General features: G+C 39.7%; 1 protein-coding gene across 1 annotated transcript; it reads right to left on the bottom strand.

The window, feature by feature from the left end:
* Positions 1-1,370: 1,370 nt before the first annotated feature.
* Positions 1,371-37,623, bottom strand: SATL1 (spermidine/spermine N1-acetyl transferase like 1). Its single transcript, XM_073227508.1, is given in 6 exon segments — positions 1,371-3,243; positions 3,661-3,741; positions 16,503-16,554; positions 36,478-36,650; positions 36,753-37,154; positions 37,206-37,623. Coding segments are annotated over 6 exon segments (1,218 nt in total). The 3' UTR covers positions 1,371-3,151.
* Positions 37,624-72,089: the final 34,466 nt, after the last annotated feature.

The raw sequence follows: 72,089 nt of genomic DNA on the forward strand, positions 1-72,089 counted from the left end.
TAAGTGACCTGTCCTGCCCCTTTAAGATTTCCAAAAAGCACTCTCCAAACCAAAACAACAACAGCAACAATGAGAGAGGGAACAGAAAGGAAAAAAAAAAGAAAAAACACGCGATTTTTTTTTTTTTTTTTTTCCTCAGGTGCCGGTCCCAGGCACCCGCGCACTGGTCCTGCTGCCCTGTCTCCCTAGCACCAGGGTCCCTGTCCTTTCAAGGCTTCCAAAAAGCACCCACCCACCGGTCCCGCAGGGAAGGAACGCTCAATATTCTTGGTCCTCAGGCACTGGTCCCACGCACCCGCTCACCAGTCCCGCCGCCCTGCCTCCCTAGCACCGGGGTCCCTGTCCCTTCAAGGCTTCCAAAAAGCACTTGGCAAAAAGAGAGAAAAAAAAGGGGAAAAACGCGCGATTTCTTCCGTCCTCAGGTGCTGGTCTCAGGCACCCACCCACCGGTCCCACAGGGAAAAATGCGGGATATTCTTTGTCCTCAGGTGCCGGTCCCAGGCACCCGCTCACCAGTCCCGCCGCCCTGCCTCCCTAGCACCGGGGTCCCTGTCCCTTTTAGGCTTCCAAAAAGCACTCGCAGAAAAGAGAAAAAAAAAAAAAGGGGAAAAACGCGCGATTTCCTCTGTCCTCAAGTGCCGGTCTCAGGCACCCGCCCACCGGTCCCGCAGGGAAAAACGGGGGATATTCTTTGTCCTCAGGCGCCGGTCCCAGCCACCCGCTCACCAGTCCCGCCACCGTGCCTCCCTAGCACTGGGGTCCCCGTCCCTTCAAGGCTTCCAAAAAGCGCTTGCCAAAAAGAGAAAAAAAAAAGGGGAAAAACGCGCGACCTCCTCCGTCCTCAGGCACCGGTCTCAGGCACCCGCCCCCAGGTCTCGCAGGGAGAAACGCGGGATATTCTTTGTCCTCCGGCGCCGTTCCCAGGCACCTCCTCACCGGTCCCGCCACCCTGCCTCCCCAGCAACGGGGGCCCGTCCCTCTAAGGCTTCCAAAAAGCGCTCGCCAAAAAAAAAAACTGCTCCGGTTTCTCTCCACCCGCTGGGAGCCGGGGGGAGGGGCGCTCGGGTCCCGCCGGGCTGGGGCTTGTATCTTACCCCCTTCACAAGGCGCTGGGTTCTTGCAGGTGTGGATGTGGTCTGGATGTTGTCCTGTGTCCTGTGGTCTCTATTTTAGGAAGATTTTTCTTTGTTATATTTTCATAGCTCTATGTGTTTTTGGGAGGAGATTTCCACTGCTCTACTCACGCCGCCATCTTGGCTCCCCTTAAATGAATTTTTTGTACCTTAGGTCTGTTTATAATTAAACATCCATATTTCATCAAATATAAGACATTTACCTCTAAGAAAGAAGTACTGATCAGTATACTTATCCCAATTTCAGATATGTTAGGATGTAAACATATAAGCATCTTAAATTTAGTGAGATGACAAGTAAAAAAATAAGTATCATAAAGCCAAGTATAAGTGATTTTTGAATTATCTGCTGTTTTGGATCATCAGCTCTGCTATTAGCCATTGGCATATTAGTTTGATAAAGGAGAGTTGACTATCTGCAAAACCTGTTTCAGTGTGAAAGATCTGCTCACACCAGAGTTTGATCACTTGCTGTATTGCACAACACTCAAAGTCAAATTGCTGTTGGGCTCAGGTGACATTGAAATGTTGGAGCCTATGTTGGGACAAGTTATGATGAGTTAATCCTTCACTCTTCCCTTGCCATGTTCATGAGTTCTTCTCTGTTAAACCTGAACAGATGCCAGCCCTCCTCGGAGGAAAGGTCTAAAGCCCCTCGGCGAGTTTAATAGTCAATAGAAGCCTGGTTCCAAATGATGACAAGAAAGTGCATGCAGTTACAGTGGCTTCTGATGGCTATCTGTTTAAAAACAGAGATGACTTTTATTTGAAAGTCTATTCTTCATTAACACATTCATGTTATTAAAGGTCTAAAAGCAAGGCACTGTGTGTGTATAATACTTCCAAATAATAATACAACAGTTACCTCTTGGACTTCTAAGCTTTAAAAAAGAAAAAGGTCCTTCTGTTGAGTTTTAAAACCCTTTGTTTAAAAGTCCAAAAATGATGCAAAGTCCACTCATTGGCAATTCTATAAATCCAATTCACTTTTTGTTCTTTATTATTATTCTAGAAAAAGTTTACCAAAGTTTGTCATATGTATTTCCAAAGTGCAAAAGTATCTTGTTTTTATACTATTCTCATATTTATGCTGTGGACCTATTTTATGGGGAAAATTGGCTTCGAATCTCCCTCTTGCTTTTGCTTTTTAACAAAAAGGAATATAGAGTGGTTGTGGATTATATAGAAATCAATTTTTAATTAAATGTAGCTCAAATATAGCTGACATGAGTATCTTATTTGAATAACTTATTTGGAATTTAAAAATTAAGTATATTTTGAGATTATGTTTGAATTGTGAGATAAATTATTGAATTTATACCGTGTTAAATAACAATGTTTGATAAAGAAAAGGATAACATATAGAATACCACTACTAGTTGTAATACATACCTAACTTAGTCTCTTCAGCATTTCAGCTCCAGTACCTAGACTTTTTAAATAGCTAATGCAAAATGAAAAACTGTAAGTTGAAAAATTCCACTTAACAAGTTATTTGCTTTAGTTTAAAAGATATAAAATATAAAAGCCTGTATCTGGTTGTTACATATTCTTAATAGTTTGTGTTAAAACTCACCTCATGAATGGTTTTCATCTCTCTCCCGACTGGAATGTAGTTCCAAAAGTAATGGAAAATATTTTGGATTTATTTTTAAGATCAGCAAAGAGGAATTAAGTCCCTGTCACTATCATCACAGAGTATATTGCATATTAATTTCTAGACAAACCAACCGAAAATATAAAGGCATTTTTTTTTAAGATAAAAGGATAGCTATAACTTGGCTTATCCAAGCCCTGATGGAAACTAATGAAAAAAATCTTTTTCTAATTTCTGATTGAGTTTTCACCACATGCAGTGATAACTATGATAATGATCAGGCTCATGAAATTGAAATGAGTTGCATGAACTAACTTTAATACCATATTTATACTAAAACCATAAATGTATACATAAAATATGCCATTTACATTTTTAAAATATAAGTAATACTATTAATTGAAACTTGACCTCAATAAGCTTATATGACATAAAAGTCCTCTAGGTAAAGTAACTTGCCAATCCAGGGGTCGTATGTAAAGTACTACATGGAAAATCCAATAGTCACTTGGCCTAGGAAGAGGGAAGAGAGGGTACAAAGAGGTTAATGCTCTGAATCTTAAAATGCTCTTCCCTCCAGAATTGAATATCTTTTTATTTTTTTAACTATTAAAGTCATAAAAGCTCAATGGACAAAGTTTCAAACAATACAGAATTATATAATGTAGAAGGTTTAATTATCTTATAATACAACCTATAAGAGATAAGTCACCTTTTAAAAGTGTGGAGTATATATTCTTCCGAAACTTTTCTTCCATGTATATACAAAGTGCATACCACACATTTTCTTTTTTAAAAAAATGAAACAGTTTATACACTTGTAACCTTTTCTTCTGCTAAGTAGTAATTATATACTATCAAACTGTACTTTGTTTTCAGGGTAGGAGAAATATACTACACATTAAACTGGAGGAGGAAGATTTATTTTACCTGATGGCTTTTGTTGATTGTGTATTTCTATAGTCAGACAGTTGAAAAGGGGATTGTCCCCAAAGCCATCCCTCAGTAAATCTGAAATATCAATTCACATGCAATATGTTAGAAAGTTTACATAAAAGAGAAGGCAGATGCTAGAGGTTATTTGAATACTTGCAACTTCCAGAGGGCAGTTTGACTGATAAATTGCACTTAAATTTGGTCAATTAGCCATCAGCCCAGTGGCAACTTCAAAACTCCACCACCCCTTACCTCATGTCAGACAGCTGTGTGGACAGCATCATGAATTTCTGGAGTGATTTGCTGTAGCCAGGGTAGGCAATAAGGAACTTATCCTCTAAATATTGGAATTCTGTGTTCTGATCATGGATTGCCACTCTGAATGCTTAGGTGAGAGCTTGAAGTTGGCCATCATTTTTCCAACCTCCACCATCTAAAGCAGCTTCCAGTAGATTTAAAGTAACCAGACCTATTTTTTTAGACCTTCAAAAACAACCGTACATAGGAAAATCTGGAAAGCTACCATGCATGATGAGGTAAAGACACACACCTAGAAAAAATCTAACACTAAACATTCAGATCAGGCTGCTCTCTGACACAGAGATGCCCCACAACAATCGCAAAAACAACTATCTCTTGGAAAGGGGGAAAAGTTTATTTCCACAGTAAACACGTTCTAAGATTCAATGGTCCAGTTTTCAACAATAACAAAATCATAACTTATTCACTATGTAAGAACTTGTTCACCATGTAAGAACTTGTTCGTTATGCTTCAGAAGATTGGAGACTGTTGAGAATTAGGCTTGGGGTTGATTAATGATTGTGCATTGAGTCCCCTATATAGAATTTTATTGTTGTTAACAACCATTTGATCAATAAATATGAGAGATGCCTTCTCAAAAAAAAAATCATAAGACATACAAAGAAATTAGAAAGCATGGCTCATTCAAAGGAATGAAGTATATCAACAGAAAACATGCCTAAGGAAGTCCAGATGTCAGAACTACTAGACAAAAACTTTACAATAACTGTCTAAAGGTGTTCAAAGAGCTAAAGGAAGACATGCACAACAATAGAAAGAAGATGTCTGAACAAAATAAGACTTAATAAAGAGATATAAAAAAGAAACCCCACCAAAAAATTAGGAACCTGGAAAGTATACTAACTGAAATAATGAATGTACTATAGAACTTCAAAATCAGAATTTAGTAAGCCTGAGGAACAAAGAAAAACAAAACTAAACGGAGCCTAAGGGGTCTGTGGAACACCATCAGGTGGACCATACGGGAGTCTCAGAATGAGAAAAAAAGAGGTAAAAACTTTGAAGAACTGATGACTGAAAATTTCCCAAATTTGATGCGAGAACACGAAACTAAAAATCCAAGTTCAACAAACTTCAAATAGGATAAGCCCACCCAAAAAGATTGACACCATGACACATAATCAAACTGTTGAAAGATGAAGACAAAAAGAAAATCCTGAAATCTTCAAGAAAGAATATCACATACAATGGCTCAATAGGATTATCATCTGATTTCTCATCAGAAACCTCACAGACCAGAAGGCAGTGGGGTTGATAGATTCATAGTGCTAGGGCTTGGGGGGAAACCTGTCAAGCAATAATTCTGTGTCCACCAAAACTGTCTTTCAAAAATGATGGAGAAATTAAGATCCCCAGATACCCTCCACCACCAAAAAGATCCCTGGAGGGCTGTAATTATCACTAGCTCTGCCCTGTATAATATGCTAAAAGTAGTCAGTCCTTCAGGTTGAAATGAAAGGAAGCTAGATAGTAACTCAAAACCACATGAAGAAATAACGATAAAGGCAAAGGTACCAAGTTAGAGGTAATTACATGGGCAATTATAAGAACTAGGTTTATTTTAATTTTGTTTCTAACTTTTTTATTTTCTACATGATTTAAAAGACAAGTGAATAAAATTAGTTATTAATGTATGTTATTGGTACAATTATAAATATGTAATCTCTGACATCAACCTAAGAGGAGAATGGAGATGTAAAGAAGAGTTTTTGTATGATTCTGAAGTTAAGCTGGCATGAATTCAAATTAAATTGTTTTAACTTTAGGATATTAAGTATAATCCCCATGATAACAACAAAGAAAATATCTATAGAATATATACATAAGGAAACAGAGGAAATCAAAGCATTTCACTACAAAAATCAACTAACCACAAAAGAAGGTAGCAATGGAGGAAATAGGAGACCAAAAAAAGCTATATGGCATGTAGAAAACAAATAGTGAGATTACAGAGGTCAGTCCTTCATCAAAATGCTCTAATCAAAAGAAATTAACAGAATGGATTTAAAAAACTTTATTCAACTATATGCTGTCTATAAGAGACTTGCTTTAGATAAAACACACACAGACAAATCTTGATAGTAAAATAATGGGAAAAGACATTTCATGCAAATTGCAACCAAAAGAGAGCTCTGGTAGCTATACTAATATCAGACAAAATAGACTGTAAGTCAAAAACTGTTACAAAGGACAAAGAATATACTATATAATGATAAAAGGGTCAATTCACCAAGAAGATACAACATTTCTAATTATGTACCAAACATCAGAGTTCCAAAATATATGAAGTAAATATTGACAGAATTGAAGATACAGACAACTCTACAATAATAGGAAACTTCAATACCTCAATTTCAATGTATTGAACAACCAGACAAGATAAATAAGTTAACAGATTATTTGAGCAACACTATAGATGAATTGGATCTAACAAATGTACAGTATACTCCACTGAACAATATAATACACATTTTCCTCAAGTGCACAGGCAAATTTCTCTAGGATAAACCATATGTTAGGCCACATCTTAATAAATTTTGAGGGGGTGGAGCCAGGATGGCAGCGTGAGTAGAGCAGCAGAAATCTCCTCCCAAAACCACATATATCTATGAAAATATAACAAAGACAACTCTTCCTAAAATAGAGACCAGAGGACACAGGACAACATCCAGACCACATCCACACCTGCGAGAACCCAGTGCCTCGCAAAGGGGGTAAGATACAAGCCCCAGCCTGGCGGGTCCCGAGTGCCCCTCCCCCCAGCTCCTGGCGGGAGTAGAGAGGTCTGAGCGGGAGGGAGAAGGAACCCAGGACTGCTGAGCACCCAGCCCCAGCCATCTGGACCAGAGCACAGACAGTGCATGCGCGAGGCCCTGGATACTAGGGAAACAGGGCAGCAAGAATGGTGAGCGGGTACTGGAGGCCGGCGCCAGAGGACAAAAGCGAGCAGCCATTTTTTGTTGTTGTTGTTGTTGTTTTGTTGTGTGCTTTTTGGAAGTCTTAAAGGGACAGGGTCCCCAATACTAGGTAAACAGGGCAGCAAGAACAGCGATCTGGTATCAGAGACCGGCGCCAGAGAACAAAAGAAAGGCGAGCGGCCACCTTTTTTTCTTTTTTTCTTTTCCTTTTTTTTTCTATTGATTTGGCAAGCACTTGTTGGAAGTCTTAAAGGGATAGGGTCCCCAATACTAGGGAAACAGGGCAGGAAGTCCGGTGAGGGGTGCCCGAGGCGGGCACCGGAGAATAAAGAAAAATGAGCGGCCATTTTTTTTTTTTTTGTGGTCATTGTTTTGTTTTGGCGGGTGCTTTTTGGAAGTTTTAAAGGGGCAGGGCGGGACACTTAGTCCAGAGGTAGGGAATCCCGGGATCTCTGGGCACTCTAATCCCCTGGGCTGTAGGGAGCAGGGAGGCCCTTTATGGAGATAAATAGCCTCCCGGCTGCACCTCCTCCAACGCAACTCCACCACTTTGGAGCAACAGTGGAGATAAACTCCATAGCAGCCAGGCAGGAAGCAGAAGCCCTGTCTGCGCGCAGCTACCCAGCACAAGCCACTACAGGTCGCTATTCTCCCAGGAGAGGAAGGCCACAAAACAACAAGAAGGAAAGTTCTTCCAGCCGTCACTAGTCCCAGCTCTGCAAACTATTCCTATCACCATGAAAAGACAAAATTACAGGCAAACCAAGATCACAGAGACACCAGAGAAGGACACAGACCTAACCAGTCTTCCTGACAAAGAATTCAAAATAAAAATCATAAACATGCTGACAGAGATTCAGAGAAATACGCAAGAGAAATGGGATGAAGTCCGGAGGGAGATCACAGATGCCAGAAAGGAGATCACAGAAATGAAACAAACTCTGGAAGGATTTATAAGCAGAATGGATAAGATGCAAGAGGCCATTGATGGAATTGAAAGGAGAGAACAGGAACGTATAGAAGCTGACATAGAGAGAGATAAAAGGAACTCCAGGAATGAAACGATATTGAGAGAACTGTGTGACCAATCCAAAAAAGAACAATATCCGTATAATAGGGGTACCAGAAGAAGAAGAGAGAGGAAAAGGGACGGAAAGTATCTTGGAAGAAATGCTGAAAACTTCCCCAAACTGGGGGAGGAAATAATCAAACAGACCATGGAAATACACAGAACCCCCAAAAGAAAGGATCCAAGTAGGACAACATCAAGACATAATTAAAATGCCATAATTAAAATGGCAAAGATCAAGGACAAGGAAAGAGTTTTAAAGGCAGCTAGAGAGAAAAAGGGCACCTATAAAGGAAAACCCATCAGGCTAACATCAGACTTCTCGACAGAAACCCTATAGGCCAGAAGAGAATGGCATGATATATTTAATGCAATGAAACAGAAGGGCTTTGAACCAAGGATACTGTATCCAGCATGACTATCATTGAAATATGATGGCAGGATTAAACAATTCCGAGACAAGGAAAAGCTGAGGGAATTTGCTTCCCACAAACCACCTCTACAGCACATCTTACAGGGACTGCTCTAGATGGGACCACTTCTAGAAAGAGCACAGAACAAAACACCCAACATATGAAGAATGGAGGAGGAGGAATAAGAAGGGAGAGAAGAAAAGAATCTCCAGACAGTGTATATAACAGCTCAATAAGCGAGCTAATTTAGGGGGTAAGATACTAAAGAGGCTAACTTGAACCTTTGGTAACCACGAATTTAAAGCCTGCAATGGCAATAAGTACATATCTTTCAATAGTCACCCTAAATGTAAATGGATTTGCACCAATCAAAAGACACAGAGTAATAGAATGGATAAAAAAGCAAGACCCATCCATATGCTGCTTACAAGAAACTCACCTCAAACCCAAAGACATGTACAGACTAAAAGTCAAGGAATGGAAAAACATATTTCAGGCAAACAACAGCGAGAAGAAAGCAGGGGTTGCAGTACTAATATCAGACAAAATAGACTTCAAATCAAAGAAAGTAACAAGAGATAAAGAAGGACACTACATAATGATAAAGGGCTCAGTCCAACAAGAGGATATAATCATTCTAAATATATATGCACCCAACACAGGAGCACCAGCATATGTGAAACAAATACTAACAGAACTAAAGGGGGAAATAGACTGCAATGCATTCATTTTAGGATACTTCAACACACCACTCATCCAAAAGATAGATCTACTGGGCAGAAAATAAGTAAGGACATGGAAGCACTGAACAACACAGTAGAGCGGATGGACCTAATAGACATCTATAGAACTCTATATCCAAAAGCAACAGGATATACATTCTTCTCAAGTGCAAATGGAACATTCTCCAGAATAGACCACATACTAGGCCACAAAAAGAGCCTCAGCAAAATCCAAAATATTGAAATTCTACCAACCAATTTTTCAGACCACAAAGGTATAAAACTAGAAATAACTTCTACAAGAAAACAAAAAGGCTCACAAACACATGGAGGCTTAACAACATGCTCCCAAATAATCAGTGGATCAACGAACAAATTAAAATAGAGATCAAGGAATACATGGAAAGAAATGACAACAACAACACAAAGCCCCAACTTCTGTGGGACGCAGTAAAAGCAGTCCTAAGAGGAATGTATATAGCAATCCAGGCAAACTTAAAGAAGGAAGAGCAATCCCAAATGAATAGTCTAAATCACAGTTATCAAAAAAGAACAAATGAGGCCTATAGTCAGCAGAAGGAGGGACATAATAAAGATCAGAGAAGAAATAAACAAAATTGAGAAGAATAAAACAATAGCAAAAATCAATGAAACCAAGAGCTGATTCTTTGAGAAAATAAACAAAATAGATAAGCCTCTAGCCAAACTTATTAAGAGAAAAAGAGAATCAACACAAATCAACAGAATCAGAAATGAGAATGGAAAAATCACGACAGACTTTACAGAAATAAAAGAATTATTAAAGACTACTATGAAAACCTATATACCAATAAGCTGGAAAACCTAGAAGAAATGGACAACTTCCTAGAAAAATACAACCTCCCAAGACTGACCAAGGAAGAAACACAAAAGTTAAACCAATTACGAGCAAAGAAATAGAAATGGTAATCATAAAACTACCCAAAAAAAAACCCTAGGGCCGGATGGATTTACCTTGGAATTTTATCAGACACACAGAGAAGACATAATGCCCATTCTCCTTAAAGTGTCCCAAAAAATAGAAGGTCAGGGAATACTCCCAAACTCATTCTATGAAGCCAACATCACCCTAATACCAAAACCAGGCAAAGACCCCACCAAAAAAAAAAATTACAGACCAATATCCCTGATGAATGTAGATGCAAAAATACTCAATAAAATATTAGCAAACAGAATTCACAGCATATGAAAAGGATCATACACCATGACCAAGTGGGATTCATCCCAGGGATGCAAGGATGGTACACCATTTCAAAATCCATCAACATCATCCACCACACCAACAAAAAGAAAGACAAAAACACATGATCATCTCCATAGATGCTGAAAAAGCATTTGACAAAATTCAACATCCATTCATGATAAAAACTCTCAGCAAAATGGGAATAGAGGGCAAGGACCTCAACATAATAAAGGCCGTATATGATAAAACCACAGCCAACATTATACTGAACAGCGAGAAGCTGAAAGCTTTTCCTCTGAGATCGGGAACTAGACAGGGATGCCCACTCTCACCACTTCTATTTAACATAGTGCTGGAGGTCCTACCCACGGCAATCAGACAAAACAAAGAAATACAAGGAATCCAGATTGGTAAAGAAGAAGTTAAACTGTCACTATTTGCAGATGATATGATATTGTACATAAAAAACCCTAAAGACTCCACCCCAAAACTACTAGAAATGATATCAGAATACAGCAAAGTTGCAGGATACAAAATTAACACAAAGAAGTCTGTAGCTTTCCTATACACTAACAATGAACCAATAGAAAGAGAAATCAGGAAAACAATTTCATTCACAATTGCATCAAAAAGAATAAAATATCTAGGAATAAATCTAACCAAAGAAGTGAATTACCTATACTCTGAAAACTACAAGTCACTCTTAAGAGAAATTAAAGAGAACACTAACAAATGGAAACTCATCCCATGCTCCTGGCTGGGAAGAATTAATATCGTCAAAATGGCCATCCTTCCCAAAGCAATATACAGGTTTCGTGCAATCCCTATCAAATTACCAACAGCATTCTTCAATGAACTGGAACAAATAGTCCAAAAATTCATATGTAACTGCCAAAGAGTTCGAATTGCCAAAGCCATACTGACAAGGAAGAATAAAGTGGGGCGGATCTCACTCCCCAACTTCAAGCTCTACTACAAAGCCACAGTAATCAAGACAATTGGGTACTGGCACAAGAACACACCCACAGACGAGTGGAACAGAATAGAGACTCCAGACATTAACCCAAGCATATATGGCCAATCAATATACGAGAAAGGAGTCATGGACATACAATGGGGAAATGACAGTCTCCTGAACAGATGGTGCTGGCCAAACTGGACAGCTACATGTAGGAGAATGAAACTGGACCATTGTCTAATCCCATATACAAAAGTAAATTCAAAATGGATCAAAGACCTGAATGGAAGTCATGAAACCATTAAACTCTTGGAAAAAAACATAGGCAAAAACCTCTTAGACATAAACATGAGTGACCTCTTCTTGAACATATCTCCCCGGGCAAGGAAAACAACAGCAAAAATGAACAGGTGGGACTATATTAAACTGAAAAGCTTCTGTAAAGCAAAAGACACCATCAATAGAACAAAAAGAACCCTACAGTATGGGAGAATATATTTGTAAATGACAGATTCGATAAAGGCTTGACGTCCAAAATATATAAAGAGCTCACACGCCTCAACAAACAAAAATCAAATAATCCAATTAAAAAATAGGCAGAGGAACTGAGCAGACATTTCTCCAAAAAAGAAATACAGATGGCCAACAGACACATGAAAAGATGCTCCACATCACTATCATAGAAATGCAAATTAAAACTACAATGAGGTATCACCTCACACCAGTAAGGATGGCTGCCATCCAAAAGACAAACAACAACAAATGTTGGCGAGGCTGTGGAGAAAGGGGAAGCCTCCTACACTGCTGGTGGGAGTGTAAATTAGTTGAACCATTGTGGAAAGCAGTATGGAGGTTCATCAAAATCCTCAAAACAGACTTACTATTTGACCCAGGAATTCCACTCCTAGGAATTTACCCTAAGAACGCAGCAATCAAGTTTGAGAAAGTCAAACCCTATGTTTATTGCAGCACTATTTACAATAGCCAAGAATTGGAAGCAACCTAAATGTCCATCGGTAGATGAATGGATAAAGAAGTTGTGGTACATATACACAATGGAATACTACTCAGCCATAAGAAGAGGGCAAATCCTACCATTTACAGCAACATGGATGGACCTGGAGGATATTATCCTCAGTGAAATAAGCCAAGCGGAGAAAGAGAAATACCAAATGATTTCACTCATCTGTGGAGTATAAGAACAAAGGAAAAACTGAATGAACAATACAGCAGCAGAATCACAGAATCTAAGAATGGACTAACAAGTACCAAAGGGAAAGGGACTGGGGAGGATGGGTGGGTAGGGAGGGATAAGGGAGGGGGAAAGAAGAAGGGAGGTGTTAGGATTAGCATGCATGGGGGGTGGGAGAAAGGGGAGGGCTGTACAAGACAGAGAAGACAAGTAGTGATTCTACAACATTTTGCTATGCTGATGGACAGTGACTGTAAAGTGGTTTATAGGGGGGACCTGGTATAGGGGAGAGACTATTAAATGTAATATTCTTAATGTAAGTGTAGATTAAAGATAACCAAAAAAGAAAGAAAGAGAAGGGGTATTACTCCCTGATAGGATAAAACTAACTGTAAATCAACGATTAATGCATGCTTTAAATATCCTTAATTTTGATCACTTAACGGGTGTCAGATGATTGGCTATGGATGTACACTTTTCTGAATATATTCGTTTCTCTTAAAAAAAAAAAGCAGTTCCTGTGTGGTGACCTCCAATGAGTTCTACACAATGGTATAAAGGGTATATCAAAGTGTGGGCAAAGGGTCTGTTTGTGTTTATACAGAGGAACAAAGCCTAATTTGGCTACCCAGAAAATGAACTAAGATACGATATGAAGAAGAACTTCCAACATCAGCACTCTCTGGAAGAGACATACCAGAAGATGATCATCAAAGAACCTGAACAAAGATCCAGGCGATGCTGCAGTTGTAGCTGCATTCATCCCACCGGTTCCTGGACTTGCCATGGGAATGAAGAAGGAGATATCTAAGCTGGCCTGTGCCTACAGTAAAACAACAAATCTGACTGGATCTATATTGTTGGAACTCAACCAAGAATTAGGAGAAGTGCAAGTTGTAGCACTCCAAAATCTTACAACTACAGACTATCTACTGTTAAAAGAACATATGGAATGTGCACAGTTCCCAGGAATGGGTTGTTTTAATTTGTCTGATTTCTTTCAGACTGTTTAAGTACAGTTGGACAATATCCACTATATTATAGACAGATTCTCACAAATGCCTAGGGTGCCTAACTGGTTTTCTTGGCTTCACTGGAGATGGCTGGTAATTATAGATCTGCACTGGTTATGTAACTGTTTTCAAACAATATGGCTTCTCTCTCACTTACCAACTTTACATTTCCCTATATGGCCCCGGAAGATGACTGGTTACCCAGAGACAGGTAAGATTCCTCAAGGGAGGAACAACCTAAGACAGGCACAGTCGCAGGGGGGGCCATCAGGTGAGAAATTGGGGATCAACAGAGGTGAGGCTTAGAACCTCTCCCACCCTATTCTGAGAGAAATCTGCTGCATCCGTGGATGTTTATTGCCCTTGTCTAGCTTGGATTAACACATAGTCTACAGGCACACACCTGATCATCTACATTTGCTCTCTTACAACACTAAACTATGTTTTCTACCTTTATCTTGCATCTACCTACCACTTCAGCATTTTATTAAAAATAATAATAATAATAAAGGGAGAAATGTGGGATTCACATATAAATCAAGTATAAAAATCAAACAAATATTCATATTTGACCTGATTGTTTATAGTTTGTAATGTGTGATCAAAACCGAAAGTTTTTGTGATGACTGCCCTTGTACTGTTCACCATGTAAGAATTTATTCACTGTGTAAGAATTTGTTCACCATGTAAAAAAATAAAAAAATAAAAATAAATAAATTTTGAAATACTGAAATCATGGAAAGCATCTTTTCCAATCCCAATGGAATGAAATTGGAAATCAATAGCAAAAAGACTCAAATATTGGAAATTAAACAACACACTCTTAAACAAACAGTGGGCCAAGAAGAAATCATAAGCGATATTAGAAAACATTTCGAGATAAATGAAAATGAAAACACAACATATGAAACTAATGGGATGCAATGAAAGCTTTACCAAAACAGAAAATTATAGCTGTAAACGCCTACATTAAAACAGGAAAAAAATGGTCTTAAGCAATAACCTAATCTTACACCTTAACAAACTAGGAAAAAGAGCAAGCTAAATCCAAAGCTAGCAGAAGGAAGGTAATAGTAAAGATTAGAGCAGAGATAAACAAAATAGAGGTTAGCAATGCAACAGAGAAAAATCAATGAAACCAAAAGGTGGTTCTTTCAGAAAATCAACAAATTGATATGTAGGCTGACAAAAAAAAAGAGAAAATGGAAGTAATTAAAATAGAAATGAAACAACACTACTACTGACCTTACAGAGATAAAAAGAATTACAAGTAAATTCTATGAATTGTCCACAAAAAATTAACCTAGAAGAAATGGACAAATTCCTTTAAATTTATAAATTACCTAAATTGGTTCAAGAAGAAATAAAATCTGAACAGATCTACAAGTAAAGACTTTGAGTCAGTTATCAAAATCTCCCAAGAAAAATCAGAGACCACCAGATGGTCTCACTGATGAATTCTACCAAACATTTAAAGAATTAACACAATCACTCCCAAACTCTTCCAAAAAAATTGAAGAGGTAAGGAATATTTTCCTATTCTTTCCATGAAGTCAGCATTACTCTGACACCAAAGCTATTGCAAGAGAATTACAGACCAATATCCTTTATTAATATAGATGCAAAAATCCTCAACAAAGTTTCAACAAATTGAATCCAATAGCACATTAAAAATATCATCACCATGACCAAGTGTGATTTATCCTAGGAATGAAATGATGGTTGAACACAAGAAAGTTAATACATCATGTTAACAGAACAAAAGAGAAAAAACACTTGATCATCTCAACAGATGCAGAGAAGGCATTTGACAAAATGCAACACCCTTTCATGAAAAGAGCCCTCAGAAAACTAGGAATACAGGGAAATTCCTCAACATGATAAAGGGTACTTATTAAAGAAATGTTAATAGCATTCACTGTAAGATTATGAAGACAAGGATCCCCATTTCACAGCTGCTATTCAACATCGTACTGGAAGTTATAGCCAGAGCTATTTGACAAGAAAAGGAAATAAAAATCACCCAAATTAGAAATGATGAGGTCAAATGATCTCTACTCACACATGACCTGATCCTACTGATAGAAAATCCCAAAGAATCCAAAAGAAAGCTACTAGAGCTAATAAAGGAATTCAGCAAGTTGTAGGCCACAAGGTCAACAAACAAAAATCAATTTTGTTTCCATACACAAACAAAGAAGAAACCAAAAATTAAATTAAGAAAGCAATTCCATTTACAGTGCCCCGAACATAATAAAATACCTAGGAATAAATCTAACCAAGGAGGTGAAATTCTTGCATACTGAAAACTATAAAACATTGTTGAAAGAAATTGAAGACCTAAGTCAAGTAAAAGATATCCCTTGTTCAAAGATAAGAAAACATTGTTGAAATGTCAATCCTACCCAAAGTGATCTAAAGATTCAGTGCATTCCCTATCAAAATTCCAAAATCTCTTTTCACAGAAATGGGAAAAACCAGTCCTTAAATTATTGGAATTTCAAGTATATAACAATACACTATAATCATCTCTTAGTGTTCATATTTCCTGCTTTGAAAGTTCTAATTCATCATAAAACACTAGCCTATCCTATTAATATTTCTGGCCACTAAAGTACAGTAAATATACTGAAAATCATTTAAGTATTTTTCTTTTATCCATTGAATTCTATCTAGCTACTACTAACATATTGAACATTGAATTATATTTTCTTTGACCAATTACACTTCCTATACATTTTGAAAATTAGTTGAAGTCTATTGCAGCTGTAAAGATGTAAAAGTTCTTAAATATCCATTTCTTACTTTAAAAATGGGGAAAATATAAAATAGTGGACTTCTGACAAACCTATCAAACTTATGTCCTGTACACATAGATACTATTAACCACTTCATCTGTGTGTACCAAGGACAGCAGCTGTCACATACTTAGGTAAAAGTAGTACTATGCATATATATTATGCTGTGTTTCTTTTTCTAGCTATGAAAATACCATAAAGCATCCTACCTGTTACTGTTAACTTCACTGATTCCAGCATGTTTTCACAGGCAGCCAATTCCTGTCAAAGTAGAGAAAACTTTTCAGTGTATGGTTTAGTAATAAATTCTTAAGATGATAATCATGAAGAGTTTATTGAGCATTTATTAACATATGATATCCCAGGCAGTATTAAAAGTAAGTTAGAATTAACTCCAGTCATATAGAAACTTAAAATCTAAACTAACACATACAAGAAAAGAATAAAGAGAGAGAGAAGATTGTGCAGATACCTCACTCATATGAAAGTCAGTTGTCCAGGCAACTAGGTAACTAGCCTTGAATACAACAAGAAATGAGGAAGTAAAGCCAAAAGGGTTTTTGATGTCACAAAGAGTATGTATTATAAAGCTCATAGACTTTACAGAGGAGTCTGGAGTGTTTTCCAGTTTAACTTTAGACTTTGTTTATTTGGTTTTTCACTCCATCATTTTTTTACACATTCAAATTAGTTCTCCATGGCTTGGATTTTCTTTTTTCATTTAAAATTTTTCCAGTTTTATTGACATGTAATTGACATATAATATTCTATTAGTCCAAGGTGTACAACATAATGATTTGATATATGTATACACTACATATGATTATCAAAATAAGTTTAGTTAACATCAATCATCTCGTGTAGTTACAAATTCTTTTCTTGTGATGAGAACTTGTAAGATCTCTTACCAACTTTCAAATACACACTACAGTATTGCTAACTATAGTCACCATGCTATACATTGCATTCTATAATTAGGAGTTTTTACTTTTTGATCACCTTCACCCATTTCTCCCATCCTCAACTCCCACCTCTGGCAACCACCAATCTGTTTTAAGTTATTAATATTAAGAATTTTTTAATTTGATGTTTTCTGGTAAAATAAGTGAGGTCGAATTTCACCTTTACATTTCTCCCACAATGATCCCAGCACCATTTATTTAATAACCTATCTTTTACAAACTGACTTGAAGTATCCCCTTTATCAGATACTATATTCTCTTATATATTTAAGAGAACTTCTGGACTCTCCAGTTGGTTCCACTGATCTACATCTATATCTATGGTAATACGATACCATAGTATTATAGTTATTTACAGCTTTGTCATACTGGTAGAGATCATCTTCTCTCATTACCCTTGTTGGTATTTTTCTAGAAATGCTTATGTGTTTATTTTTACATGTAAAACTTGGGGAGTTGAATTGTATTACATTTATAATGGATAAAGGCTTTTAAAAATATAAAGACAGAAAAGGTCAGATTATGTAGAGCATTGATAAGAAATTTGGATTTTATTCTCAGTGCAATCAGAGATCAATGGAGTTTTGAGCATTTTGGCTGCTATGTAGAGCACCTTCCCTAAGACACTGTAAGCTACTTGATGTCAGCAAATATAATTCAGTGATCTTTCTATCATTATAATACTTAGCACATGGACTTCCCCAAACATACACTCAATGTTTGTATAATTAACAAAAATCAGATATAAAGCGTACTAATTTTTTTTCGGTGTTTATGAGTTCATTTATTTATTTTTATTATGGTATCATTAATGTACAATTACATTAGCAACATTATGGTTACTAGACTCCCCCCATTATCAAGACCCCTCCACATACCCCATTACAGTCTCTGTCCATAGCGTAGTAAGATAATATAGAATCACTAATTCTCTTCAGTGTATTGTACTGCCTTCCCCGTGCCCCACACACTTATTACATGTGTCAATCGTAATGCGCCCTTCTCCCCCTTATGCCTCCCTTCCCAGCCACCCTCCCTCGTCCCTTTCCCTTTGGTAACTGTTACTCCATTCTTGGGTTCTCTGAATCTGTTGCTCTTTTTGTTCCTTCAGTTTTTTCTTTGTTCTTATACTCCACAGATGAATGAAATCATTTGATACTTGTCTTTCTCCGCCTGGCTTATTTCACTGAACATAATACCCTCTAGTTCTATCCATGTTGTTGCAAATGGTAGGATTTGCTTTCTTCTAATGGCTGAATAATATTCCATTGTGTATATGTAACACATCTTTATTCATTCCTCTACTCATGCACACTTAGGTTGCTTCCATTTCTTGGCTATTGTATATAGTGCTGCGATAAACATAGGGGTGCATATGTCTTTTTCAAACTGGGCTCCTGCATTCTTAGGGTAAATTCCTAAGAGTGGAATTCTGGGTCAAATGGCATTTCTATTTTTAGTTTTTTGAGGAACCTGCATATGGCTTTCCATTATGGTTGAACTAATTTACATTCCCACCAGCAGTGTTGGAGGGTTCCCCTTTCTCTACATCCTCGCCAACATTTGTTGCTGGGTGTCTTTTGGAGGTTGGCCATCCTAAGTGGTGTGAGGTGATATCTCATTGTGGTTTTAATTTGCATTTCTCTGATGATTAGTGATGTGAAGCATCTTTTCATGTGTCTGTTGGAGATCTGAATTTCTTCTTTGGAGAAGTATCTGTTCAGATCCTATGCCCAATTTTTAATTGGATTATTTGCTTTTTGTTGAGGCCTGTGAGCTCTTTGTATATTTTGGATGTCAACCCCTTATCAAATATGTCATTTATGAATATATTCTCCCATACTGTAGGATGCCTTTTTGTTCTATTGATGGTGTCTTTTGCTGTACAGAAGATTTTCAGCTTGTTATAGTCCTACTTGTTCATTTTTGCTTTTGTTTCCCTTACCCAGGGAGATATGTTCATGAACAAGTTGCTCATGTTTATGTCCAAGAGATTTTTGCCTATGTTTTTTTCAAAGAGTTTTATGGTTTCATGACTTACATTCAGGTCTTTGATCCGTGTCGAGTTTATTTTGTGTATTGGGTTAGACAATTATCCAGTTTCATTCTCTTATATGTAGCTGTCCAGTTTTACCAACACCAGTTGCTGAAAAGGCTGTCATTTCCAATTGTACATCCATATCTCCTTTATCATATATTAGTTGACCATAGATGTTTGGGTTAATATCTGCACTTTCTATTTTGTTCCACTGGTGTGTGGATATGTTCTTGTGCCAGTACCAAATTGTCTTGATTACTGTGGCTTTGTAGTAGAGCTTGAAGTTGGGAAGCAAGATCCCCCCCTCTGCTTTATTCTTCCTTCTCTGGGTTGCTGGGACTATTCAGGGTCTTTTGTGTTTCCATACGATATTTAGAACTATTTGTTTCTGTTCATTGAAGAATGCTGTTGGTATTTTGAAAGGGACTGCATTGAATCTGTAGATTACTTTAGGCAGGTTGGCCATTTTGACAATATTAATTCTACCTAGCTAAGAGCATGGGATGAATTTCCATTTGTTTGTGTCCTCTGTAATTTCTCCTAAGAGAGTCTTGTAGTTTTTGGGGTATAGGTCTTTCACTTCCTTGGTTAGGTTTATTCCTAGGTATTTTAATCTTTTTGATGCAATTGTGAATGGACTGGTTTTCCTGATTTCTCTTTCTGCTAGTTCGTCATTAGTGTATAGGAATGCAATAGATTTCTGTGTGTTAATTTGGATTCTGCAACTTTGCTGAATTCAGATATTTGTTCTAGGACTTTTGAACTGAATTCGTTCATGTTTTTTATATACAATATCATGTCATCTGCAAATAGTGACAGTTTGACTTCTTCCTGACCAATCTGGACACCCTTTATTTCTTTGTTTTGTCTGATTGCCATGGCTAGTACCTCTAGTACTATGTTGAATACAGTGGGGAGAGTGGGCATCCCTGTCTTGTTCCTGATCTTAGGTGAAAAGGTTTCAGTTTCTCACTGTTAAGTATGATGTTGGCTGTGGGTTTGTCATATATGGCCTTTATTATGCTGAGGAACTTGCCCTCTATACCCATTTTGTTGAGTGCTCTTATTATGAATTGATGCTGAATTTTGTCGAATGGTTTTTAAGCATCTATGGAGATGATCATGTGGTTTTTGTCCTTTTTTTTTTTGATGTGGTGGATGATGTTGATGGGTTTTTTAATGTTGTACCATCCTTGTATCCCTGAGATGAATCCCACTTGATCATGGTGTATGATCTTGATGCATTTTTTAATTCGGTTTGCTAATACTTTGTTGAGTATTTTTGCATCTATGTTCATCAGGGATATTGGTCTGTAATTTTCTTTTCTTGTGGTATCTTGCCTGGTTTTGGTATTAGAGTGGTGCTGACCTCATAGAATGAGTTTGGAAGTATTCCCTCCTCTTATACTGTTTGGAAAACTTTAAGGAGAATGGGTATTACGTCTCCTCTAAATGCCTGATAAAATTCAGCTGTGAATCCATCTGGCCTGGGAGTTTTCTTCTTAGGTAGTATTTTTATTACTTATTCAACTTTATTGCTGGTAATTGGTCTGTTTAGATTTTCTGCTTCTTCCTTGGCCAGTCTTGGAATGTTGTATTTTTCTAGAAAGTTGTCCATTTCTTCTAGGTTATCCAGGTTGTTAGCATATAGATTTTCATAGTATTCTCTAATAATTCTTTGTATTTCTGTGGTGTCTGTCATGGTTTTTCCTTTCTCATTTCTGATTCTGTTTATGTGTGTAGATTCCTTTTTTCTCTCAATAAGTCTGGCTGGGGGTTTATCTATTTTGTTTATTTTCTCAAAGAAACAGCTATTGATTTCACTGATTTTTTTCTATTATTTTATTCTCCTCAATTGTATTTATTTCTTCTCTGATTTTTATTATGTCCCTCATTCTGCTGACTTTGGGCCTCATTTGTTCTTTTTTTTCCATTTTCAATAATTGTGACTTCAGAGTATTGATTTGGGATTGTTCTTCCTTCTTTAAATAGGCCTGGATTGCTATATACTTTCCTCTTAGAACTGCCTTCACTGTGTCTCACAGAAGTTGGGGCATTTTGCTGTTGTTTTCATTTGTCTCCATATATTGCTTGATCTCTGTTTTAATTTGGTCATTGATCCATTGATTATTTAGGAGCATGTTGTTAAGCCTCCATGTGTTTGTGGAGCTTTTTGTTTTCTTTGTACAATTTATTTCTAGTTTTATACCTTTGTGGTCTGTGAAGTTGGTTGGTAGAATTTCAATCTTTCTGAATTTACTGAGGCTCTTTTTGTGGCCTAGTATGTGATCTATTCTGGAAAATTTTCCATGTGCGCTTGAGAAGAATGTGTATCCTGCTGCTTTTTCATGTAGAGTTCTGTAGATGTCTGTTAGGTCCATCTGTTCCAGTGTGTTGTTCAGTACCTCTGTGTCCTTACTTATTTTCTGTCTGATTGATCTGTCCTTTGGAGTGATTGGTGTGTTGATGTCCCCTAAAATGAATGCATTGCATTTTATTTCCTCCTTTAATTCTGCTAGTATTTGTTTCACATATGTAGGTGCTCCTGTCTTGGGTGTATAGATATTCAGAATGGTTATATCCTCTTCTTGGACTGCCCCCTTTATCATTATTATGTCCTCCTTTATCTCTTGTTATTTCTTTGTTTTGAAGTCTGTTTTGTCTTATACAAGTACTGCAACACCTGCTTTTTTCTCCTTGCTTGCATGTAATATATTTTTCCATCCCTTCTCTTTTTGTCTGTGTATATCTTTGGGTTTAAGGTGAGTCTCCTGTAAGCAGCATATAGATTGGTCTTGCTTTTTTATCCACTGTATTACTGTGTGTCTTTTGATTGGTGCATTCAGTCCATTTACATTTCAGGTGATTATCAATAGATATGTCCTTATTACCATTTCAGGCTTTGGATTTGTGGTCACCAAAGGTTCAAGGGTAGCTTCTTTACTATCTAACCATCTAATTTTACCCAACTTACTATGCTATAAACACAGTCTGAAGATTCTTTGTTTCTCTCCCTACTTATTCTTCCTCCTCCACTCTTTATATGTTAGGTGTTTTATTCTGTACTCTTTTGTCTTTCCCTTGACTGCTTTTGTGGATGGCTGGTTTAACTTTTTGCCTTTAGTTAGTGTTTGACTGGTCTTCATTCTCTGATGTGATTTTATTTTCTCTGGTGACATCTATTTAGCCTTAGGAATACATCCATCTAGAGTAGTCCCTTTAAAATATACTGTAGTGGTGGTTTGGGGGAGGTAAATTCCCTCAACTTTTGCTTATCTGGGAGTTGTTTAATCCCTCCTTCAAATTTAAATGATAATCTTGCTGGATATAGTATTCTTGGTTCAAGGCCCTTTTGTTTCATTGCATTAAATATATCATGCCATTCTCTTCTGACCTGTAAGGTTTCTTTTGAGAAGTCTTATGATAGCCTGATGGATTTTCCTTTGTATGTGATCTTTTTTCTCTCTGTGGCTGTTTTTAATACCCTGTCCTTCTCTTTGATCTTTGCCATTTTAATTATTATATGTCTTGGTGTTGTCCTCTTTGGGTCCCTTGTTTTGGGAGATCTGTGGGCTTCCATGGTCTGGGAGACTATTTTCTTCCCCAGGCTGGGGACGTTTTCAGCAATTATTTCTTCAAGGACACTTTCTATCCCTTTTACTCTCTCCTCTTCTTCTGGTACCCCTATAATGTGAATATTGTTCCATTTGGATTGGTCACACAGATCTCTTAATATTCTTTCATTCCTAGAGAGCCTTTTCTCTCTCTCTCTGTTTCAGCCTCTTTATTCCTGTTCTCTGATTTCTATTCCATTAACAGTCTCTTGCACCTCATCCAGTCTGCTCTTTAAACCATCCATTGTTTGTTTCATTTCTGTTATCTCCCTCTGGAATTCATCCCTTAGCTCTTGAATATTTCTCTGCAGCTCCATCAGCATGATTAGGGCTTTTATTTTGAATTCTTTTTCATGAAGATTGATTACATCAGTGTCACTAGGTGCTCTCTCTGGTGTTTGAGTGATTTTGGAGTGGACCAGGTTCTTCTGCCCTTTCATGGTGATAGAAATGATGGCTGGCAGGTGGCGCGTGTGTCTGCTGGGAGAATAAAGTCCCTTCCTGCTTGCTGGTTGCTTTGCCCTTTTATGCTGCCTGTGCCTGTTAACCGCACACAGGGAGCAGTCTCTGGGTTAATAACCTGAGCTGACGTGGGCAGGATGGCCCTCAGGATAGTCTAGGGCACTGCCGGAGCTCACAGGCAAGCAACTTTTGTTCTCCTGATAGAACAGCACCCCTTTGTGCCTTCCAGAATTTGCGCTGACTTCCTCTGCCTGTGCTGGGGCAGCCTCTGGGTTTGGCCTGGTTATCTGTGCTCTGGGAGGAGTCTCTGTGTGGTTGCAGTGGGTGGGGCTCCTACCTGGCTGCTCTGCAGTGGTGGCGGGTCAGCCAGTTTGCTTGCAGCACCAGCAAGGGGGAATGAATGGCAGACTGCTTCTCGCCATGAGTGGATTCTGCATTGCCACCCAGAGGGTTAGGGCATGTGAAGTTCCTTAGATTCCCAACCTGCTGGGCTGTGTGCCAGAATGATTTTGTCCACCTGTTAAACCCTTGTTCCTGTAAGACTTTTAAAGTGCCTACTTTTCTTTTGTCCCAAGGGAGGCAGCTGTGGGGACCCACTTGCAGTCTCCATCTTGGATTATACTTTTCCATTTCTCTAATATCCAATACACCATGTGATGTGTGTCTGTGCTCCTGGTGCAGATTACTCGAGCTGGTTGTTTAGCAGTCCTGTGCTTCCACTCTCTCCCCACTCTGATTCTTTTCCTCCCATTGGTGAGCTGGAGTGGGGGGAGTGCTCGGGTCCCATTGGGTCGTGGCTTTGTATCTTACCTTTACGTGAGATGCTGAGTCCTCGCAGATGTAGATGTAACCTGGCTGTCACACTATATCTTCTGGTCTCTCTTTTAGGAATAGTTGTATTTGCTGTATTTTTTAATCATATATGGTTTGGGGAGGAGATTTCCACCACTCTACTCATGCTGCCATCTTCAAAGACTCCTCATAAAAGTACTATTACCTGTGGATCATCAATGGTCCAAAACCACACTTTGAGAATCACCACAATAAAAGGCTTCAAATAGAAAATCTGGTAAGCAAGAAGTTATGGCTGCCTACCTATGAAATGACTTGATACCCATATAATGCTGTGGTGTGATGATTAAGAATCAGATAAGAGAGGTGCATATAGGGGATATTTACAAGAATTTTAGTGGCAAGACAGTAAATAAAACCTGCAAAATACTCCCTCAGGTAAGGAATGAATTACTATGAAGGCAAATCATCATAAATTCCTTTGCCAATAGAGAATGTTTTGCAAACTTACCCAATGAACGGGATTTAGGAAAAATGGACATATATGTATTAGATAAAAGCATAAACTTCAAGGCTAATTATTATAGCTGTGTCTGTGACACACAGTCAGTAATTTATCTTATCTATTATTTTTCTACAGTGGTTCCTCATTAAAATTATTCCCAAGAAGCTTCTACCATGTATCCAGGTACATGAGGAAAATTCATAAGTATATGTGGTCAGGAACTCCACAGATACAGGTTCACTGAAGTAGGAGTGATGTATGTTTCCCTTGGTGGTAGCAATGGGCATTGTTTGAAAAAATAAGGAAGGTAAGCTTTCTAGATAGATTCACTGTCATTCAATAATAAATTTGTTAATTGCCAACCAGATGTCAGATACTAAGCTACAAAAAATTCTTAAAAATTATTTTCTACCGGGGGGCGGAGCCAGGATGGCAGTGTGAGTAGAGCAGTGGAAATCTCCTCCCAAAAACACATAGAGCTATGAAAATATAACAAAGAAAAATCTTCCTAAAATAGAGACCACAGGACACAGGACAACATCCAGACCACATCCATACCTGCAAGGAACCAGCGCCTTGCGAAGGGGGTAAGATACAAGCCCCGGCCCGGCAGGACCCGAGCGCCCCTCCCCCCGGCTCCCGGCGGGTGGAGAGAAACCGGAGCGGTTTTTTTTTTTTTTCTTGGCGAGCGCTTTTTGGAAGCCTTAGAGGGACGGGCCCCCGTTGCTGGGGAGGCAGGGCGGCGGGACCGGTGAGCAGGTGCCTGGGAACGGCGCTGGAGGACAAAGAACACCCCGCGTTTCTCCCTGCGGGACCGGCGGCGGGTGCCTGAGACCGGTGCCTGAGGACGGAGGAGGTCGCGCGTTTTTCCCCTTTTTTTTTTTTTTTTTCTCTTTTTGGCGAGCGCTTTTTGGAAGCCTTGAAGGGACGGGGACCCCAGTGCTAGGGAGGCAGGGTGGTGGGACTGGTGAGCGGGTGCCTGGGACCGGCGCCTGAGGACAAAGAATATCCCACGTTTTTCCCTGCGGGACCGGTGGGCGGGTGCCTGAGACCGGCACTTGAGGACAGAGGAAATCGCGCGTTTTTCCCCTTTTTTTTTCTCTTTTCTGCGAGTGCTTTTTGGAAGCCTAAAAGAGACAGGGACCCCGGTGCTAGGGAGGCAGGGCGGCGGGACTGGTGAACGGGTGCCTGGGACCGGCACCTGAGGACAAAGAATATCCCGCGTTTTTCCCTGTGGTACCGGTGGGTGGGTGCCTGAGACCGGCACCTGAGGACGGAAGAAATCGCGCGTTTTTCCCCTTTTTTTCTCTCTTTTTGGCGAGTGCTTTTTGGAAGCCTTGAAGGGACAGGGACCCCGGTGCTAGGGAGGCAGGGCGGCGGGACTGGTGAGCGGGTGTCTGGGACCAGTGCCTGAGGACAAAGAATATCGAGCATTCCTTCCCTACGGGACCGGTGGGGGGGTGCTTTTTGGAAGCCTTGAAAGGACAGGGACCCTGGTGCTAGGGAGACAGGGCAGCAGGACCAGAGAGCGAGTGCCTGGGACCGGCACCTGAGGACAAAAAAAAAAAAAAAAAAAAATCGCTTGCTTTTTCCTTTTTTTTTTTTTTTTTTCCCATTCTCTCTGTTCCCTCTCTCATTGTTGCTTGTTGTTTTGGTTTGGAGAGTGCTTTTTGGAAGTCTTAAAGGGGCAGGACAGGTCACTTAGACCAGAGGCAGGGAATCTGGGGATCTCTGGGCACTCTAACCCCCTGGGCAGCAGGGAGCACAGAGGCCCCTTACGGAGATAAATAGCCTCCTGGCCGCTCCCCCTCCAACGGGGCTCCACCATTTTGGAGGAACAGCCCCAGCCAGGCCAAGCCCACAGCAACAGCGGAGATAAACCCCAAAGCAACTGGGCAGGAAGCAGAAGCCCTGTCTGCGCACAGCTGCCCCGCACAAGCCACTAGAGGTCGCTATTCTCCCAGGAAAAGGCCACAAACCAACAAGAAGGGAAGCTCTTCCAGCGGTCACTTGTACCAGCTCTGCAAACTATCCCTATCACCATGAAAAGGCAAAACTACAGGCAGACAAAGATCACAGAGACAACACCTGAGAAGGAGACAGACCTAACTAGTCCTCCTGAAAAAGAATTCAAAATAAAAATCATGAACATGCTGACAGAGATGCAGAAAAAAATGCAAGAGCAATGGGATGAGATGCAGAGAAAAATGCAAGAGCAGTGGGATGAGATGCAGAGAAAAATGCAAGAGCAGTGGGATGAAGTCCGGAAGGAGATCACAGATGTCAGGAAAGAGATCACAGAAGTGAAACAATCCCTGGAAGGATTTATAAGCAGAATGGATAAGATGCAAGAGGCCATTGAAGGAATAGAAGCCAGAGAACAGGAACGTATAGAAGCTGACATAGAGAGAGATAAAAGGATCTCCAGGAATGAAACAACACTAAGAGAAATATGTGACCAATACAAAAGGAAAAACATTCGTATTATAGGGATACCAGAAGAGGAAGAAAGAGGAAAAGGGATAGAAAGTGTCTTTGAAGAAATAATTGCTGAAAACTTCCCCAAACTGGGGGAGGAAATAATCGAACAGACCATGGAATTATACAGAACCCCCAACAGAAAGGATCCAAGGAGGACAACACCAAGACACATAATAATTAAAATGGCAAGGATCAAGGACAAGGAAAGAGTTTTAAAGGCAGCTAGAGAGAAAAAGGTCACCTATAAAGGAAAACCAATCAGGCTAACATCAGACTTCTCAACAGAAACCCTACAGGCCAGAAGAGAATGGCATGATATACTTAATGCAATGAAACAGAAGGGCCTTGAACCAAGGATACTGTATCCAGCACGACTATCATTTAAATATGATGGTGGGATCAAACAATTCCCAGACAAGCAAAAGCTGAGGGAATTTGCTTCCCACAAACCACCTCTACAGGGCATCCTACAGGGACTGCTCTAGATGGGAGCACCCCTAAAAAGAGCACAGAACAAAACACACAACATATGAAGAAGGGAGGAGGAGGAATAAGAAGGGAGAGAAGAAAAGAATCTCCAGACAGTGTATATAACAGCTCAATAAGCGAGCTAAGTTAGGCAGTAAGATACTAAAGAAGCTAACCTTGAACCTTTGGTAACCACGAATCTAAAGACTGCAATGGCAATAAGTACATATCTTTCAATAGTCACCCTAAATGTAAATGGACTTAATGCACCAATCAAAAGACATAGAGTAATAGAATGGATAAAAAAGCAAGACCCATCTATATGCTGCTTAAAAGAAACTCACCTTAAACCCAAAGATAAGCATAGACTAAAAGTCAAGGGATGGAAAAACATATTTCAGGCAAACAACAGTGAGAAGAAAGCAGGGGTTGCAGTACTAATATCAGACAAAATAGACTTCAAAACAAAGAAAGTAACAAGAGATAAAGAAGGCCACTACATAATGATAAAGGGCTCAGTCCAACAAGAGGATATAACCATTCTAAATATATATGCACCTAATACAGGAGCACCAGCATATGTGAAGCAAATACTAACAGAACTAAAGAGGGAAATAGACTGCAATGCATTCATTGTAGGAGACTTCAACACACCACTCACCCCAAAGGATAGATCCACCGGGCAGAAAATAAGTAAAGACACACAGGCACTGAACAACACACTAGAACAGATGGACCTAATAGACATCTATAGAACTCTACATCCAAAAGCAACAGGATATACATTCTTCTCAAGTGCACATGGAACATTCTCCAGAATAGACCACATACTAGCTCACAAAAAGAGCCTCAGTAAATTCCACAATATTGAAATTCTACCAACCAATTTTTCAGACCACAAAGGTATGAAAGTAGAAATAAATTCTACAAAGAAAACAAAAAGGCTCACAAACACATGGAGGCTTAACAACATGCTACTAAATAATCAATGGATCAATGAACAAATCAAAATAGAGATCAAGGAATATATAGAAACAAATGACAACAACAACACTAAGCCCCAACTTCTGTGGGATGCAGCGAAAGCAGTCTTAAGAGGAAAGTATATAGCAATCCAGGCACACTTGAAGAAGGAAGAACAATCCCAAATGAATAGTCTAATATCACAATTATTAAAACTGGAAAAAGAAGAACAAATGAGGCCTAAAGTCAGCAGAAGGAGGGACATAATAAAGATCAGAGAAGAAATAAACAAAATTGAGAAGAATAAAACAATAGCAAAAATCAACGAAACCAAGAGCTGGTTCTTTGAGAAAATAAACAAAATAGATAAGCCTCTAGCCCAACTTATTAAGAGAAAAAGAGAGTCAACACAAATCAACATAATCAGAAATGAGAATGGAAAAATCACGACAGACTCCACAGAAATACAAAGAATTATTAAAGACTACTATGAAAACCTATATGCCAACAAGCTGGAAAACCTAGAAGAAATGGACAACTTCCTAGAAAAATACAACCTCCCAAGACTGACCAAGGAAGAAACACAAAAGTTAAACAAACCAATTACAAGCAAAGAAATTGAAACAGTAATCAAAAAACTACCCAAGAACAAAACCCCGGGGCCGGACGGATTTACCTCGGAATTTTATCAGACACACAGAGAAGACATAATACCCATTCTCCTTAAAGTGTTCCACAAAATAGAAGAAGAGGGAATACTCCCAAACTCATTCTATGAAGCCAACATCACCCTAATACCAAAACCAGGAAAAGACCCCACCAAAAAAGAAAATTACAGACCAATATCCCTGATGAATGTAGATGCAAAAATACTCAATAAAATATTAGCAAACAGAATTCAACAGTATATCAAAAGGATCATACACCATGACCAAGTGGGGTTCATCCCAGGGATGCAAGGATGGTACAACATTCGAAAATCCATCAACATCATCCACCACATCAACAAAAAGAAAGACAAAAACCACATGATCATCTCCATAGATGCTGAAAAAGCATTTGACAAAATTCAACATCCATTCATGATAAAAACTCTCAGCAAAATGGGAATAGAGGGCAAGTACCTCAACATAATAAAGGCCATATATGATAAACCCACAGCCAGCATTATACTGAACAGCGAGAAGCTGAAAGCATTTCCACTGAGATCGGGAACCAGACAGGGATGCCCACTCTCCCCACTGTTATTTAACATAGTACTGGAGGTCCTAGCCACGGCAATCAGACAAAACAAAGAAATACAAGGAGTCCAGATTGGTAAAGAAGAAGTTAAACTGTCACTATTTGCAGATGATATGATACTGTACATAAAAAACCCTAAAGACTCCACTCCAAAACTACTAGAACTGATATCGGAATACAGCAAAGTTGCAGGATACAAAATTAACACACAGAAATCTGTAGCTTTCCTATACACTAACAACGAATCAATAGAAAGAGAAATCAGGAAAACAATTCCATTCACCATTGCATCAAAAAGAATAAAATACCTAGGAATAAACCTAACCAAGGAAGTGAAAGACTTATACTCTGAAAACTACAAGTCACTCTTAAGAGAAATTAAAGGGGACACTAATAAATGGAAACTCATCCCATGCTCATGGCTAGGAAGAATTAATATCGTCAAAATGGCCATCCTGCCCAAAGCAATATACAGATTTGATGCAATCCCTCTCAAATTACCAGCAACATTCTTCAATGAATTGGAACAAATAATTCAAAAATTCATATGGAAACACCAAAGACCCCGAATAGCCAAAGCAATCCTGAAAAAGAAGAATAAAGTAGGGGGAATCTCACTCCCCAACTTCAAGCTCTACTACAAAGCCATAGTAATCAAGACAATTTGGTACTGGCACAAGAACAGAGCCACAGACCAGTGGAACAGATTAGAGACCTCAGAAATTAACCCAAACATATATGGTCAATTAATATTTGATAAAGGAGCCATGGACATACAATGGCAAAATGACAGTCTCTTCAACAGATGGTGCTGGCAAAACTGGACAGCTACATGTAGGAGAATGAAACTGGACCATTGTCTAACCCCATATACAAAGGTAAACTCAAAATGGATCAAAGACCTGAATGTAAGGCATGAAACCATTAAACTCTTGGAAAAAAACATAGGCAAAAACCTCTTAGACATAAACATGAGTGATCTCTTCTTGAACATATCTCCCCGGGCAAGGAAAACAACAGCAAAAATGAGCAAGTGGGACTACATTAAGCTGAAAAGCTTCTGTACAGCGAAAGACACCATCAATAGAACAAAAAGGAACCCTACAGTATGGGAGAATATATTTGAAAATGACAGATCCGATAAAGGCTTGACGTCCAGAATATATAAAGAGCTCACACGCCTCAACAAACAAAAAACAAATAACCCAATTAAAAAATGGGCAGAGGAACTGAACGGACAGTTCTCCAAAAAAGAAATACAGATGGCCAAGAGACACATGAAGGGATGCTCCACGTCGCTAGTTATCAGGGGGATGCGGGTTAGAGCTACAGTGGGGTATCACCTCACACCGGTGGGGATGGCTGCCATCCAAAAGACAAACAACAACAAATGTTGGCGACGCTGTGGAGAGAGGGGAACCCTCCTACACTGCTGGTGGGAATGTGGATTGGTTCAACCATTGTGGAGGGCAGTTTGGAGGTTCATCAAAATGCTCAAAACAGACCTACCTTTTGACCCAGGAATCCCACTCCTAGGAATTTACCCTAAGAACGCAGCAATCAAGTTTGAGAAAGACAGATGCACCCCTATGTTTATCGCAGCACTGTTTACAATAGCCAAGAATTGGAAGCAACCTAGGTGTCCATCGGTGGATGAATGGATAAAGAAGATGTGGTACATATACACAATGGAATACTACTCAGCCATAAGAAGTGGAAAAATCCAACCATTTGCAGCAACATGGATGGAGCTGGAGAGTATTATGCTCAGTGAAATAAGCCAAGCGGAGAAAGAGAAATACCAAATGATGTCACTCATCTGAGGAGTATAGGAACAAAGGAAAAACTGAAGGAACAAAACAGTAGTGGAATTACAGAACCTAAAAATGGACTAACAGGTACCAAAGGGAAAGGAACTGGGGAGGATGGGTGGGCAGGGAGGGATAAGGGGAGGGAAGAAAAAGGGGGTTATTAAGATTAGCATGCATGGGGAGGAGGGAGCAAGGGGAGGGTGGGCTGCACAACACAGAGAGGACAAATAGTGACTCTACAACATTTTGCTAAGCTGATGGACAGTAACCGTAATGTGGTTGTTAGGGGGGACCTGATATAGGGGAGAGCATAGTAAACATAGTATTCTTCATGTAAGTGTAGATTAAAAATTTAAAAAAAAAAAAAAAAAAAAAAGAAAGAAAGAAAGAAGGAAAAGGGGGATTACTCCTTAACAGGATAAAACTATGTTGGTAAATCAAAGACCAATGCATGCTTTAAATATCCTTAATGTTGATCACTTAAAGGGTGTCAGATGATCAGCTATGGAGGTACTCTTTTCTGATAATATTCCTTTCTCTTAATTAAAAAAAAAAAAAAAAAAGCAGTTACTGTGTGCTGACCTCCAGTGAATTCTGCACAGTGGTATAGAGGGCATGTCAAAGTGTGGGCAAAGGGTCTGTTTGTTTCTATGCAGGAGATCAAGGCCTAGCTTGGATACCCAGAAAATGAACTAAGATACGATATGAGGAGGAGCTTCCGGCATCAGCACTCTCTGGAGGACTTGTGCCGGGGGATGATCATCAAAAAGCCTCCACAGGGATCCAGACGATGCTGCGGTTGTGGCTGCATCCAGCCCACCATCTCCTGGACTTGCCATAGGAATGAGGAGGGAGATGTCTAGGCTGGCATGTGCATACAGTGAGACAACGAATTTGACCGGATCTGTACTGTTGGAACTCAACCAGGAGTTGGGAGGGGTGCAAGTTGTAGCACTCCAAAATCTCATGACTATAGACTATCTATGGTTAAAAGAACATATGGGATGTGAACAGATCCCAGAAATGGGCTGCTTTAATTTGTCTGATGGTTCAAGTACAGTTGGACAATATCCATCATATCATAGATAAATTTTCACAAATGCCTAGGGTGCCTAAATGGTTTTCTTGGCTTCACTGGAGATGGATGGTAATTATAGATTTGCTTTGTTTATGTCACCGTATTCCTATTATGTTAATATATGTGTGCAAATTAGTTAGTAGTTTAAAACCTATACATACTTAAGGTACTATACAAGAAGATATGTCAAAGAAATAATCAATCCTCCCAAGCTTCCTTCGTATGCTACATCTATAGCTTTTCTTCTTCCTTCCTAATTACAACCCTTAAATAGAATTCGTGCCTCATATCGAATTTTCCGAGTATCATAATTCCTCCAGGTGGTAAAGATACCTCGAGACAAGTGCTGGGCATAGAAGCCACAGGGCATAAATCTGCAAAGAAGTAAAAAGCTAACCTTTGCAAACAATATGGCTTCTCTCTCACTTACCAACTTTACATTTCCCTGTATGGCCCCGGAAGATGACTGGTTAGCCAGAGACGGGTAAGATTCCTCAAGGGAGGAACAACCTAAGACAGGCACAGTCGCAGGGGGGCCATCAGGTGAGAATTTGGGGATCAACAGAGGTGAGACTCAGAACCTCACCCCCCCTGCTTTGAGAGAAATCTTCTGCATCCGTGGATGTCTTGATGCCCTTGTCTAGCCTGGATTAATACTTAGTCCATAGGCACACACCTGATCATCTGATCATCTATATTTGCCTTCTTACAGCACTAAACTATGTTTTCTACCCTTATCTTGCATCTACCTACCACTTCAGCATTTTATTAAAAATAAAAATAATAATAATAGTAGGAGAAATGTGGGATCAACATATAGATCAAGCACAAAAATCAAACGAATATTCATATTTGACCTGATTGTTTATAGGTCATATTGCATGATCAAAACCGAAAGTTTCTGTGATGACTGCCCTTGTACTGTTCACCATGTAAGAATTTATTCACTATGTAAGAATTCGTTCACCATGTAAGAACTTGTTCGTTATGCTTCAGAAGATTGGAGACTGACGAGAATTAGGCTTGAGATGGATTAATGATTGTACATTGAGCGTTGACCCCCCTATACTGAATTTTATTGTTGTTAACAACCATTTGATCAATAAATATGAGAGATGCCCTCTCAAAAAAAAAAAAAAAAATCAAACTCAGATTTTGGTCTAGTTAGGATACAGTGAGAATATTTGTTACATTTATATTTATTGACTTCCTATTACTTGAACTTCCCTCCTGGAATTCAGTTTATTTGGGGAGATAAGGTAATTTATCACTTTGTAAGATGTACAGATTGGTGAATGACTCAGAAAAATATATTTTAAAAAGTCCCATTAAGTGTTCAGAAAAGTAGAATATTGTTAACCTCATTCTTAAAATAGTGAATTGTTATTGCTATGTCAGTAGTGGACTTAGTGTATTTGACACTGAAGTTGGATAATTTTGTTAACACATTGCTCTTCTAGATGGCAAAATTATTTTTAGGAAAAAATCAGAAAATGAAATTGAATAATTAGCATCTCCAAGAATTAAATGCAGACAGTGAAAATCTTTTTTTCAATTGAGATATAATTGACATATTAGTTTCAGCTGTACAGCATAATGATTGCATATTTGTATATATTGTGAAATGATTACTAGAATAGTTCTACTACATCCATCACCATACAGAATCACAAATTGTTTTTGTATGATGAGAACTTTTAAGATCTACTCTCTTAACTTTCAAATATACAATACAGTATGGTTAACTATAGTCACCATGTGTATGTTACATCCCCACTACTTACTCACTTTATATCTTTTGACCACCTTTATCCATGTCACCCACCTCCTACCTTCCACCTCTGGCAACCACCAATTTGTTCTCTGTATCTAGGAGTTCGTTTTTTGTTTTCTTTGTTTGTTTGTTTGTTTGTTTGTTTAGTTTGCACATATAAATGAATTCATGTAGTAATTGTCTTTCTGTCTGACTTATTTTGGTTAACATAATGTCCTCAAGGTCCATCCATGTTGTTACAAATGGCAAAATTTCCTTCTTTTTTATGGCTGAATAAACCACTTTGTACATACACTACGTTTTCTTTGTCCATTCATCCACTGTTGGACACTTTGGTTGTTTCTATATTGTGGCAGTTGTAAACGGTGCTGCAATGAACATGTGGTTACATGTATCTCTTCAAGTTACTGTTTTTGTTTCCTTCAGATAAATACCGAGAAGCAGAATTGCTAGATCATATGGTGTTTCTATTTTAAATTTTTTGAGGAATCTTCATTTTGATTTCCATGGTGGTTGCACCACTTTGCATTACCACCAACAGTGTGCAAGCATTCCCTTTTCTCCACATCCTTAACAACACTATTTGTCTTGTTGATGGTAGCCGTTCTGGCTGGTTTGAGATGATATTTCATTGTGGTTTTGATTTGCATTTCCCTGATGATTGGTGATGTTGAGGACCTTTTCACACATCTGTTGGCCAACTTTGTGTCTTCTTTGGAGAAATGTCTGTTGAAATCTTCTGCCCATTTTTTAATAAGAATGTTTAACTTTTTTCTAAAAAAAAAAAAAAAAAAAAAAAATTATTTTCTACCTAGAAAAATGTGCTTATGGAATAATTAACATGTTGGGCATGATATTTTGATGATCTAATCATGCAAATTAATGCCAGTTAAAGAAATTATATGAAAATTTGTGTGGACAGAAGAGAATAGAAGGTATGGAAGGATGGATAACCCATTTCTTACAGATATGCAATGGGGCCTAGCATCATTTCAACAGATGGATTTCACTAGAAAACTTATATTTTATTTTGGCCATTAAAACACATTCTCTGATCAAAGGGAACAATACATGGCCTAATTTAAAAGAGAATTATATATATATATATTAGTAGATGGAAACATTTTCATTATAACTCTTACATAAGGTTTCCTTATTTATAGCCTGTGCCTTGTTCCAACAACATATTTACTCCATTAAATATCTAGGCTACTGATTTTATATGGAATTGTTTAGGTTGTGCATCACATAAATGATTACTTTGTGTGCCACAGAACTTCAGCACAGTAACTATGTCTATTAGTTTGTTGCCTTTACTGTACTGTAATGATTTCCAGGAAAACCATTAAAATGAAATATTTAATTAGAAAAATTTAACCCAGCTCCTTGTACTCCTGGAGTCTGCCTGTGAGTGGATGGGCCTCAAGAGTCAAAAACTGAAATTGTATGGAAAATTTGTTGTGGATGAATATTGTTTTCTGGGCAATCAGTCATTAGTTGAAGCTATTAGTAGGTGTGGTCTTAAAAGCAGCAAGACTCCCTACCTTAAAATCTTAGCCATTAATATACTGAAATTCTATCACTGAAAGATCATTCATTTGACTTAAGCATTTCTTTTCTTTAAGATCCTCTTTTAAACTTAAAATTTCCCCAGGAGGGATAACACATCAGGCTCTCTGAAATTTTTATTAATTCATTCCGCCATGACTTTATAAGCACCTTACTATAAGTCAAGCAATTTAAGTGCAATCATTTTACACTACTGAATCATTAGAACAAACTTCTAATATAGATAGTACTATGATCTTCATTTTAGATGTGGAAACTGAAGTTTAGAGAGGTTAAGTAACTTTCAGAAGGTGGTACATGGGTCCAAATCAGAGGAACTAGGATTTAAACCCAACCTGTGCCTTTCTTACCCTCAGCCCTAAACTAGTAACATTAAGAATAAGAGGGAAGAATAAGTAGATAGAAATAAGTAGAAAGTAACTTACTTTTGTTAGGATCAGGATTTCTGGGCAGTCTTAAGCCTCTGCAGATCTTATCAGAAATAATTCACCCTTGGTTGCCTTCTGCTCGAATGCCTTCTCCCGACTTAGCCTCAAGCCTGGTTGGCTTGGGCCTGGTTGACTTATGTCTGATTGGCTTGCACCTGATTGCCTCATACCTAAATGATTCATGCTGGATTGGCTCAGGAACAATGGTTGCCTCATACCTCATTGGCTCAGGCCTGGCTGCCCAATACTGGGTTGGCTTATGCCTGCTTAGCTAGGGCCTGGTTGCCTCAGGCCTGGTTGCCTCAGGCCTGGTTGCCTCATGCTGGACTGGCCCAGGCCTGATTGCAGTTGCCTCATGCCTGCTTGGCTCAGGCCTGGTTTCCATGTGCCAGATTGCCTCATGCCTATTTGGTATGGGCCTGATTGGCTTCTGTCAGGTAGGCTTGGGCCTGTTTGCCTCATCCCTGGTTGTCTCATGCCTGGTTGGCTAGGGCTTAGTTGACTTGTGTCTGATTGGCTTTCACCTGATTGCCTCATACCTAAATGATTCATGCCAGATTGGCTCAGGAATGGTTGCCTAATGCCTGATTGGTTCAGGCCTGCCTGCCTAATGCCTGGTTGACTTATGCCTGATTGGCTTGGGCTTGGTTGCCTCATGCCCAATTGGCTCAGGCCTGGTTACAATTGCCTCATGCCTGATTGGCTTGGATCCAGTCGTCACATACCTTATTGGCTCAGGCCTGTCTGCCTAATGCCTGGTTGACTTATGCCTGCTTGGCTCGGGCCTGGTTGCCTCATGCTGGATTGGCTCAGGCCTGATTGCAGTTGCCTCATGCCTGCTTGTCTCGGGCTTACTTTCCATGTGCCAGATTGCCTCATGCCTATTTGGTATAGGCCTGATTGGCTTCTATCAGGTAGGCTTGGGCCTGGTTGGTTCATGCCTGGTTGCCTCATCCCTGGTTGTCTCATGCCTGGTTGGCTAGGGCCTGGTTGCCATGTGCCTGGATGGTTCATACCCAGTTGATTGATGTCAAGTAGACTTGTGCTTGGTTGGTTCCTGTCCATTTAGTTCATAACAAGTAAGCTCATGTCTAGCTGGCACGTGCCTGGTTGGTTCATATCTAGTAAGCTTGATTGGTTCATGCCTGAGTGGTTCATGCCCAGTTGATTCGTGCCTGGTTGGCTGAGGACTGGTTGATCGAGGACAGGTTGGTCAAGGACTGGTTGGCAGATGATAGGTTGGCAGATGACTGGTTGGCCAATGACTCAGTATCTTGATGGAACAGGAACCCTTAACTACAGTGTTGTGGTGTGAGGCTGTAAGATGTTTCTGATTTTTCTCAACTTGATTCATACTGTAAGATACCCCTCTATTAAAATGACAATGGGAAAAATAAAGGAGGATTACCTAAAGGTTATTGATGCCTCCTATTTGCTGGAGTTGACCTCACCAGTGATCTCAGCTATAGGCTTCTGCTGGGTTTCAGGTTGTCATCTGGCCTTTCCCTGCCAATAGGCTGGAAGTGAGGGGAAGAAGAAAATGACCCTCTGGGAGTTACTACCGCCTTAACTCTTTGCACTCTCACTGTGTCATAGTGATTGAGTCACAATGCCTGGTAGCTAAGTGCCACGTGCTCCCCACATGGTGAGGGAGGGGCAAAGCTGGGCCATCTTGACCAATTTTATTTCCTCCTCTGCAAGAGTTTAAGAGGGTGGAGCAAGAAGCTGGAAGGAATCTCAGAGTTTATGCATGGCACTCACACTGAGCCCCTGCTGTTTTAACCAACCAATTCAAAGATAGTTGCCCTAACCCCTTCTGTTTTCCCCATGTCCCAGTCATGAAATAATTCACTTCCTATTTCTGTCCTGACTTCCACTTACCACCTCTTTCCCATAGGCATAGAAACTAGAATCCTTTAAAGGGCTGTCCTAATGAAGTGATGAAGTCCCTAATGCAGAAAATATCTCTTTACAATTAATTAAGAATAACTATGACTACTATTTATTGAGTTCTTTTATGACTTAGATTCACTGGGAGACATTTTACGTTTACTCATTTAACCCCCCGCAGCCCTATTATCCCCAGTTTTGAAGAGACTGGTTCAAAAGATTTGGTAAGCTAATCAAAGCCTCAACAATTGATGAAGAGCCTAAATTCATATGCAGGTCTATTTCCATTCCCAGGCTTTTTACTATTACACTAACCTGCCTCTTGCACACACTGATTCTCCACTCCCATATCTGTCAAATCAGATATATTGCCCTTTCACCCCATCCCTCCTTGCAGAATTCCTTCTCCCATCATTTCCTGTTGGCTCATTTCCTCAGCAATGTATATTATGTCACTGGTGCCAATATTGTTGTAGATGGAGTGTCTTATTTTTTAAATATACCAGAGAACCTTGGCTGAAGCAGTTCTAAGTCCCACACTGTGCTAAGGGCTTTATATATGCATTACTTCATTTAGTCACCAAACCAACCCTGTGAAATATGTACTGTTCCCCATTTTATCAATAAACTAGAACTTAGAAAGATGAGCTAATTTTCCCAAGTTTAATACATGCCAAAATGTAGACAGAGTCCAAGGCCCATCCCATAGATGGAGTTCAAATAAAACTACAGAGCACAATCACCATTCAACTTACATTGGCTATAAATGAAACCTAGAGAGCCCACCTTCTTAGTATAATAGGAAAATCAAGTCAAATAACAAACTGCAGAACCTAAAGTAGATTAGATGTAGGTACATTCCTGATCTTGATCCACTTGTAGTACTAATGAGAACTAAAATGTTACAAATGCTTCCTGTGTGTCAGGCATGGTTCTAAGAAACAGTTTGCTTGTGTTAACTCATTTAATCCTCACCACAACCCAATGATATTAGATGACAGTAGGTGATAGTATTATGATCGTTTTTCAGGTAAAAAAAAATACACATTCAGAGACGTTAGGTAACTTGACACTAAAGCTTAGGTCACGACTAAAAGTTCAGACAAAATAAGGTAAACCCAGTTATTTTGATTTTTCTGAAATACAAAATGGGGTGAAAGAACAATATATCTGATTTCACAGATATGGGGTGGAGAAGAGACAGTGTGTGTAAGAGACAGGATAGTGTGATAGTAAAAAGCCTGGAAGTGGAGATGAAGGTGCAGGAAAGGGGTGAAGGAATTTTGCTGTTTGCTTTACAAAATCAAACTATTTGCATAATTTACTTATCGGGATGGATAATGTTTGGATTTTTGTTTTTTTGTCTTTTTGTTTTTGCTTTTCTAGAGAAGGAGGCATGTGTTGCATTTATGGTTGATGCTTTAAAGGGGTAAGATTAGAAATTACAGTTTAGTGATACGGAACTATTAAGTTTATTTTGTGTATTGGCTCATGAAACTTAATATTTTTGAAGGCCATATAGGTGTTACTTTGTTTTTTTTTCTTTTTTAAATAGTGTTCGGTTTGAATAAAATGCAATTGTGATTTTAAGAGGGTACTCCAAAAATACATATTCTTGCCCAGTTACTTATTAATGTAATTTGTTCTGTCTTAGAAACACAGAATGAGACTGCCTCCATCAAACATGCAAACATCTCCACACTGTAGCTCGTCGACCATCAGGGAATAAATAGTTTTTTTTAAATTATTGGAGTATAATTGACATATTTTTGTGGGGCAGCTGCATCTGGGGAGGTCTCTCCCTGCACTGTAGGTGAAACCTCAACCCGGATGGGGAAGGGCTCCTGACTCTGACTGGGAAAGAATTTTCAGTCAGGTCGAATAAGTGCGAGCAAGAAGGAATTCATTAACACAAGAGAAGCAAATGTCAGTAGCCATGCACTCCATAGAGAGCAAGGAAGAACAGAGGGAGAAAAAGGAAGTTCATTGAACTCCTACTCAGCAAAGGGCCAATCCCTTGCCAACTCCTAAAGCCAGGGTCACCTGGTGTCCAGTATCAGCTCAATCTGCATGACATGGGAATTATATCTCTACCACTCCAGGATTTGGGGGAGCTATGGAGCACTGGATGGAGTGATTTAATGTTCTGATAACTTCAACTTCCCTACTGGTCTGAAATAAGACAGGGAGAGAGAAAAGGATTGTGTTAAGACTAGAAAGCTGAATGAAATAGCAAAGTGACAAAGACATTTACCACCAGAGGTGGAGGTTGGAGAATTCTTGCCTTTATCATGGAAGAGAGTTCAGAGACAAGTGCAATCAGCTTATGAAACAAGAAAAATTATTTAATGTAAGACAGTACACACTCAGATGGGAGTGTGGATGACCTCAGCGAAGAAGCACACTTAAGGGTTTAGGGTTTGGGGTTTTAAAGGGCTTTTTGGGAAAGGGTTGCTATAAAGCATAATGTATATAGCATATATACATAATGTATAAAGCATAATGTATATAGGTGATGTTTGATGAGATAGTTCTGCTTCATTTGAACTTTGAACCTGGAAAAATCACAGTAATAAGCTGTCTTCTGTAATATCTTGGGCTATTATCAAAAAGGTTATTATCATGAATATTGTGCTTAGTTAATAAGTTCTCACCAGATATAGTAATTTTGCAACACACTCATGCTCTTTTTCTTCTACAAGCCTATCTGTTATAAAACATATTTAGAGTTATCCATAATAGAGACGGGTGAAAATAAATGGGTCGTGCTTAAGTTGGCCCTGAGCCCTGTACTGTCATTACTGGTTTGGTGATTATATTCTTAACATTGTAATAGCTTTTCAGTTGGCAAGAGTGTATGGATTTTGGGTCATAGGCTCAGAATTCAGAATGCTTTCAAATAAGAAAGAGATAATAGAAGAACATTGAACTTGGCATCAGCAAAGCCAAAAAGAAAACATGACAAACATGAAGACTCCTAGTTTAAGAATCATTTCTGTGCTTCTTAGTAACTTCAGGCTTTAAGAACTTTAATCTCTATGAGTCATAGTTTTTTCATGTATAAAATAGAAATAATAATAACTGGCTAAACTGCCTCACAGATCAGTTGTGAAGATTCAAATGAAAAACTTATAAGAAAGTACAGATTTAAGGGATCACTAATCACTATTACATTTGTAGAGAGAACTATATATAGAGTGAGAACACACACACATATGCAAGAAATAACTAACTTACCAAGGATATGACAGAAAATAATTGAATGACCTTTATTAGTCTTCTTGACCTCCTTTTCCTCCACACTTCCCTTAAAGGTTAATGATCCCTGTAGTACCAGCCTTGGTTATCACTTCAAGCTGCCCTTTCCATTGGGATTCTTATCTATTTGCCACTCCCCTACCTACCTCAAACTCTACTCTTTAACCATATTGAACTTCTCTCACTTCCCCAGTGCAAACCCTTTCCCTCTTATATTCAGGCAATTCTCTCTTCTTGTAATGCTCTTACCTGCCTCCCAAGCCCCATCTTCCAATTGCCTAGGTAATTCGTACTCATTGTTCATGTCTCAGTTTAGACACAACTTTTTGCAGAAGTGTTCTCTGACTCTCTTTAAACCAACTTGGCTCCCATGCACTCCCGATTGCACCCCATTCTTCCTTTATACATTGCCAAAAGAAAACACCCACATCAGAGTCACCTGGGAGCTTATTAAAAGTCAAATTCATGGATATACCCTCTAGATGTTCTGATTCAGTGGGTCTGGTGTATGGCCAGTCTGCAAGTTAACTAGCATCCCAAATGATTGTGATGCACACTAAAGTTTAAGAGCCATATTCTATTATACTACCCATCACCCTGAGTTAAAATTGAACATTTGTTTTTTCCCTCTAACCTGCAATGAGAGCAGAAACTATGTCTGTCTTGCTCACAATTGTATTCCACATGCTTGACATATAGTAAGCATTCAATACATGTTAGAGCAAATAAATAAATAAATGACTAGATGAAAGAAAGAGAAGGGGAAAGAAAAGCTTTTGTAAGGTCGAAAGAAGCAGATGAACTGTGTGTGGTCTTTTGAACCCTGCATGTCAATTATTACAAAGAGGCATGCTCTAAGAACCCATACACTAAATACAAAACATATACCAACTCCTGGGTTCATTGTCATAATAACTGCCAACTATGAATTTCATAACAGTCTTTTAATGGAAATTGTAGATGATTTTTTAGAAACCCAAAAGGCATATTCACAACATAGAAAACAAATTTGGTTACTCCTCAAGAGTGAGATTGGGAGGGAGGGTAAGGAATTTTGGTTTTTGTTTACCAAATGTATATACCTATGTAGTGTTTGATTTTTTCAAAACTAGAAGCATATATTACCTTTGAAATTTAAAAAATTATCAAAAATAGAATAACTGTTTTAAGAAGTCAAGGGCCATGCTATTGATTCCATGATTTATCAATAAGCTACTCTACAAAAATGCATTTGGATAGTTGTTTATAATACAACTTTCTCTGCGATATTTAGATATTTGGGATTGAAATAGAAGTACTTAGCTTCAAATATTTGCCTTATTCCTTTCTTCTGTCACTTTTAAATATGGCTCCATGGTACATCCCCTACATTATTGATTCAATGGAGAAGTGACACTAAACAGATATTAAAGCAATGTGGTAATGGACTGGGTGGTGGGAGAATTGGGGAGATATTGCTTAAGGGTAAAATATTGCAATGAGTAGATTAAAAAGTCTCAAGAGATCTAATGCACAGCATAGTGGTTATAATCCACAATACTGAATTATAAACTTCAAAGTTGTTGAGAGACTAGATCTTAACTGTTCTCAACCCAAAAAGAAATGACAATTATGTGACATGTTACATTACCATAATGATCATAATGCAATATATAATGTAAACAATGTCATATGTCAATTACATCTCAATAAATAACAAAAAAGGAATGCAGTAGAATGAAGAGCACTAGTTTTAAAGTCAAATGGTTCTAAATTTGAATCCTGGCACTGCCATTTAATAATGCTATGATGTTTGAAAAGTTATTTAGTCTCTCTGAACTTCAGTTTCCTCCTCTATAAAATGTGCTAATAATACCTTCCTCACAAAAATGTTGTAAAAGACAAATGTGAGTTTGTGTGGAAAGTGTCTCTACCATGGGACTAGGTGTTCAATAAATGCCAGCTTTCTCCACTACTTTGTTCATTAAACAAATATGTACGGAACACCTATGTGTTCAACATCTCTCTGTGCACTAGGACTATCATGGTGCACAATGCCAACATGGTGCTGGCCCTCATGGAGCTAGAGGACAGTGCAGGAGACAGACATCAGTTTATATCTATCTACCTACAGAAAGAGGTGACAGGTACCATGGAGAACCACAAGGCACCATGAGATGCCTTTTAATGTGGAAAGGTGGGTACTTTCCTTGGGAACTGATAATTAAACTGAGTAGGTGCTGGCTAGGCAAACAGTGAAGGCAATTTTTTTTAAATGTATTGCATTCATCTGAAGCATGTTTTCTTTCCTTGAAGGTACAGAAACAGAGGAAGTTTGTGTGTATGGGGGAATGGATGTGTGTGTGTGTGAGGGAGTGTGGGTGGAGTCTGGGGAGTGTGTGTGGGAGGTGTGGAGTGTGTGGCGGGGGTGTGTGGAGTGCATGTGGGTGTGTGGGGGGTGGGGGTGGGGAATGTGGGGGTGAGGGGTAGGGGAATGTGTGTGTCTGGGTTGGTGGGGGTATGGGAGTGTGTGTGGGTATGGGGTTTTGGGGGATTTGTATATATGTGTGGGTTGTGGGGATGTGTATGTGGAGATGGGTGTTGGTGTATGGAGTGTACATGAGTGTGTGTTGATGAGGGTGTGGGGGTTTGTTGGGGAGTATGAGTGTGTTGGGGTGTGAGGGTGCTGGGGTGTGTCTGTATGTGGCTGTGTATGGGGTGGGGTGTGGGAGGTGTAGGGGGAGAGGAAAGAAAGGAGAATTATGGATTGACTTATGTAACAGCAGGTACTTCAGAATTCTGCACACATGAAAATTTATCTCAAAGTTGTAATAAGCCCATAGAAATTTGCTTAACCAAACTTCTACAGTACATAGCATGCACTGTACAGATGAGAAACTATATATAGTTACTTATATAAACATGTATAATTTATAGTTATAAAATATATGTGTATATATTTATAAATATGTGTAAATACATATATGAGAAAATATATATAGTTATATAAATTCTAGAAAAAGAAAACATTTTGCTTGAATGCTCAAGTACTGTTAGTATCTTTTATTTAGCCAACTATACATTTTCTTTACTGTGCATCAATGCCATTAAACTTGCAATAATAAAATTATTCTTTCACAATCCAGTAAATTCATTCTTGAATCATTCCGTTGAAGACCTCATCAAATATGTGACCTGCTGCTAAGCAGTGCCTTAAATTTCTAATTTTTAAAAAATTGTGAACTGCCTGCTCAGGGTACTTAGTAAACTGCAAAAGGGAAGAGTTGCCCCTCCAATGATGTACCCCAGGAGATTCAAGTGTGCTTCACTCATTGCAACATTGTGTTACTCCTGTTCTAGAACATCTCTTCAGGGACTCCCCAAAAAAGTTTCAGGTCTGTTCCAGCACAGAGACAGAGCTGTAAATTACCTCAAAGGTCCCAGAATTGGTCCAGCTTCCTAAGAGTCAGTCTGAGGATCAACCTACAACCATAATAGATTTCAAGCTCTCTCTCCCTTTTATTATCTCCAATCCACCAGCAAAGGATCCCATCATTTCTTTGAATTTTCTATCTGTCACATACTCCCCATCCTCAGCCTGTATAAATGCAGCAGCTTCTCAATTTATCTCCCTAGCTGCAGGATTTTCTAGACTACCCTTCCCATGTGTACAGGTTATTCATTATATTATGTTTTATTCACATATATAGCATTAGGTGCCTGAAACTATTATGAACATTATAAACATATTAATTCACTTAATACTCCCAATAATCCTATGATATAGGTACTATTGTTTTTCTCATTTTACAAGAGACACAAGAGAGGTTAAGTAACTTGCCCAAGATCACACAGTAAGTGGTAAAACTGGGATTTAAACTTAGGCAGCCTACTTCTAGAGTCTATGCTTTTAACCACTATACTACACTGCTCTTCTCAGTATTAATGAGACCCTCTTGCTGTGCTGGCCTTACGGATCTTCTTTTCTGTGAATTTCTTCAGTACTTACAAATGACACTATTTTGTACTTGTTTTTTGTGTAAGTTCTTTATGCTTATTGATTTTGACAACCCAACCAGCATGTAAACTTCTCAAGGAGCAGCAACCACATCTCATCTGAGTTCTGTAGCCCTCAGAATGCCTAGCACAGGGCTAGATACCTAATAAGTTGGTCAAGACTTGAACTAACCTCCATGGATTGAAATACCCAATGATGGCCTTTATCTTTTTCATTAGAAGTCTCACCCTCCTCCTTTGGTTAAGCTGGTATTACAATTATAGGAAATTTATTCACCATAGTTAAAATGACTCATGAATCAAAGTCCAAAGTTATTTTGATTCACTGGAAAACTGAGTCAGGGAATATTTTAATTTATCAACTCAACTTCCTCAAAGTCTGCCATTTTATAATTCTTTAGCTAGGTATTTTTTTAAAAGAAGAGAATAAAAATAAAATAAAAAGTGATTTAATTTTTGTAACTAGATGATTCAGATTCCTATATAGTTTATTGCTATTTAGTGTGTGTTTAGAGCCAAAAGACTTGGATCCTAGTCCCAGTTCTAAATTTTTGTTTGTTATATAACTTTGAGACATTATTTAATCTCTCAGTCTTGCCCCACCACTTCACCCCACCCCTGCTTTCTCATCTATAAATTGGGGAAAATAGTTGCCTTACCTCAACAATGATAATCAAAGAAGATGATGCATCTGAAAGCATTTTTTAAAGTCTAACACACTATACCAATGTAGATTTTATTATTGTTCATAGTATCATATCTGAGACAAAGAAATCTAGTTTTGATTTTAGATTAGCCTCTAATCTGTGTGATCTAGGTGAAGGTATTAACTTCTCTGAACCTCATTTCCTCCACTTGTAAAATGAAGCAGCTTACTGTTTTAACCTTTTTTCATCAAATGATCTTAATTTCCTCCATATTTTACTGGCAAATAATCTGATACAAAAAAAACCCTCTGAATTTTTACTGAATTTTTCAACCCAAATGATTATCATGCCATGAAGTAAATTATATTTTGCTTTGTGTTGCCACATAGTAGTTACATTACTCTTTTGCATGAATAAATTATTTACTTCCTCCTATATATGCTTCTATAATTATAAATGATGATAGATCAAATGCTATACATATATTATCTTATATGGAAAAGAGTACATTACTCTTTGAATTATTAAAAAATAAACTGAAAGAAATACATATTTTAGAGATCTCTGAAGTAAATTAAAAAAAAAATCTGCACCAGGAGCAGAATATTTCTTCTGTGTTCAGAATTAAAGCTCCAAAAATATATGAACTCTAATTAATGATTATTCTGTTCCAGTAATAACAACATAAAACTTAAACAAATATACATATGTGCATATATATGTGTGTGTGTATACACACATGCATACATACATATATATATATATATACACACTTTTAAGTTTTCTGCCAGTGGAAAACTGCAAGTCAGAAGTCTTCAAGACACATTAAACCTAATAAGAAAAATGTTTGACTCATAAGAAAAGGAAGGCATGAATGGAAGAGAATATAGAAATTTGGAGATTAGATTGAAGAAAGGGGAAAATCATTCATTCAGTTAAATGTTCATTCATAAAAAATTTACTGATCATCTACTAACCTACTATGTGCCAGGCAGATATTAGGTCAGGCTCTAAGAAGACAAAGATAAATAAGATAAATCTCTGCTCTAAAAAGATTTCAGGATGACTATAGAGACAGACCTATATATAGATAGATAATAGATGATGATGATGTAGATGATGATGATGATAGATAGATAGATAGATAGATAGATAGATAGATAGATAGATAGATAGATAGATAGATAGATAGATGATAGATAAAGATGATAGAGATATATTCCAAACCATTGTAAGTTCTCTGCTAAAGATATGCAGAGGATGCCACAGGAGCAGACAAAAAGAACATCTGTCTCAAAATGAAGGGTCAAAGTAAAGCTTTTTGGAGGAGGTGACACTCTAAGCTGAGTTATAAGTGAGAAAAAGAAGTTAGTCATATTAAAGAAGACTGGGGTATATTCCAGGTAGTGGAAGAAGCTTTTATGAAAGTCTGGAGATAACAAAAAGCAAGGATTCAAGAAATCTGCAACTTGTTTAATGCTTAGAGTGTGACAGAAGGAGTAGTAATAGGTGATGCTGAAAAGGTAGGCAGGAACCAGACCTTGAAAGAACTTGGTACAACTTTACTAAGGAGTTTGGCTTTATCCTGAAGTGACTTAAAGCCATTGAAGGAATTTAATCAGAACAGTGGCATGATAAGTTTTATGTTTTAGAGATATGTCTAACGAAAAGGGGAATGAGCCAAATGAGTTGAGAGGTAATTGCTTTAGTCTAGATATATTTTTAATGAAGGTCTGAAATAAAGCTGTGGAAATAGGGGGAAAAGGGACACATTCATGAATTATTTAGGATATAGAAGTGAGAGAACTTGGTGACTGACTACATGTGAAGACAGAGGAGATGGTACAACATAGGAAGACCCCTAGGTTTGGAGTTTCAGTGAATGGATGGATAAGAGTGGATTTTAATGAAACATGGCCTATAGGGAGGGGAAGGAGCAGGTAGGGAGGCAAAATTATGGGTCTGGTCATACAAAATTTGAGTTATCTTTGAAATTTCCAAGCAGAGATATACAGTTAGAAGTTGGACATCTGGGCTGGAGATAGATTTAGGCCTACTTTCAGAGAGATGGTAATTGAGGACACAATCACAATGAGGTTACTCAACAGAGAGTACAAAAAGTGAGATGATCAGAACTCCAATGACAGAATCCTAAGAAATACCAATGTATATGGACTACATAGAAGATAAGCACTTAAAGATAATGGAAAAGAATTGTCTATAGATATATGACAGAAAGATATATTCAGGAAGATAATGATGCCACAGCAGTGGAACATAGAATTTCCAGAAGGGAGGGGTCATCAGTGTCAAATACTACAAATGTTCACAGGAGATAGAGATCAAAAAGTACCAACTGGATTTAGCAATGAGTAGGTTATATATAGCCATATTGAGTACAGTTTCAATTTCAGTGGAATGAAGGGAATCGAATCAATGTGGTAGGCTGAGGAATGGATACGGAGTGAAGGAGTAGAATCAATGAGTGAATACTAGTCTTCCAACTAGCTGTGCTATGAAGAGGAAAGTATAGTGATAACTGAAGGAGCAATGAACTTGATGGAGTGCTCTCTCTTCTCCCCCTTCCTTCCTTCCTCCCTTTTCTCATTCCTCTCTCACTCCCTACCTCTCTGAAAAGACTGTTTATATACTAACGGGACAGAGCCAACAGACAGGAAGAACTTGAAGATTCAGAAGAGAGACAATAATCAGGAAAGAGGGATGTAAGGAGGCAGAAGAATACAAATGGGAGGATGGGATTTGTTGAGAATGGGAAATACCTCTTTCACTGAGATGGGAATGAAGTAGTTAAGGATGGAAGCCAATGTAGAGAAGTTAGTATGTGAAGGTTCAATGGCAATGGCCAGGAAGTTGAGGAGTTATCACATCGTAACTTCAGTTTTACCTTCTGAAAATTATTATTTAGGGTGGTGAAAGTCCAGAAGAGTAGGTAAAAGTAATTGTTGAAGAAGAGGACTACTGTTAAGATTTCCTGGTTTGTCTGGTGCTAGAGGCCATGAATATGTCAGGCTCTTCACCTCTACTTCTCTTATCCCCCATTTCCAAACTATCAGGAAATTCTGGCAGCTTCATCTTAAAAATATACCCTACATCCAACCACTTTTGTCTACCTCCAATGACACCACCCTAGTCTCAGCCATCAGCATCTCTCTCTTTGATTATTGTAGTAGATTTCTCCCCATCTTGGCTTCTTTAAAGGGTTTCTCTTTGTCTTTGGTTTTCTGTGTTTTAAATATATGATATACCAGGTATAGTTTTTGTATTTATCCTGCTTAGTGTTCTTTTAGATTCCTGATCTGTGGTTTGCTGTCTGTCATTAACTTTGCAAAATTCTGAGCTATCATAATGTCAAATATTTCTTCTGCTCTTTTCTTTCTTCCCCTTCTAGTATTCCCATTACACATATGTTACACCTTTTGTGATTGTCCCACATTTCTTTGGTATTATGATCTGTAGTTTTTAAAATTCCTTTTCTCTTTGCATTTCAGTTTGGGGAGTTTATATTGACATATTTTCCAACTCATATTCTTTCTTCAGTTATGTCCAGTCTGTTAATAGGCCCATTAAAGGAAACCTTTCTGTTACAATGTTTTGTTTCTAGCATGTCATTTTGACAGTCTTAGATTGTTCATCTCTATGTTTACATTACCCAGCTACTCTTGCATGTTGTCCATTTTTTTTCCATTAAGTCTTTAGCATATTAATTGTGATTAAATTCCCACTCCGATAATTCCAAAATCTCTGCCATATCTGAGGCTGCTTCTGATGCTTGGTTTGCCTTTCATACTTTTTTTCCTGCCTTTTAGTGTGCCTTATAATTTTCTGTTGAAAACCAGACATAATGCATCAGGTAGAAGGAACTAGCCTAGATAGACCTTAGTGTGAGGTATAATTTTTATCTGGAGTTAGACTGCTTTTACTGTTTGCTGTAGTTGTGGTGTCTGCAGCTTAAATGTCCTCTAGGGTCCTTGTTTTTGCCTCCCTTAGTGTCCTTGGATTTTCCTAGGAACTCCTTAAATAGAGTCTGTGTCTTGCAGCTCTCTCAGTTGTAACCCAGTTATTATACTGCAGCCCTGTTGATGTGACAATGAAGTATCCAAGAGAGGAAGCACTCAATAATCTTAGGATTAAATCTCCTTTGCTAGTGGTCTGGATCCTTGGGCTGTGACCTTTGGAAATACTTCTTGGCCTTTTTTCATCCCTTATATCTGAAAAAGGAAAACTAGAGGGGCTGGAGTGGCCTAATTGCTCTTTTCCTAAATCAGACAAGGCTCTGGTACACTAGTTTCCCTTGAGGGCAGGTGTGGGGAAGTTGGGGTTCCTATGGCCAGGATCCTCACTGAACTTAAACCACCTGATGATGTAACTGGCCAGTTGCTGGGCTGCCACTTTCACACCTGTAGGCAATAAGCTATTATTGCGCTATATAGAGAGCTCGGCCCAGTGCTCTGGGCGGAGGCAGAGATGCTAGTGCTCAATCTAACACTAGAGAACAAGCTGGGTCATAAACCCTTTCACTCCAAGAACGTTTTGCTGTTGATTTCTTTGGTCACACTGAATCCATAGCAAACTTGCCCAGGGCTGAAACCCATTGGCAAGATACAGGGAAATTCACTGCCTTGAAAACTCGAGAGACAGTAAATGTTGAGAGTAACAGTCCAGGTCATCTTACCTGGAACAGAAACCACTGTGCCAATAACTAGTAGGGCCACTTAAATGGTAATTGAAGAATTGCTGGAGGCTGAACATGGACTGAGCACTGGGCCGAGCTCTCTATACAACACAATAATTTCTTATTGCCTATAGGTGTGGAAGTGGCAGCACAGCAACTGGCCAGTTAAATCATCAGGTGGTTTAAGTTCAGTGAGGATCCTGGCCATAGGAAGTCCAACTTCCCCACACTCCACCCCTCCAGGATTCTCGCCTTACAATCTACACAATTTCAATCTTCCGCAATGGTCCCTGTGCAAGAAAGCTGAAGCACTGTAACAGGATTCCACAATAGCAACAGAGGATAATAACAACTTAGAGATAATAATAAAAATTAAGATACAGCAAGATTTTGATACAAAAATTATAATAATCCTAAAGCCAGAGGAGGTTCCTAATAACAAAAATTATAATCCTCAAGCCAGAGGAGGTTCCTAATAACAAAAATGATAGTAATCCTCAAGGCAGAGGACGTTCCCAATCCACAAAGACTTTAGGGGCAATAAGACACATGTTTTAAGGCCACCAACAGAGGCAAATCTCATCCATCAGGTAGGATGCATGCAAGAGAGTAGTCCTGTGATAGGACTATAGCAGGAAGGGGGGCCCTTCCTGGTCTAGTATACCATACTTTTACTCCTTTCTCTGTGGGAGTTACTGAAGGGTCTATATATAGTGCTACTGGAGGTGCATGCACTGGCCATAATGATAAAACAAAACTCCCCGGTAAGATGCTCTTACCTTCTGGCCATTCAGGATATACTACTGTAACCTTTGGGGACCACTCTGCTATTATTCCAGGAATACACAGGAGGCCAGTTTCCATGCCTTGTCCCCAAGATGCCAGGAGTGCCAGCCATCATTGGTCCATGTGTCAAAAGGTCCAAGGCCATGTCCACTCAATGGAGTCTCCAGGGTTCAGTGCAGTTGGTGCTGGCAGCAAGATGTTATTCTGGTGGCCAAACCTTGGCTTCAGTGATTCTTCCTTTGTTTGTACTTGCAGTTGTATGAGGGAGGCAGCCATATGTGTTAACATGTCTACAGGGCTCAAAGCTCCCTTTTGGGGTTTCTCATTCAAACGCCATAGTACAGTCCATAAGCAGACTGACCATCTCCGCAGACTATTGGTATCTGACTTTAGTCGGGATTTTAACAAGCCATTCTGCCTCTCCTAAATCTGCTACTGTACATGTCAGCTCACTTACGGGATGCCCTAAGTGAGGGGAAAGAATGGCAACTACAGACCCAAAGAGGGATGTAGGAGCCGTTTGAAGTACAGTGTTTCTCATCCAGGTAGTGAAAATATCTTAATCTGGGTTATAATTCTCTGGACTATAGATGGCATTTCTTATGCTTAGCTCTCGTAGCACCTGTTGGAGCTCAGCATATGTCTGCCATCTAACAGGAGAGAATGGCAGATCACCCAGATTGGGCCACACAGCACAAAGTCTGGCCATAAGCCAATCGAGGAGGGAATGACTCCCTGGGATATGATGTGCATTTTGCACATCACTGCCTCAAGGCAGGCTGTACTGTGAGGAAAGACAGCTTTCCCATCTCTGATCCTGAGAGAACAATTCCATCCACCCCTAAGTCCCACAGACACAGGAGCCAAGCTGATATTGACTTGGAGGACTTCTGCCTAAACCGGGAGCCCAAATCCACCAGCTCAGCCTGAGTATGGGTTAGACCATAGAGTGCTCCACGACATGGGGAGGGGGCTGATCCTCTCCTTGGGAACTTTCAGCTGCTGGGTTTTTTTTTTTTTGGTATCATTAATCTACAATTACATGAAAAACATTCTGTTTACTAGGCTCCCCTCTTCACCAAGTCCTCCCTACAAACCCCATTACAGTCACTGTCCATCACTGTAGTAAGATGCTATAGAATCACTACTTGTCTTCTCTGTGTTGCACAGCTCTCCCCGTACCTCCCCCAACATTATACATATTAATCATAATCCCCCTTTCTTTTCCCCCCTCCTTATCCCTCGCTTCCCACCCATCCTCCCCAGTCCCTTTTCCTTTGGTAACTGTTAGCCCATTCTTGGGTTCTGTGATTCTGCTGCTGTTTTGTTCCTTCAGTTTTTTCTTTGTTCTTATACTCCATATATGAGTGAAATCACTGGGTACTTGTCCTTCTCCACCTGGTTTATTTCACTGAGCATAACACCCTCTAGCTCCATCCATGTTGTTGCAAATAGTAGGATTTATTTTCTTCTTATGGCTGAAAAATATTCCATTGTGTGTATGTACCACATCTTGTTTATCCATTCATCTACTGATGGACACTTAGGTTGCTACCAGTTTTTTGGCTATTGTAAATAGTGCTGCAATAAACATAGGGGTACATCTGTCTTTTTCAAACTGGACTGCTATATTCTTAGGGTAAATTTCTAGGAGTGGAATTCCTGGTTTAAATGGTATTTCTATTTTGACCTTTTTGAGGAACATCCATATTGCTTTCCACAATGGTTCAACTAATTTAAATTCCCACCAGTAGTGTAGGAGGGTTCACAATTCTCCACAACCTAGCCAATATTTGTTGTTGTGTCTCTTTTGGATGGTGGTGATCCTTAATGGTGTGAGGTGATATCTCATTGTAGTTTGAATTTGCATTTCTCTGATGACAAGTGATGTGGAGCATATTTTCATGTGTCTGATGGCCATCTGAATTTCTTCTTTGGAGAACTGTCTGTTAATCTCCTCTCCCCATTTTTTTATTGCATTATTTGCTTTCTGTTTGTTGAGGTGCATGAGCTGTTTATATATGTTGGATGTCAACCCTTTATCGGACCTGTCATTTATGAATATATTCTCCCATACTGTAGGACGCCTTTTTGTTCTGTTGATGGTGTCCTTTGCTGTACAGAAGCATTTCAGCTTGATAGAGTACCACTTGTTCATTTCTGCTTTTGTTTTCCATGCCTGGGGAGCTTTGTTCATGAAGAGGTTGCTAATGTTTATGTCCAAGAGATTTTTCCCTATGTTTTTTTCTAAGAATTTTATGGTTTCATGACTTACATTCAGGTCTTTGATCCCTTTCAAATTTACTTTAGTGTATGGGGTTAGACAGTGATCCAGTTTCATTCTCTTACATGTAGCTGTCCATTTTTGCCAGCACCATCTGTTGAAGAGACTGTCATTTCCCGCATTGTATGTCCATGGCTCCTTTATCATATATTAATTGACCATATATGTTTGGGTTAATGTCTGGAGTCTCTAATCTGTTCCACTGGTCTGTGGCTTTGTTCTTGTGCCAGTACCACTTGTCTTGATTACTATGGCTTTGTAGTAGAGCTTGAAGTTGGGGAGCCCACTTTATTCTTCTTTCTCAGGATTGCTTTGACTATTCGGGGGCTTTGGTGTTTCCATATGAATTTTTGAACTATTTGTTTTAGTTTGTTGAAGAATATTGTTGGTAATTTGATAAGGATTGCATCAAATCTGTATATTGCTTTGGGCAGGATGGCCATTTTGACAATATTAATCCTTCCTAGCCAAGAGTATGGGATGAGTTTCCATTTGTTAGTGTCCTCTTTAATTTCTCTTAAGAGTGTCTTATAGTTTTCAGGGTATAGGTCTTTCACTTCTTTGGTTAGATTTATTCCTAGGTACTTTATTCTTTTTGATGCAATTGTGAATGGAATTATTTTCCTGATTTCTCTCTCTATTGGTTCATTGTTAGTGTATAGGAAAGCCACAGATTTCTGTGTGTTAATTTTGTATCCTGCTACTTTGCTGTATTCTGATATCATTTCTAGTAGTTTTGGAGTGAAGTCTTTAGGGTTTTTAATGTACAATATCATGTCATCTGCAAATAGTGACAGTTTGACTTCTTTAACAATCTGGATTTCTTGTATTTCTTTGTTTTGTCTGATTGCTGTGGCTAGGACTTCCAGTACTATGTTGAATAACAGTGGGGAGATTGGGCATCCCTGTCTTGTTCCGGATCTCAGAGGAAAAGCTTTCAGCCTCTCGCTGTTCAGTATGATGTTAGCTGTGGGTTTATCATATACGGCCTTTATTATGTTGAGGTACTTGCCCTCTATGCCCATTTTGTTGAGAGTTTTTATCATGAATGGATGTTGAATTTGGTCGAATGCTTTTTCAGCATCTATGGAGATGATCATGTGGTTTTTGTCCTTTTTGTTGATGTGGTGGTTGATGTTGATGGATTTTCGAATGTTGTACCATCCTTGCATCCCTGGGATGAATCCCACTTGGTCATGGTGTTTGATCCTCTTGATATAGTTTTGATTTCGGTTTCCTAATATTTTGTTGAGTATTTTTGCATCTATTTTCATCAGGGATATTGGTCTGTAGTTTTCTTTTTGGTAGGGTCTTTGTCTGGTTTTGGTATTAGGGTGATGTTAGCTTCATAGAATGAGTTTGGCAGTATTCCCTCCTCTTCTATTTTTTGGAAAATTTTAAGGAGAATGGGTATTATGTCTTCTCTGTATGTCTGATAAAATTCCGAGGTAAATCCATCTGGCCTGGGGGTTTTGTTCTTGGGTAGTTTTTTGATTACTGCTTCAATTTCTTTGCTCATAATTGGTTTGTTTAACTATTGTGTTTCTTCCTTGGTCAATCTTGGAAGGTTGTATTTTTCTAGGAAGTTGTCCATTTCTTCTTGGTTTTCCAGCTTGTTATCGTATAAGTTTTCATAGTAGTCTTTAATAATTCTTTGTATTTCTGTGGAGTCTGTCGTGATTTTTCCATTCTCATTTCTTATTCTGGTGATGTGTGTTGATTCTCTTTTTATCTTAATAAGTTTGGCTAGAGGTTTATCTATTTTGTTTATTTTCTCAAAGAACCAACTCTTGGTTTCCTTGATTTTTTTCTATTGTTTTATTCTTCTCAATTGTGTTTATTCCTTCTCTGATATTTTTTATGTCCCTCCTTCTGCTGACTTTAGGCCTCATTTGTTCTTCTTTTTCCAGTTTCGATAACTGTGATTTAGACTATTCATTTGGGATTGTTCTTCCTTCTTCAAGTGTGCCTGGATCGCTATATACTTTCCTCTTAAGACTGCTTTTACTGCGTCCCACAGAAGTTGGGGCTTTGTGTTGCTGTTGTCATTTCTTTCCATATATTCCTTGATCTCTATTTTAATTTGGTCATTGATCCATTGATTATTTAGGATCATGTTGTTAAGCCTCCATGTGTTTGTGAGCCTTTTTGTTTTCTTTGTACAATTTATTTCTAGTTTTATACCTTTGTGGTCTGTGAAGTTGGTTGGTAGAATTTCAATCTTTTGGAATTTACTGAGGCTCTTTTTGTGGCCTAGTATGTGATCTATTCTGGAGAATGTTCCTTGTGCACTTGAGAAGAATGTGTATCCTGTTGCTTTTGGATGTAGAGTTCTATAGATGTCTATTAGGTCCATCTGTTCTAGTGTGTTGTTCAGTGCCTCTGTGTCCTTACTTATTTTCTGTCCAGTGGATCTGTCCTTTGTGGTGAGTGGCATGTTGAAGTCTCCTAAAATGAATGCATTGCATTCTGTTTCCTCCTTTAGTTCTGTTAGTATTTGTTTCACATATGCTGGTGCTCCTGTGTTGGGTGCATATATATTTATAATAAGTTATATCCTCTTGTTGGACTGAGCCCTTTATTATTATGTAATGTCTTTCTTTATCTCTTGTTACTTTCTTTGATTTGAACTCTATTTTGTCTGATACTAGTACAGCAACACCTACTTTTTTCTCCCTGTCGTTTGCTTAAAATATCTTTTTCCATCCCTTGACTTTTAGTCTGTACATGTCTTTGGGTTTGAGGTGAGTCTCTGGTAAGCAGCATATAGATGGGTCTTGCTTTTTTATCCATTCTATTACGTTGTGTCATTTGATTGGTGCATTCAATCCATTTACATTTAGGGTGTTTATTGAAAGATATGTACTTATTGCTATTTCAGGCTTTAGATTCATGGTTACCAAAGGTTCAAGATTAGCTTCTTTAGTATCTTACTGTCTAAGTTAACTCACTTATTGAGCTATTATAAACACTGTCTGATGTTTCTTTATTTCTCTCCCTTTTTATTTGTCCTCCCCCATTCTTTATATGTTGGTTATTTTATTCTGTGCTCTTTTGTGTTTCCTTTGACTGCTTTTGTGAGTAGTTGATTTTATTTTTTGCCATTTGTTGGTATTTGGTTGGTCGGCTTTATTTGATGTGATTTTATTTTCTCTGGTGACATCTATTTAGCCTTAGGAGTGCTCCCATTTAGAGTAGTCCCTCTAACATACCCTGTAGAGGTGGTTTTTGGGATGCAAATTCCCTCAACTTTTGTTTTTCTGGGAATCGTTTAATCCCTCCTTCATATTTAAATGATAATAATGCTGGATACAGTATCCTTGGTTCAAGGCTCTTCTGTTTCATTGCATTGCATATATCATGCCATTCTCTTCTGTCCTGTAAGGTTTCTGTTGAGAAGTCTGATGATAGCCTGATGGGTTTTCCTTTGTAGATGTCCATTTTCCTCTCTCTATCTGCCTTTAAAACTCTGTCCTTATCCTTAATCTTTGCCATTTTAATTATTATGTGCCTTGGTGTTGTCCTCCTTGGGTCCCTTCTGTTGGGAGTTCTGTGTGCTTCCGTCATCTGACCGATTATTACCTCCCCCATTTTGGGAAGGTTTTCAGCAATTATTTCTTCAAATACACTTTCTATCCCTTTTTCTCTCTCTTCTTCTTGTGGTACCCCTAAAATGTGGATATTGTTCCTTTTGAATTGGTCACATAGTTCTCTCAATATTATTTAATTTCTGGAGATCTTTTTATCTCTCTCTGCATCAGCTTCTATGCATTCCTATTCTCTGGTTTCTATTCCATTAATGGCCTCTTGCGTCTCATCCATTCTGCTTTATGTCCTTCCAGAGATTGTTTTATTACTGTAGTCTCCCTCCCTACTTTGTCAGTTAGCTCTTGCATTTTTCTCTGCAGCTCCATCACCATGGTTATGACCTTTATTTTGAATTCTTTTTCAGAAGATTGGTTTGGTCTGTCTCCCCACATTCACTCCCAGGGTAGGATGCCTGTGTGATTTTGGTCTGGATAAAATTCTTCTGCCTTTTCATGGCAATAGAGGTAGTTGTGGGGAGTTGACACATGTGTCACCTGGGAGAACATCCCTTCTTGCTAGTTTGTGGCTTTCCTCTCCTGTGAGAGTGGTGACCCCTAGCAGCTTGTGCTGGGCAGCTGTACGCTGATGGGGCCTCTATTTCTTTCCCAGGCCACTGTGGAGCTGTGCATGGCTGCCGTGGGTGTGGCCAGCCTCAGGATGCTCCTCTGCTATGGCATGGCCATGCCAGAGGGGGAATGGGCAGGAGGCTGTTTATCACCGTGAGGGGCCTCTGAGCTGTGCTGCCGCCCGCGGGCTTAGGGCATCCGGAGTTCACCGGGATTCTCAGCCACTGGGCTGTGTGCGCCAGGATGCTTCCATCCAGCTCTGAGGGCCCTGTCCCTTTAAGACTTTCAAAAAGCACTTGCTTCTTTTTTATCCCAGAGGTGCCGGCTGTGGGGAGTCTGCTCGCAGTTTTTACTGTCCCATTTCCCTAGTATCCAGCACACCATGCACTGTGTGTCTGTGCTCCCGGTGTGGATGGCTAGGGCTAGGTATTTAGCAGTCCTGTGCTCACTCTCAATCCCCACTCCAAGTCCTCTCCTCCCACTGGGGAGCTGGGTTGGTGGGCCCTCAGGTCCCACAGGTCTGCAGCTTGTATCTTACCCCCTTTGTGAGGCACTGGGTTCTCACAGATGTAGATGTAGTCTGGGCTGTTGTACTGTATCTTCTGGTCTCTCTTTTAGGAATAGTTGTATTTGTTGTATTTTAAAATATATATATGATTTGGGGAGGAGATTTCCACTGCTCTACTCACACTGCCTTCATGGCTCCTCTCCTAGCTGCTGGGTTTTTATTTTCTTTACAACCATTGGGCATGCTTTCAATACAGGTGGCACCAGTACCTCTGGCACCACCCCTTCGTCCTTCTCCAGCACCTCCATTTCTGGGGCTGATGGCACCTTTCTCTCCCCTCCCCCGAGTGCCTCCTCTACTACAATCTTTACCCTTTCTACTGTGCCTCACAGCAATTCTACCCCTGTCTTCAGAAGGTCTCACCTTCAGCTAGTGCTTCACAGCTGATGTTCTCATGCCACCTCTGCCTGTGCTTCCCTCAGGAGTTTGTCCTTTTCCTTGATGGCCTCTTCCTCCTTCAGAAGACCTGGCAGCATTGCCATCTTGTCTCCAATGGCTCCTTTCTGCCAGTGCTCTTGTGCTGCATCCTCCCGCATCAAGGCCTTCTCCTTCCACAGGGGTTTGCAGCTCACGTTCTCGTGCTGCCTCCTCCCACATCAATACCATTTCCCTCTTCAGGATATCCACAGAAGTCTGCAGCTCGTGTTCTAGTGCTGCCTCTTTCAACAATGTCAGTTCCCTCCTCAGGGAATCTACTTAAGTTTGCAGCTCATGTTCTCATGCCACCATTTCTTGAGTCTCCTCTGTAGAGCTTTTTAAGACTGTGAGTAGCAGCCAACCCACAGTCCCCACTGTTTCCCGGGCACTCTGCATCTCAAAGGATCTGCGTACTATATCAAGAGCCACCCCTACTGCCGCAGGTGTCACCTCCACTTGCCTTCAGTCCTGGAGTGGGGCCCAGTTCTCTAGGAGGCAAGCTATCTCAGACCACATACCCATTGGGGATGATCCATTGTCTCCCCATTCACAGGGGCAGCCCACTGAAGTACCCCTCCCATAAGGGCAGCCTGTCTTTTCCCTTGGTCAACAGTGAACCCTGCCGACTGTCTCCAATTGTCTTGCTAATGTGTTTCAGCCCCGGGCAAGTTCGCTATGGATTCAGTGTGACCAAAGAAAACAACAGCAAAATGTTCTTGGGGTGAAAGGGTTTATTGCCTGGCTTATTCTCCAGAGGTAGGTCAAGCACTAGCATCTCTCTCTCCACCCAGAGAACTGGGCCGATCTCTCTATATAGTGCAACAATAGCTTATTGTCCACATGTGTGGAAGCGGCAGCCCAGCAACAGACCAGTTACATCATCAGGTGGTTTAAGTTCAGTGAGGATCCTGGCCATAGGAACCCCAACTTTCCCACACCCTGTGACCTCAATTCTCTGATGGGTCTAAGAAAAGTCACTGATCTTCACTTTGTTAAGCTTTTTTCTAACTGTAAGGATGGGAGCAATGGCTTTCAAGCTCTTCACATGTTGGAGCTGAAAGCTGAAATAACGTCCCTCTGCTTCTACCCTTTTCCTTTGTATATGCTTTCCACACAATGGCCAATGTGATCCTTTTAAAACAAAAGTTATACAATGTCACACTGCTCTCCTTGCCCAGAATGCCCTTAAGAAAAAAAAGTGATATGACTCCCTCCCTCAATTCTTTCAAGCCTGTTGTCTATCACCTGCTGTCTTGCCAATGTGTTTCTGCCCTGGGCAAGTTGGCTATGGATTCAGTGTGACCAAATAAATGGCAGTAAAATGTTCTTGGGGTAAAAGGCTTTTACTCAACTTTATTCCCATGGTGGCCAGTCAATCACTAAAATCCCAACCACTCAGAGCGAGTCTGTCTGTATGCAGCAAGCCAGTCTCTGTCTCTGGGCCTCTCAGCCCGCACAGCTGTCCTCTGGGCCTCTGTCCTCTGCTCTGCTCTCCCGCAGCTGTGCAGCCATGCCACCATGTCACCCAGAGCACTGGGCAAGGCTCTTTATATAGAGTCAATAACAACATATTGCCCACATGTGTGTAGTGAGCCAGTCAACCAGGGCCATGTGAGAATCCTGGCCACAGGAACTTTCATTTTATTCACACCTGCTTTCCTGAAGCTTGCTTTCTAATTGATGGAGACAAAAATAATACACACATAAAATGTATAGAATGTCAGGTTGTTATGCAGAAAAATAAAAGCAGTGAAGGAGCTTTGGAAGAGCTGGGGTTGTGGATATGATGCAAATATAAATTAGGGTGGCCATTGAAGGCCTCACTTGAAAGTTGACATTTGAGCTATTTACCTTAAAAATAAAGCTGTCAATTATTTTTACAACAAAAATGGGTTTACTTAGGAATAGCAGAGGGCTGTAATTCAGGACAAGCAAGCTACTGCTAAACCATAGGCAAGTCTGGAGAACAAAGGAGAGCAATGGTCCATTATAAAGGAAAGGGTGGACTTGGGAGGGTCTGTTACAAACAAAAAATCCATTGAAAGAAACTGGGAAGTCCAAGAATTGTGGCTTCTCTTTGGCTGGGCTATTGCCAGGGGAGGAAGAAACCCTTCAACCTGCAGGGCGGACAGTAAATTAGTAGCTAGAAGAGCACCGGCCAACAAAGTCCAGCCTCTTCCTAATGGTGGGGTTTGCAACTGATGAGGAGTGTTAGGGCATGAGAGTTTCCCTGCTGGCCTCCTGAAGCCATGTCATTGAGATTTCACTTTATTTTCACAGAGCAAAAACGTGAAAGAGTAAGAGAGTGAGACATTCGGATATCTCAAGTTGGAGCATTCTAGACTGACAGAACAAGAACATAGTCCCAGAGAATGAGTGCCTAATATTTTGGAATCACTTTAAAGAGGCCAGTGTAGTGGTTTGCTGCTCAGTAAGCAAGGCAGCAATTAAGAGTTATGGTTAGATTATGTAGGATCTATAGCTTATAGTAAGATTGAGAGCACCTGATTTAAAGGAAAGAGGTGGTTTTGGAAACAAATTTGAGACACCAATTAAATAACCAATTGGAAATATCAGGTAGGTTTGATATATGAGTCTGGAGTTTAGAGTGGTTTGGAGTGGAAAAAGAAATATTGGAGTCATTAGCCGAGGACAAAATGAGATTGCCTATGAAATGAGATAGAGAAGAGAAGAGGATTAGATTTAGACCAGGGCACTCCATGGTTTAGAAATTAGCAAGTAAACAGAGATGACTATGAAAGAATGGGACACTTTTCAGAGTGAAAGAAACCATTATTAATAATCATGTGAGGAGAGCAAATGATAACTGGGACTTGTACAAACTAGGATATATGGTGTTTTACCAGTGGGTTTCAACCCCGGGCAAGTTCACTATGGATTCAGTGAGACTGAGGAATAACAATGGAATGTTTTGTGGTGAAAGGGTTTATTACTCAGCTTGTTCTCCCAGCGATAGGTCAAGCACTAGAATTATGTCTTCATCCAACAGTCTGCAAGTCTGTAATCCCCCTTTGTTTCTGCCTCTACCCAGTGCATTGGGAAGAGCTCTTTATATAGTGACTCAGTGAATAATAACTAATTGCCTAGGGTGTGGAAGCAGTATCCTAGCAGCAAGCCAGGCACATCTTCAAGTAGTTTAGGTTCAGTTGAGGGTCCTGGCCATAGGGACCTTCACTTAATCCAGATATGGTCACCAAGGTACATCATGTAAGATGAGGACTGAGAGTTGGCCATTTGGTTTAGAATCATGGTGATCATTGGTGAGCATGATGGTGTCTCACCTGAGAGTTTCAGCCCCAGGCATATTCACTATGGATTCAGTGAGACTGAGACATGGAAATGGAATGTTCTTGGGGTAAAAGGGTTTATACCCAGCTTTATTCTCATGGTGGTAGATCAAGCACTAGGATCATGTCTATATCCAGCAGTCTGCAAGTCCATAATCCACCCACATCTCTGCCACTGTCCAGAGTACTGGGTGGAGCTCTCTATACCTCATTGTCAATGAGTGTGGAAGCAGTAGCCTAGAAGCAGGCCAGGTACACCATCAAGTAATTTGGGATCAGGTGAGGATCCTGACCATAGGAACTTCCATTATTTCCCCAGAGATGGGAACAGTTTTAATGGAAACTAAGAAGGAAGTTTGACTGAAATGGATTCAAGACAGAATGTGGAAGTGTTGGAAAGATTTAGGTTCAGTATCACAGGGAAGCCATACAGAGTGAATCCAAAGTCAAGAAAAAAAGCAAGCAGGTTTATTATCAGAGCTGATCCCAACCTAATGTCTGACAGGCCCTAAGTGTTCATGGAGGACTTGTTTTTATGTGGTTTGCAAGGGGTTAGTATGGAGTGAGATCCATAATAACAAGCATGGATTGACAGCTCAATAGTTATTTCTTCTTACTGGTTGGAGACACCTGTGGTCATCCAGCCCCTCCTCCTGATAATGTCTAGCTTTGGGTCTAACAGAAGAATTGGATGTAACAAGCCTGGACAGCTCCTTTGAGAAGTTTTGCTGTTAATGGGAGTAAAGGAAAATAGCTGTAGGAAGATGTGGGGTCAAGGAATTTTTGTTTGCTTTTAAGATGCATGACATGCATGTTTATTGATGGGAATTATCCTGTGGGGAAGGTGGGGTTCCTATGGCCAGGATCCTCACTGAACTTAAACCACCTGATGATGTAACTGGCCTATTGTTGGGCTGCCGCTTCCACACCTTGAGGCAATAAGTTATTATTATGCTATATAGAGAGTTTGGCCTAGTGCTCTGGGCGGAGGTAGAGATGCTAGAGCTCAACCTACCACTAGAGAACAAGCTGGGTAATAAACCCTTTCACCCCAAAGAGCGTTCTGCTGTCAATTTCTTTGGTCACATTGAATCCATAGCGAACTTGCCTGGGGCTGAAACCCACTGGCAAGGCAATTGACATAGTTGGCAGGCTTCATTGTTGACCAAGGAAAAAGACAGGCTGCCCTTATGTGAGGGGTGCTTCAGTGGGCTGCCCCTGTGAGTGAGGAGATGGTGGATTGTCTCCCAATGGGTATGTGGTCTGAGGTGGCTTGCCACCTAGAGGACTGGGCCCCACCACAGGACTGGAGGCAAGTGGAGATGACACCTGAGGCTGTAGGTGTAGCCCTTGGTATAGTAAGTAGGTCTTTTGAGAAACAGAGTGCTCGGGAGGCAGCAGGGACTGTGGGTTGGCTGCTACTCACAGTATTAAAAAGGTCTACAGAAGAGACCCAAGAAATGGCAGCACAAGAACATGAGCTGCAAAGTTCTGTGGATTCCCTGAAGAAGGAAATGGCATTAATGCGAGAAGAGGCAGCACAAGAATGCCCGTAGCAAGGTGCCATTGGAGAGCTTAACAATTCTTTGCAGAATGAGAGGCAGCACTGCTAGGTGTTCTGAAGGAGGAAGAGGCCATCAAGTAAAAAGACGAACTCCTGACAGAAGCACAGGCAAAGGTGGCATGAGAACGTCAGCTGCAAAGCATTGATTGAAGATAAGAGCTTCTGAAGACTGAGGTGGCATTGCTGCGAGGCACAGAAGGAAAGGTAAAGGTTGTAGCAGAGGAGGCACTCGGGGGAGCGGAGAGAAAGGTGCCATCAGCCCCAGAAATGGAGGAGCTGGGAAAAGATGAAGGTGTGGTGCCAGAGGCACTGGCCCCTCCTGCATTGAAAGCACGCCTGGTGGTTGTAGAAAAAATAAAGACCCAGCAGCAGAAAGTTTCCCAAGGAGAGGAGCAGCCCCCTCACCAGGTCGTGAAGCACTCTATGGTCCGCCCCTATACTCAGGCTGAGCTGGTGGATTTGGGCTCCTGGTTTAGGCAGAAGCCCTCGGAGTCAATATGAGTTTGGCTCCTGCGTCTGTGGGACTTAGGGGTGGATGGAATCGTTCTGTCGGGATCAGAGATGGGAAAGCTGTCTTCCCTGACAGTGCAGCCTGCCTTGAGACAGTGTTTGCAAAATGCACATCAGACCCCAGATAGTCACTCCCTCCTCAACTGACTTATGGCTGCACTTCGTGCTGTGTGGCCCTATCTGGGTGATCTACTAACCTCTTCTGTTAGATCGCAGATGTACGCTGAGCTCCAACAGGTGTTACAAGAGCTAGGCATAAGAAATGCCATCTATAGTCCAGAGAATTATATCCCATATGAAGAGATTTTCACTACTGGGATTAGAAATATTGTACTTCGAATGGCTCCTACATCCCTCTTTGGTTCTCTAGTGGCCATTCTTTCTCCTCACTTAGGACACCTCATAAGCAAGGTGACATGTACAGTAGCAGACTTAGTAGAGGCTGAAGCCATGAGAACCTAGAAAGACAGAAGACCTGTTACTCACAAGAAAAATTTACAGGGCCCCATGAAGGTTACCAGGACCCAGATGTAGGTTGTTTTAATATGGGCAGGAGCAGATGGGAAGAAATTAGATGGGAAGTCAAATAGGATCTTACTAGAGCTGTGGCAACAGCTGAAACCACAGCAGCAGTTCCAGCATTAAGACCAAAGAGACAGACATCAGAGACAGAGCCACGAGTCTGGCCTGTGTGTTGGTAAGATTTCCTGCTGGACAGCGTGCCAACCTCACTCGAGACCACACAGGAAGGAGATTGGGGAACACAGTTTGACTCAGAAAGGTAAAGGTATCTGCCCTGAGGGACCAGGGGTGTACAGGAGGCCACATGGTGAAATAGCTATACATTGAACCCCAGTGAATATACAACATGTCCTGGCCCTGGTGGACACTGGGGCTAAATGCTCTAAATGCTCACTGATTCATGGTAACCCTGGGTGGATCCCCGGGACTCCCACTATCATAGACGGATACCGGGGTAAGTTTATCAGAGTGAAAAAAACCCAAATCCTTATGGGAAGGGCATCTACACCCAAAAGAGTATACTGTTTATATATCTTCTACCCCTCAGTATATTTTGGGGATTGATATCCTGAAGGGTCTATGGTTGCAGACCACTGCAGGTGAGTTCAGACTGAGAGTACATGTGATGAAGGCAGTTCTGATGGGCCATGCTAGGCACCCGCCCATAACTTTGCCTGTGCCTTGGTGGGTGATTAACACCAAGCAATACAAACTGCCTGGAGGGCATAAAGAGATTGCAGAAACTCTCTAGGAGCTGGAGAAGGTGGGTATTATAAAGGTCACCAATAGTCCTTTCAATTCCCCAACGTGGCCAGTAAAAAAGCCAGATGGCTCTTGGCATATGATTGTGGATTACAGTGAACTGAATAAAGTCATACCCACTATGCATGCTCCTGTCCCCTCTATAGCAGGCTTGATGGATACACTCAGCCACGAACTAGAAACATATCATTATGTGGTAGATCTTGCTAATGCCTCCTTTTCCATTGACACTGAGCAGGAAAGTCAGGAACAGTTTGTCTTTACATGGGAAGGATGGCAAGTGACTTTCACCATCTTCCACAGGGATACCTCCACAGCCCCACTATCTGTCATGAACTTGTGACCCAAGACTTGGCTACATGGTAGAAACCGCTAACAGTGTGGCAGTACCATTATACTGATGATGTCATGCTCACATCTGATTACATTTCAGATCTAGAAGGTACAGCACCTAGACTGCTGCAACATTTACAGGAGAAAGGATGGGCTGTGAACAGTACCAAGTTTCAGGGACCTGGTTTGTCTGTCAAATTCTTGGGGGTCATCTGGTCAGGTAAGACTGAAGTTATACCAGAAGAAGTTATAGACAAAGTCCAGGCTTTTCCTACCCCTACAAATGTAGCATTGCTACAGGAGTCCTGGGTCTTCTAGGCTACTGGAGAGTGTTTATCCCACTCTTGGCACAAATACTGGAGCTCTTATGCTGGTTGGTATGAAAGGGCATTAAGTGTCAACTGGGATGAGACATGTGCCTCTGCCTTTACTACAGCAAAATGGGTCATCAAGGCTGTACAGCCCTTGAGTGTGATAGACCCATCAAGGCCCTGTGAACTGGATGTTCAGGTTACTGAAGACGGTTATTGCTGGGGTCTCTCGCAACGGCTTGAACGGACTCACCAACCCATTGGATTCTTGTCACAACTCTGGAAAAGGGGAGAGATACGATACACTTTGATAGAAAAACAACTGGCTGCCGTGTATCACGCCTTGCTGGCTACAGAACCCATCACTGGAATGGCCCCAATAAAGGTAATAGCCACCTATCCATCTTGGGGTGGGTATGAGACTGGACCCAAAAGCCAAGGAGTGGTGTGGCACACTTGGGGTGGGTATGAGACTGGACCCAAAAGCCAAGGAGTGGTGTGGCACTAACACCCACACTAGCCAATTGGAGTGCTTACCTTCAGCAGCGTAGTGCCCTTTCTAGTAGACCCTTGAGTGAAGAACTCCCAACGCTTATTGGGGCTGGAGACATATACTAGTAAAAAGCAGGGAGAACTTGACTCTGAACCATTAGTAGCAGAGAGTCACTATCAGGAGGGAAAAGCCCCTATACCCGAAGATGCATGGTACACAGATGGCTCCAGCCACTGGCAGCCCCCAAAATGGAGGGCCATAGCTTACCATCCTAAAACTGAGACAATATGGATGGAAGACTGTGAGGGAAAGAGCAGCCAATAGGCAGAGTTGTGGGCTGTGTGGCTTGTGATCAGCCAGGAGCCCTCACGTATAGTTGTCTGCACTGACAGCTGAGCTATCTATCAGGGCTTGACCCTGTGGCTACCAAGCTGGTACCATGCTAACTTGCTGGTTGTTCACCGACCCCTTTGGGGGCAAGAATTGTGGCAAGACTTATGGGCCTGTGGTCAGACTAAAATAATTACAGTATACCATGTGACAGGTCATTTGCCACTGGCATCCCCAGGAACTGATGAAGCAGATAAATTGGCTGATATGTTAGAAGGAAAGTCTGCTTGTGATGTAGCCCAATGGGTACATCAGCATTTCTGCTTGCAGGACAGAAGACAATATGTGCTGTAGCCCGTTGGTGTGGCTTGCCTTTGACCTTTGAAGAAGTGTGTTGTGTGCTCTAAAAGGAAATTACACTGATTCCACAGCAACATGGGACAATATCTAAGGGGCCTATACCTCTGATCAGGTGGCAGATAGACTATGTTGGGCCTCTGCCTGTGTCAGAAGGATATTGGTATGTCATGCATTGTGTGGACACAGCTATTGGACTTCTGATTGCTTTTCCTACCTATTGTGCAGACCAGCAGATGACCAAAAGAGGACTGGAGCATTTCTTTGCTGCCTATGGCTGACCACAAATAATTGAGAGTGATCAGGGCACCCATTTTACTGGACATACACTGCAAGAATAGGAGCAACAGCTGGGAATCAAATGGAAGTTTCATGTGCCATACAATCCTACTGCAGCAGGCATGATAGACAGGCACAATGGCTTGTTAAAATCCAGGGGTAAGGTCAGATACCAATAGTCTGCAGGGATGGTCAGTATGCTATGGACCATGCTACAGCATTTGAATGAGAGATCCTGAAAGGGAGCCCTGAGCCCCTTACGCATGTTAACACATGTGGCTGCCTCCCCTATACAAGTGGAAGTACAAACCAAGGAACAATCACTGAAGCTGAGGTTCAACCATTAGAATAATATCTTGCTGCGAACACCAACTGCACTGAACCCTGGAGACTCCATTGTGTATATATGGCCTTGGACCTTTGGACACATGGACCAATGATGGCTGGCTCTCCTGGCACCTTGGAGACAAGGCCTGGAAGCTGGCCTCCTTTGTATTCCTGGAATAACAGCAGAGTGCCCCCCCTAAGGTCACAGTAGTATATCCTGAACAGCCAGAAGGTAAGAGCATCTTACCGCGGAGTTTTGTTTTATCATTATGGCCAGTGCATGCACCTCCAGTAGCACTATATATAGACCCTTCAGTTACCCCCACAAGGATAGGAGTAAAATCATGGTATACTAGACTTGGAAGGGACCCCCTTCCTGCTACAGTCCTATCACAGGACCACTGTCTTGCATGCATCCTACATGATGGACGAGATTTGCCTCTGTTGGTGGCATTAAAACATGTGTCTTATCTTTATAGTATATATTGAATTCACAGAGCATAATACCGCCAGGTTTGTTCTTTCTCAGGATAGCTTTGGTTATCAAGGTTTTTGGGGTTCCATATAAATTTTAGGATTCTTTGCTTATAGTTCATTGAAAAATGTCATTGCTATTTTGATAGGGTTTGCATTAAATCTATAAATTGCTTTTGGCAGGATGGCCATTTTGACAATATTAATTTTCTATCCATGAGCATGGGATAGATTTCCATTTATTTGTGTCTTCAATTTCTTTCATCAGTTTCTTATAGTTTTCCAAGTATAGGTCTTTCACCTCCTTGGTTTGATTTATTCCTAGGTTTTTTTATTCTTTTTGATGCAATTGCAAAAGCAATTGTTTTTCTGACTTCTCTTTCTGCCAGTTCATTTTTAGTATATAGGAATTCAACACATTTCTTTGTATTCATTTTATATCCTGAAACTTGACTGAATCCAGTTATTAATTCTAATGGTTTTTTGGTGGAGTCTGTAGTATCTTCTATATGTAGACCCATGTCATCTGCAAATAATGACAGTTTTACCTCTTTCTTACTAATTTGAATGCCTTTTATCTCATCATCTTGTCTTATTGCCATGACTAGGACTTCCAGTACTATGTTGAATAAAAGTAGTGAGAGCAGACATCCTTGTCTTGTTTCTGATCTTAGAAGAAAAGCCCCTTAAAAAAAATTCTTTTTGGAAACAAAATTAGTGTGTCACATTTTTTTTATGATAGGAAAATATATCCAAATGTATCAGTAATTACAATAAATGGAAATAGGGGGAATTACAAATGTTCATAGCCTTTATAGCTTCAACCATCCAAGACAGAGTCTACTTCTCTATTCTGAATCTGGCTGACCTTGAGAGGAGCAGCTAAAGTGCCATTGTGCTATTTTATTTTTTTGAGAGGACATCTCTCATATTTATTGATCAAATGGTTGTTAACAACAATAAAATTCTGTATAGGGGGGTCAATGCTCAATGCACAATCATTAATCCATTTCAAGCCTAATTCTCATCAGTCTCCAATCTTCTGAAGCATAACGAACAAGTTCTTACATGGTGAACGAATTCTTACATAGTGAATAAGTTCTTACATGGTGAACAGTACAAGGGCAGTCATCACAGAAACATTCGGTTTTGATCACGCATTATGAACTATAAACAATCAGGTCAAATATGAATATTTGATGATTTTTATACTTGATTTATATGTGGATCCCACATTTCTCCCTTAATTATTATTACTATTATTTTTATTTTTAATAAAATGCTGAAGTGGTAGGTAGATGCAAGATAAAGGTAGAAAACATAGTTTAGTGTTGTAAGAGAGCAATTGTAGATGATCATGTGTGTGCCTGTAGACTATGTGCTAATCCGAGCTAGACAAGGGCAATAAAACATCCACAGATGCAGAGGCTTTCTCTCAAAACAGGGGGGGTGAGGTTCTAAGCTTCATCACTGTTGTTCCCTGATTTCTCACCTGATGACCCCCCTGCGACTGTGCCTGTCTTAGGTTGTTCCTCCCTTGAGGAACTGGCTAACCAGTCATCTTCTGGGGCCATACAGGGAAATGTAAAGTTGGTAAGTGAGAGAGAAGCCATATTGTTTGAAAAGGTTAGCTCTTTACTTCTTTGCAGATTTATGCCCTGTGGCTTCTATGCCCAGCACTTGTCTCGAGGTATCTTTACCACCTGGAGGAATTATGATGCTCGGTAAATTCGATATGAGGCACGAATTCTATTTAAGCCTTGTAATTAGGAAGGAAGAAGAAAAGCTATAGAGGTAGCATATGGAAGAAAACATGGGAGGATTGATTATTTCTTTGACATATCTTCTTGTAGAGTACCTTAAGCATGTATAGGTTTTAAACTACTAACTAACTTGCGCTGTGTCACATTTTATATTAGGAAAAAATATGCTTTCCAAATGGCAAACAGTTTTCCTTTGGATTCTATAGGCCAAAATTTATCAGAGACATTTTCCTTTCTTTCCTGCTACTTCTTATCCTAAACAGATGCTCCACAGGCCAGAGACTCAGGCAATCTGAAATCTCACTCTATAAAAAGTCTCTTTCTGTTTAGGCTTGTGGACAGTCAAAATATTTCTTACTTCTTCGTAATTACAGTTTCTGTGCATGTTTATAGGAACTGTGGCTCCTAATAAATTTTTGCATGCACTGATTTTCAAACTCTGGAGAACCTTTTCTCAATCCAGATTTCCGGAAGGGATTCCACAGCCATATCATTGGCAGAATGACCCTTCAGTGTAGGCTTAGATATATTTAAAAAATCATTAAGGCTTGGGGCTGAGATGCCTGCTTCCTCCAGTGGCCTAATAGGGTAATCTATCTGCCTGAACCAGGGCATTTTGAGAATGAAGAAAGCATTAATAATTATTCTAGGACAATAAACATAAACTGGAATTGTACTAGCAAACAAGGATATATGTTGACCCTATATTTGAATCCACTGTTTGCTCTTCTCTTAGCCAGAGATGATACTCAAATTTACTCCAAAATAACTTTATTTCATATGTTAGATGTCCTTTGGGCTATAATGCTATGTATTGACTGTTTTTTAAGCTATGTTATAAAAATCATAAGGTTAAAAAAATAACAGAATGAAATCATATTTGTTGCTCATTTTGAGTTTTAGAGGCTGGTACTTGAAAATACTATATTTGAACATTCTTACAGTGACACAAGTTTTTCATACTATAAAGTTATTATATTTCATAAGATTCTTTAATATAAATAGTTTTTCTAATGTACAGGATATTTTGCATGTTTATTAACCATGTTTGAATTATTTGCTCTGTATTGTTAGGGGATTTTTGAATGTTATTATTTACAAACAGTTGTACATCTTTGACTCACTATGGTGATTGTTCTGGGAATCTAAGAGATTTCTGTCCATAGAATATTGTTTGTGCATACAGAGATGGAGTGCCTTTTTGCAAATAAGTGTTTATATGCAATAAAAGCAGAGCAAGCAAAATATATTGTAACAATTCACTTTTTTTTATTTGTTTGCTATATTTAAAATGCAATACTTGTTTTAAAATAATATTTTAATCAGAAATGGCTCCTACACATCTAGCATAGTTGTAGATTCCCTAAATATTTTAATATGCTGCTTTTAAAACAATATAATAAAATTTAAAACATTGAGACAATTTATATTAACTTTAAGATATTAACACCATTCAAGCCTGTTTTGCTCAGACCTTTTATGAATAAGTTGTATATATTCATAAATAAACTGTTACACTGTTCTAATGAGGAAAAATATAATAGGTGTCTCATGTTATGCAATACCAATAATCTTGATGTTAT

Source organism: Manis javanica, chromosome X (assembly GCF_040802235.1).
Source record: "Manis javanica isolate MJ-LG chromosome X, MJ_LKY, whole genome shotgun sequence".
In the NCBI taxonomy this organism is placed as follows: Eukaryota; Metazoa; Chordata; class Mammalia; order Pholidota; family Manidae; genus Manis; species Manis javanica.